General features: G+C 45.1%; 2 protein-coding genes and 1 pseudogene across 3 annotated transcripts; 1 reads left to right on the top strand and 2 right to left on the bottom strand.

The window, feature by feature from the left end:
- Positions 1 to 14586: 14586 nt before the first annotated feature.
- On the bottom strand, positions 14587 to 16257 carry LOC114514092 (annotated as a pseudogene).
- A 1317-nt stretch (positions 16258 to 17574) lies between these two features.
- On the top strand, positions 17575 to 49752 carry FAM234B (family with sequence similarity 234 member B). The gene is made up of 13 exons (XM_028532934.2): positions 17575 to 17715; positions 24413 to 24811; positions 29840 to 29938; positions 33106 to 33294; positions 35732 to 35862; positions 39359 to 39506; positions 39854 to 39995; positions 40998 to 41141; positions 41312 to 41393; positions 44057 to 44212; positions 44839 to 44956; positions 46409 to 46629; positions 47215 to 49752. Exons 1-13 carry the CDS (start codon positions 17658 to 17660, stop codon positions 47218 to 47220), a joined length of 1893 nt encoding a protein of 630 aa, XP_028388735.1. The 5' UTR covers positions 17575 to 17657; the 3' UTR covers positions 47221 to 49752.
- Positions 48754 to 66277, bottom strand: GSG1 (germ cell associated 1). Of its 2 annotated transcripts, none has more exons than XM_028533087.2 (6): positions 65978 to 66277; positions 56320 to 56638; positions 54747 to 54917; positions 53904 to 54062; positions 53177 to 53288; positions 48754 to 50906 (listed from the first exon to the last, which is right to left on the bottom strand). In XM_028533087.2, the coding sequence occupies exons 2-6, from the start codon at positions 56636 to 56638 to the stop codon at positions 50561 to 50563; spliced, it is 1107 nt and encodes a 368-aa protein (XP_028388888.1). In that variant the 5' UTR covers positions 65978 to 66277; the 3' UTR covers positions 48754 to 50560. The 2 variants fall into 2 exon arrangements, with proteins under 2 accessions (XP_028388888.1, XP_035875214.1); XM_036019321.1 differs by lacking the exon at positions 65978 to 66277 and adding an exon at positions 59153 to 59254.
- Positions 66278 to 70998: the final 4721 nt, after the last annotated feature.

Below are 70998 nucleotides of genomic sequence, written 5' to 3'. Positions count from 1 at the left end.
TTTAACTGGTGTATTTATTGATATATTTGGAGGAATCCCAACTACGTTTATAACTGTTTTCTATTTGTTGTCAGATGCTTCTTTTTCTGCCGTTTCTAGTTTTAACTGAGCATTTTATATGACTCCATTCTATCTAGTCTCTTGGACTATTAATTATACTTGTTTAATTTTTTAAAATGGTAATTCTAGAGTTTCAAATATACATTTTTGACTAATGTGAGTCTACCTGTAAGTCACACTGCACCGCTTCATGTGCAGTGAAGGGGCTTTCCTTTGGCTGTGGTACTTTGGCAACGCTGGGGAGTTTTAAAGGTAAAAGGGGAGAAGGAGACATGGCCTACTCGCTCCTTCACAGGTGGAAGAGGTTCGAGGTCCCCACCACCCTGTGCTCCTCCCTGCATCTTTCTGTGCCACCGACGGGTCTATGCTGTGGCTGTCGGTGCAGTGTGGTTTGGTGCACAGAAGTTCATAACACTTGTATCTTTACTGTGAATTACGTCCTCTGTCATTATAAGGTGCTTTTAAAAATCTTAACATGTTTTGCTCTGAACTCAACTTTGATGTGAAGATCATAGCCCCAGCTTTCTTTTTAGTTAGATTTTTCTGATGTCTTTGCCATCTATCTACTTCCAACTTTTCTGAATTTGGGGCACACATATTTGCCTCTGCCTAGATGTCCTTTCCAGCACCCTATATCTGAAATCACACTCTTCATAGGCAGAGCTCCACCCATAAATGTATAGTCAGTATCGGAGATGTTTCTGTACCAAACTGATTTGTGATGCATGAGGTTGTGTATTCAAAGGTAATATAGGGTCAGGCTTATCTTCAGGGGAAGCATACTCCTCTGGTCTCGGCTCCTACCTGGAAACCCAAGATTCATTTTCAAATGCACAAAGCAATATGCAGTAGAAAAATCTCTGTTAGGTGCCCTTATACATAACAGTTTCACTTTGTCATCTAATCTGACAACTTTTTCTTTTAAAAGATGAATTTAGTCATTTAACATTAATTACAAGACTAATTTTTTAAAGATATTTATTAATTTGTTTGTTTTTAGAGAGGGAAGGGAGGGAGATAGAGATAGATAGATAGATAGATAGAGAGAGAGAGAGAGAGAGAGAGAGAGAGAGAGAGAAGAGAGAAACATCAATGTGCGGTTGCTGGGGGTCATGGCCTGCAACCCAGACATGTACCCTGACTGGGAATCGAACCTGCGACACTTTGGTTCACAGCCCACGCTCAATCCACTGAGCTACTCCAGCCAGGGCTACAAGACTAATTTTTGATCATAAAATTTTAAGTTCTATTTTCTTTTTTCATAGTTCATAGCATCTTTGTTTTTCGTATGTCCCTTCTGTTAACACTAAAGCATTTGTTTTTTTTTTTTTGTATAAGTGGTTTCCTTTATAACCATGTTACTGATAGCACTTTATTTCACCTGTAGTTCTTGAGGTAGTGCTGATTAACTCCCGATAATGACCAATAATAAATTTAGGGTGTTGGTTTTTCCACCCCCCTCTTTCAATTAGTGTGTTAGAACTGCTGTAACAAAGTAACACAAACTGGGTGACTGAAGCAACAGAAATTTATTGCCGTATGGTTCTAGAGGCTAGAAGTTCAAGATCAAGGTGTTGGCAGAGTTAGTTCCTTCTGAGGATTGGGAGGAAAAGATCTATTCCAGGCCTGTTTTCTAGTTCCTGGTGGTCTCAGATGTTACATGGCAGGTAGATGCGATTCTCCTTGTGTCTTCAAATCACCTCCTTCTGTATGTGTCTGTCCCAGGGCCCAAACTTCTTTTTATAAGGAGACGGTCATATTGAATTAAGGACCACCCTAATGACTTTATCTAAAGCTGATCATCTGCAAAGACCATATTTCTCAATAGGGTCACATGCACAGTTACTACGGGTTAGGATATCAACATGTTTTGGGCAGGAGCGGGTTGGGGGACAGTCCTGCCCTCTGTTTCCTTCACTACCCTTTCAGCAGTGTCTACACCTCCCTTCACTCCATCTTTGCTCTGATAATTTTATTTGTATGTTTACCTTTCTTCCTGAGCTTTCTTGAGCTTTTGTATCTCTGCCTTTTGCTTTTGTTCTATAGTGATCATTGCATTAGATTTTTATAATGCATGACAAAATGTTGTTCTAAATTTTTATCTGATCTATATAGAGATATTTTTCTGTTGAGTGTTTTTTGACTCCCCCGTTTTCTGCCCCTTCCCTCCACATTTTTCCTTGTTGTGTCTCTCCATAGCTCCTACATTGTTCTGTTTTGATTACTCAGTTTTGAGTGATTTGGGTTCATGGAAGGTCAATGTGGGAAAGGGGCAAGAACATGTTTCAAGTTAGGGACATTTTAAAAAACAATTCTGAAATATATATGGAAACTCATTAGGCCTTTTCCCCTCCCTCTCTAGCCAGATAAAAACAATTTGCAACGTAAATTGTGTCTTTCCCTTCTTAGGGACAGATGATGATGATGATGATGATGATGATGATGATGATGTTGGTGGCGATGATGATGATGAGAAAGAGGAGGAGAATGGGGGTGAAAGATATGCCTAGTCTAAAGGATTCTTCTTTAAACCTATCTCCTGTATTTTTTTTTTAATCAACCTGTGCATCCTACTCCCCCTGTGGCAAACCAATTTTGATTTTGCACTTTGGTGTATACCTTTAACCTTGATGAAATGCCTTTGCCAACTATTTCTGAGACTGATAGCCCTGGGTGATCTCTCCCTCTCTGAATTTTCCTGAATCCCTGCCAAATCCCCTCTGCTTTTAGCATTTCTGGCCTACTTTGAGGTCCAGGATTTCAAATGTTTCTTAATTTTATTGAACATTATGTTTGTGATTCTCCTCTTTGCTCTTTTGGAGTAACTTTATAAGAGACAATAGATAGATTCTACTTTTACACCAACTTCTGTATTTATTGAAAAGTTGAAATCTGCATTTCGAAAGCTCTTGCATTGTTGTAGTTTTAAAAATGACCACAAATCCTTTGACATTTTTTCTGCTAAGAGGTGGAGTCTAATTTTCCTTTCCCTGGGCTCTGGACTGGCTTTAGTCACTCAGAATGTGACAAAAATGACACTATGTGACTTCTGAGGTAAGTTAGAGTGGCCACCGGCCCATCTCATTTGCTTGCGCTCAGAGCCCTAAGGTGCTCTGTAAGAAGGCCAACTACTTGCCATTGCCATGCTGTGAGAAAGCTGAAGCCATGTGGAGAGGCTACATTTAAAAAATAGGGTGATAGTTGATAGTTTCAGCTGAGCCCAGCCTTTGAGCCCTCTGAGCCTAGGTAGGTACCAGGCATGTCATGTGGGTGAGGAAGACTTCAGCCTATCCCAGCCTCCACCCATTTAGGACAACCCTTCCTGTTTAAGCCTTTTCGGCTGAGTCACCCAGGTGTTGTGAAACAGAGACAGGTTATGCTCGCTGTCCTCCGTCTGAATTCTTAACACCTAGAAGCCTTAAGCATAATAAAATGGCTACTGTTTTACATGGCACTAGACAACCAGAATGGCTTACTCATTCTGCACAATGGAATTTGAGTACTACTGTCTATGAAAATTTCCACCACACTCATGAAAATTGATGGGGTAGCTTTGCACTGTTTGTGCTGTTTGTGCTTTGTGCTAAGTTAGAACTACATTTCTCAGAATTTCATTCCCTGTGGGGTTCTGGGTTGGAATGGGTGACGAGAGAAATGTATGCAAGATTTGAAAGGTGGAAGGGCAGAAGCAGCCATTTTTAATGACCTAGAGGTCAGTGTAGGCATCAGTTGCTGTTACAACTCAGACGTGTTATTGCTCATATGCAGGTTCTCCTTGTTGGCCTGGAGCAGAAGCCTGTACTTCTTTCTGCTCCTGAAGGACAGGTTTTTTGTTTGTTTGTTTGTTTCTTGGAGTCCTGGGCCAGGTGAAAGTGCAACGCTGTGATGAAAGACACTGGAGACTGGGAGAATGAGCACATCTCGGGGCGATCAACAATGTATATGGAGTCTGCGTTGTTCTGTTTCCCCAAAGGTATCACATCTGGCAGAGCAACTGCGACTGAGTCTACCGCTTGGTTAAGTTTATGCAAGCGTGCAGTCGAAAACCAGCCGTTGTCAGAGTCAGTGTTTTTTCTTTTTCCAACTTTCAGGGTTAGAAAGGTAAATTAAACTGGGCTATGATGCCTCCTTTAATTTGCTTAAGGTGGTACTAACTTCTGTGATTCTCCCCAGGGTGTGGTATTACTTTTGATATGCTACCATGGCTGGAAGAGGAGGCTTTCATGTGGCCATTCCTGCCATACTGACTCTTACTGAACAGGTCAAGAAACAAATCTGAGGGCTTTCCCAGTTTTTTTTTTTAAATTAAAATTCTTTAAAAAATATGTTTATTGATTTTAGAGCGAGAGAAAGAGAGAGGGAGGGGGAGAGAAACATCAATGTGACTGAGAAACATTGACTGGTTACCTTCTATATATACCCTGACCAGGGATCGAACTCACAACCTAGGTATGTGCCCTGACCTGGGATCAAACCTGCAACCCTTTGTTATATGGGATGATATTCCAACCAACTGGCCGCACCAGCCAGGACAAGGGTTTTCCCAAGGATGGGAAGGTATACATCCCAAAAATGCACTCAGGGACCCGACAAATTACTGGTAGATTCACATATCCATTGTACCCACTGCAAGAGGGACTGGGGCTAGGACTCCATTTACCTCCTGTCTTTCATAAGTTTCCACTCTAACTTGGGAAGCATGATGGCATTTCAGGTCCCCTGGCATCAGTATCAACCCAGATTGTGTACCCCATAGCCTTCAAGAAGTCTGGGTATTCCCCTTTCCCTAGTATGTATACCTGGAAAATGGCTGCAGGGCCCTTTGAGGAAGTGATTATGGTATGTGTTTATGGAGGCCTTGTAGGATCCGTTATCAAGGGGATCAATCTCCTTCAGCAGGTCCTGAGTCTCAGAAATGCCCTAGATCTGGAAAGTGAGATCGCAAGAACCTGTTGTGGTGACTGATATCAGGTTTTGCTCACTAACTTTCAATTTTTCAATATAAGCCAAGACATTTTCTAATCTGTTACCCCTCCCCCCCATATTTCTCCTATTAACACTATAGTCAATTAGCCATTGCCACAAACCATAATAGGTCAAAGGACCTTGAATATCACTCAGGCTCGGTCTGTATTACAATAAATATATTCACCTTAACTCTTAAATTAGGTGCTACCATGTGGGCTCTGCTGTCCCCAAATCCCATCACCCTGGTTGACAGAGAGCCCAATCCATGGCAGCATCTCCTGAAATCAACCGTGATGCAGGGAGGGCATTACTGCTGAACTTCCCAAAGATGCTGGTGCCCCCGCCCCCCCCCCCCCCCCCCCAGTGTTATCTGTATTGCTCTTGTGATGGAAGTGCCCTCTGGGCCTCCCTGGGGAACCCAGTGAGGGAGCAGGTTCTCTCATTCCAACATGTATAACACTCATGCTAACATGTATAACATTTTTAACATTTGTACTTTCCCGAACCTACTAACACCTTCCTCAACATCCTGTCAAGGCAGTTCACACATTTCTACTTCATGGCAGACCGACATTGTGTCCAAACTTCAAGGAGTCATCCCCAAAGCAGTTGAGCACTGACTTCAGGTGGCCTTTCAAGACAGTGAGCGCCGGGTCATTGAGGGTACTCCCATGTCAATAGTTGTTCCCTTACCCTGCTTATACTCTTCCCTCCCTAATATCCTTAAGCTCCATTGCCATGCATGTCCCAGTTCCTGCTGATACATGTTGGCCAGGCATTCAGATTCACTGGCTGTGTATACAGTATGCTTCCAGAGGATGAATTCCCCTCTTGGGTTATGCTGTGACTTGTCCCTAGTAATTGGTTTGAAGGCAATTAGGGAAGATGGAGCCAGATTTTGAGGAGGACAGGCACCATTATGTGAAGTATCTGCCACAGATGAGATCTTTTAGGAGTCTCCAATTGAATGAAGGATGTTCTCTTTTGGCAAGGGGGAGGGAGCTGCTTTTGCCAACCTGGAGGATTAAGAGGTATCAGAGCTCAAGGTCATTAGGCTCACGCACCCAGATATCCTTATCTTAGGTCTCTGTTTCACACTTATCATCATACCAGGTCCTTGACCTTGATATGAGATGCCTTCGGGCTGTTCAGTATTTTTTGAGTTCTGCTAGCTTAGCAATTACATCCTGGACTCGATTTTCAGCAGAGTGTGCCCCATCTTGGCTACAAAGGGTAAGAACCTCTTTAACCATGGCCCTGGAGGCTTCCTCACTTTCCCAGGATGTCTCGGGTTGTTGTTCATCTGAGCACATAGTTTTTATTTTTGTTTTCTTCAAGATTTCTAACGCCATGAACCAAAAGCCAGCCAACTCTCGTCTTTATGATTACCTCTTTCTTACTTATCAGCACTAATAGTGTCCTTACCAGTGTCTGACCTGTGAGTGACCCAGTTCCAGAATCTCATTCTCAGGGTTCACTTTCTAGAGCTACTTCTATTACCAACTGTTTTAGTCCAAAGTCTTCAAAAACGCAGAGTCTGAGATAAGGTGTTTCATGATGGCCATTACTTTGGAAAATGATTCATGAATGAACAGGAGAAGGAAGGATGAAGCAGGAAAGGAGGAGAAGATAACCCAAGGGCACCTCGCTGAGTTGATCCCACTGTGGGAACTACAGGTTAGTCCTTCTCAGGGCTCTTTGGGAAGTCATGCAGAGTGCACGTGAGAAGTGTCTGCTTGAGAGGGAAGAAGGGGATATTTATCCCTCACTCCTGTTCTTCCATGAAGATTGCCCCATCAGGTATTAACTTTCCTGCATTTCCAATTTTTTGAAAATTTATTCAGTTCTTTTGTATCCTCCAAATATGGACTATACCATATTTTATATGTTCTACTTTATTGCAATCATTTTTATTGATAATGTGCTATATTTGACTCCTGGGAGATCCTTCTAATTGTTTCAGTTTTGACCATTGGGAACTTCTTCCTGTGACCTTTCAACATGAACCCAGTGGACTTCAGTAGCAGCCTTATTATCTAGTATGAACAGGTGCTCCAGTCTCACTCCTGCTCCCCATCGGAACTCACCCATTTCCCCAAGGAGCCCAGGTTCTTTTTCATGAGATATGGTATTTAGAGATTACAGTCTGGGCACTAGGGGTCCTCATTGGGTTGGTCATTGCTTCAAGGCTTTTTCCCTGGACAGAGCTAGAAATACGTATTCTTTTAGAAAAAAAATATTTCATGAGTTAATACTCCTATTTCCAATCCAAATAGTTTTCTTTATCTATCTCTATTTTATGTCTTTTCACTCTTAGTCATTAACATAATTACTTAATTTTCTTTAGCTTATTCTATGTATACATATGGTAGTTTCTTTTTAAAAATATTTTATTTATTTATATTTAGAGAGGCAAAGAAAGAGAAAGAGAGGGAAAGCAACATCAATGTATGGTTGCCTCTCGTGCTCCCCTAACCAGGGACCTGGCCTGCAACCCAGGCGTGTGCCCTGACTGGGAATCAAATTGGTGACCCTTTGGCTCACAAACAGCGCTCAAGCCACTGAGCCACACCAGTCAGGGCTATATATGGTAGTTTCAGACATCATTAAGAAATAACTTATTTCCTTTATCTTATTATATTCACATGTAAAAGGTACAAACTATTGTTATTAGCAATATGACAATTTAAGATATTTTTGCAATTCTATTTTTTCCTTTAGAGTATATTCCAGTAGGACAGTATGGTCAAATTGCTGTATTTTAAGTGATTGACTTAATTCTTTTCTATACAGTTAATCCATCAACTTGATATATTTTATATTTTGTTTTCAGTTTTCAAGGGTTGATATTTTCCTATCTTGATTTAATTTTGTTTTATAATTGTCAACTATTTACATGGTTTTTAAGTTAAAAACTATAAAGCAAAGTATATTCAGAGAAGTTAACTTCTAACTCTATTCTCTTGAACCTGCTCCTTCCTTCACACTTTTTCCATTACATTTTAATTTATTCTTCCATTTTTGAAAATATGTACATTTTTCATATTCCCTCCATTTTTAGGTAGAATGCTGTATACACTTTATTTTGCACTTTGCTTTTTTCACTTAACCATACATCATGGAATTCACTCCACACTGGTACCTAGAAATCTTATTCCTTTCCACAGCTGCATAGTTCTCCATTGTGTGAAAAACTGAAGAGAGCACCAGTAGATTTGGAATCAGTAACGAGGAGAGGATTGTCACTGTCAATATTGCACTGGGGAAGGATGCAAAAGGGGTAGTTTTGGGGGGTTTATCAGGAGTTTAGTTGAGGACGCCTTTTGTCTGAGATGCCTATTAGACATCCAAAGAGAGTTAGGAGTAGTCAGTTTTGTCTGAGTCTGGAATTCAAGGGCAAGGTCTAGGCTCCACGTATACTTTGGAAGTGAATAGCCAGGAAGTATGGTGAAGGAGTGGAGGAGTAAATGCTCCAGGCTGGTCAGTTTTCCCGTTTTTATTAACTCCTAACTCTAACTGAGATTTCAGTTGCCTGATTTTATCCTGGGACCCAAGTTTCACTGTTGTGCCCGGTGCACACAAAGGCAATCACTGCCTTAAAGCAGAGGAGGGAAGAAGCAAGAGGAAGGGTAAGCTTGTTTCCGCTAACCTACTTCTCCCTGCCCCAGGCTATACAACGAACCCCTCCCACCGCTTCAGGAGCACTACTTTTATCTCCCCAGAGGTTTCTTCCTGTCAGTGTCATTAGTTTCTAGAATTCACGTTCCCTTTAAGCTTTTCCTTGTTCGATTCTGGGGAAGGGAGTCAGCAATCTGTGACAAGTTTCCATCTTTGCAGGAACCAGAAATTCTGTTTGATTTTTTACATTAAACAAGGCAAAGGAATATTTATTTTTTTAAGAGAAAAAGATGAGGAAACTCTGGTTTATTATCTCTTTCAAATATCCCGTGAACACATCCCAAAAAGACTGAATCTAATTACAGTCAAGTTTAGGAAAACAAGGCTTTCACAAAGCTGGGAACTGCATACTGGGTGAGAATTGAAAATTGACTACTGCTAGAAAAAAATGTATTCCATGTAAAGAAATGTTATAATATAAAAGATGGAAATTTTACCATGGCTAAACTTGTGTAATGTCTCCTTAAGAAATACTTTCCCAGTGTACAGTGTACAAGCAGAAAAATATCAAAGTTCATCACAGATTATTTTGTAGGAAAGTTACAATCAATGTTAAATACAACCACCATTAAAATAAAGAGACGTAGATTATGAAATTAAACTAGATAACATAATTTGAGGTACATAAAATTTAGAGATTATGAAAGTATTCCAATGGAAATTCCTATCATTTTATATAATTTCTGTTGATTGACTCTATGTTCTTAGCATATTTTCTTTTCTATTTCTGGTGGCAACTTAATTTTTTTTTACAAGACATATATACTTTTTATCCATGAGTACAAGTGACTATGGAGTCCAAAGTGAAAGTTTTCCTGTAACAGCTTTCTCCCCTCATGGAGGTAACAACACATTCCTCCCAGAGATAACCAGTCCTGACAGTTTTGCATTTATCTGGCCTGTCTTAATCTGTTCGGGCTGCTACAACAGACGTACCATAAACTGGGTGGCGTATAAACAGGAGGAATTTATCTCTCACTGTTCTGGAGGCTGGGAAGCCAATATCAGGGTGCCAGTAGATTTGGTGTCTGGTGAGAACCTGCTTCCGGTTCAGAGGTGGCCCTCTACTTGTGTCCTTCCATGGCAAAGCGACGAGCGAGCTGGCTGGGGTCTCTTTTAGTAGGACACTAGTCCCACTTATAAGGGCTTTGCCCTCATAACCTAATGCCCTCCCAAAGACCTCACCTCCAAAATATCATCACACTGGGGACTAGGCTTCAACAGATAAATTGTGGAGGGAACAAACATTCAGTCCATTGCACCTTTTCATGTATATTACACAATATTCCATGCACACACACACACACACACACACACAGGATCATTATGTATATATTTTCTGGTCCTTATGATGGTCACGTTCCCATATTAACACATTTAGATCTATGTAATTATTTTGAGTAGATGAAATTCATTTTTGTATATATATATATTAATACATTACATTTTTATCTTATTGAAATGACACACAAAAAGATAAAATTGAAATGAATTATATTTTTCTTCTGTTTTTTTTTAAAATGGCAACATTATAAATACAGAGAGGGGCAAAAGTATGTTTACAGTTGTATGTGAAACACAGAGTTCATTCTTGTGTTATTATTCATTAACTACTGTGTTCTTTTCCATACAAACATCCGTAAACCTGCTTTTGTCCCACCCTGTATAATCTGTGTAAGTAGTACCTGGACATCGGTCCCGGTTGCATCTCTTCTAAGTCACCAGTATGTGTTTTTGCCCATTTACTAAAAGGGAATGAAGCCACAGCTCTATAAGGCTGGAGTGTACAAAGCAATACAGAAGCAAATGGACTCCTGCAGCCTGCGCTTTAAGAATGGTGATTGGAGGGACAAGTACTCAACAGTTTCTCAGATAAGAAAACAAAGGTGCAGGATTAAAATTAACATTATAGAATTTGTTTATATGGGCTTATATGGGACAGGCAGAAAAGCTTCCTGCGAAAATCCTTTCTCTGAGGTGCTTTCTTGTTGGGAACCACCCTGACTGGTATCAGAAGCTGAAACCCCCGCCTAGGCTAGGCTAAGGGAACGCCCTTGGAACCGTAAGCCAGCAAGGAGACAAAAGCTTATCTCCCTGGCAGGAATGCTGCTTCTGCTGCTTTATTCATAACTGAACCCCAAAAAGCTTGGTCGGTTAGCCAAAGATGGGTAAGATTCCCCACGGGGGGAACAACCTAAGACAGGCACGATCACTTTGGGAGGCCCCCAAAAGAAGGATTTGGGGGGCTGCAGCAAAAGGGAGTGATGGACCCTCGCTCCTCGGCTTTGACTTAGCCTGAGTTCTCACCGTCTGGGAGAAAATCTCCTTGTTGCCTTAGTTCCCTTGCTCCACCTAAGCCTGAAACAATGACAGGGTGGTGCAGCTCTGTGCTGAAAAGGGCGGATTCCCTGGGTGATCAGGCCTAAGAAAGAATATGTAAATTACTGTGAAACCTTCTTTGTTTAGAATGCTCTCAGTTGAATGAGAGGGGTCCAAGGAGGAAGTTAGTTTGTTCCTCAAAGTCTTACAGCTCTTTGACCCCGACTCAATAGACCAGCAGAGTTCCTTGTTTTCTATGGTTCCTTACTTCCCCCTAATGAGTACTGTACTTTACCTGAATTATTATGCAAAATAAGCCCAATAAAAGCAGGTATGGACGGTAAATTGGCGCGCTCCCCACTGGGGCGGGGGTGGCCATTTCGTCCCTACTTCCCCACAGAAGCTAGTTTGTCTCTGTGCATGTTTGTTTCTCGCGTGTTTTTCGGCGAGCCATCCGCAGTGTTCCGTGGTCACTGCTGGCCGGTGACCCACGCGCAACACTTTCTCCTGTTTAAGGTTAGCCTAGTAAAGAAGAAAGGAGCTGTGTTCTTGAAATGAGAGCAAAACCTCAAGCCTCTAAGGTTGACATAGAAAGAGAAACAAGGAGAGAGTTCTCCTTGAAAAACCTTCTCTCTATGGAATTCGAGGCTTGATCGCTGAGGGAAAAATTAACGTCAAAGGAAGCCTGTTGCACTGGGAGACAAAACTTCATGTACTTTAGGCAAAGGGAAGGGGGCAGCGAGAAAAAATAGTTTTGATAAGAAGGAGGAAATAACTTCCAGCAAAATTTTTTAAGAGGTCTGCCTTAGTATTTCAGGCATTTTAAGAATTACCACGTGGCCCGGGGATCAGGCCTTGTTCCTTTTGACCTTGGAAGAGAGGGTTAGCATTCCCGGGCACAGTTGTGGGTCATAGGCACAAAGTTATCCAACAGTAGGTGTGACGGGGGACTCAAATGGGGGAAAATTTTAGTTTAGGTGATAGCTAATAAGTTTAGTAATTAATGTACATAAAAAGCTATCGTTCCAGGAACTGAGGATATGACCCACCCCAACTCCAGGAGACCATAAGCACTTCTACCTTGGTGCCCTGGGAGGACTCAAGCAATCAAGATGCTATCCGAGCCATTGTGTTCCAGGGCGAGATGCCCACTGCCAGGGACAAGCTGAAAGAATGCTGCAGCTTTTACCTGATTAACTTTTCCCCTGAATTCCAAACCCCTTTCCTACACTTTTCATCTCCTTATAAAATGGAATTTAAGATGTTCCGTTAGGGTACAAACCCACCATCTTCCCAGATTGCCGACGATCTGAGTAAGTGCCCATAAAGATTCAATCCTTGTCTCTGCTTATTGGGTCTGGTAGGTGACAGGCAGCTCAAACACCGGCTTTTCCGGTTTCAGGTACCTGCTGCAGCCACCTGCTCTCAGGAGCTGATAATATCCAAGCAGACATGAAATGACTGGAGATTACAGAAGCAATTCCTACTCAGTGGAGATTAGATTTGCAGGCCTCTGAGATCCCCTTCAATATTGATATCCAATGCTATTAAAAGAAACAACCACATATACTCAAATCCCCTTCAGCACAGCTGACATTGGACGTGGGGGTGGGTTGTGAGGTGGGGTGGCTCTGTGCAGTGGGGAAGCTTTTGGAGGGTGGAGAGGGGGCTGGGGAAATATTACCAGCAGCCCTCATGAATCTAAACAGTTTGATTTAAAATGTATTGTGGCCTTGGCTGGTGTGGCTCAGGGGATTGAGCGCCAGATCGTGAAGCAAAGGGTCGTTGATTCCCAGTCAGGGCGTATGCCTGGGTTGCAGGCCAGGCTCCCAGTGCGGGGCACTTGAGAGGCAACCACACATTGATGTTTCTCTCCTTCTCTTTCTCCTTCCTTTCCCCTTTCTCTAAAAATGAATAAATAAAATTAAAAATAAATAAAATGTATTGTAAAGTTTATGGGTGTGCAGGTGGGGGCAGGGTAGGAGAACTCCCCTAAGTAGATGAAATACTGCATTTGACCTGGAAGAATAGACAGCATAGCACTGTTATTTTTTTCTAATAAGTACAGCATCAAAAGAAAAGAAAGGCAGCCTTCCCTAGTTGCCATTCCACTACACTGCTTTGACATTTTAGCAGCATTAAAACATGAAATGATATTGACTCGTGAGAGATACAAGAAGTAACACTTTCTGAAAGGAGGTAGAAATGGCCACAAGGCCTGGAGGTCTCGGTGGTACCAAGGAAGAGTGGTGACAGGGGTTGATGAACATGGCACTGGTTCCAGGAGGAAGCAGTGAAAGCTCCTGGGAGGCTCAGGACCAGCAGAGGTGGCCACAGCGTCCAGGGAATGGTAAATATTGGATGACCAGATTGGATCATGAGCCTGTGCAGGATGCTTAGAGATTTTGCACAATACTTGGGCTATCACAAAGGTAACAAGAACCAGCGAATATGGGTTTCCTCTGCAAGGTATTGGAGACTTGGAAGATTGGGGAAGAATACTCCCACTGCAGATCAATGTCGAAAGAACAGAAGGGGCTCTTCTGGCTTCAGTTGTGAGTTTCAGAAATAGAATTTCTTCCCTTCAGAGCAGCAGCACAGCGGTCCGGCCGGTTAGGCTGTCCACAGCCACCCGTCCCCAGCCACCCTTGGGGAAGTAAGCCAAACGGGGAAGTCAGGAAGCCCTGGGCAGGTGGCATTTTCCACAGTGACCTCAGTGGGCATGTGGGCAGCAAAGACACTCATATTCTGCCAGGTAACTTAGAGAGGAACTCACAAGTTTCCTTCATGTAAAAGGCAAAGATCCCGATTCATTTGATGGCTGCTTTGAATTTTTCCTTTATTTGGAAGAAAAACACATTAGATTTGGGAAACACTGTTCTAATCTGTGATTCCTGTGTTAAAATGTAAAACAGTGTGGGGGGATGGGAGAGATTTCCAGATAGCAAATAAGGCAAAGCAAGCAACGCCTCAGCACCTGCTTCCCCCTGAATATCATTTTGGCAAAGCTTGGGTGATTATAGGGAAAGTGGGAATGCCACAAAGATTAGGCATGGAGAGCTGAGGGGCCGGAGATGCCACCTCTATGAGATGTGTATACACTCACACATGCTTACGTGAACACACAGAATTGTGTTTATGCACACAGGTGCTTTGGATGACTATACCATTGAAAGCAAAATTTTAATCAAACTTTAAACTGTACAACTTTATTTTACATTCACCACAGAAGAAGGCACTCTCCTGGAATAGACCCTTTCACTAAGAAAGTGGGCAGATTTCCTCTTTCCTTCTCTCCTGTGTAACCTGGTTGTTCCAGTCCACCGTACTCTTTCCTGGAAACACAAGTTCCTGTTTTTCTGCAGCTGAAATGGACACTTTTTATATCTTACTCACCTTAAAGCTTCTTTTTAAATCAGTTTTCATGTCTCAAGAAAGTGTCCCAATGAACTAATCCGGTATCAGATAAGTCACTACTGACTTATTGTGACTTGTTGTGCTGAACCTCCTAGATGACCTATATAGATATATGTTTTGTTTTGTTTTTGCAATATAAAACCTTTATTTTTAATGTGATCTGGACTATAAGAGTAATTGTTTTACAAATGGAACTGATTACTAGAAGAAACAGTCAGAAAAACAACCTGGTATTTGATGTGAATCCTTAAGAATTTAAGCTTCAAATCCAATGGAGAAGTTCGTTACCATCTTTCAGATTTGCATTGGACTGTTCTGAGATCATTTTCTCAGCCCTGACATTGCCCAACAGGGCTTGGTGTTGGCTGATAACAAGAGACAAGAGCGCATTCTCAAGCTTTGTGATTTTGCTGGGCTCCAGTTTATAAAGATCCCCCCTTACACTGACATAAATAACCGCTGCTTGTTCTTCAATAGCCATGGCAGAGTACTGTCCTTGCTGCAGTGACTCAGACAGATGCACACCATGACTCAGGGGTTGCTGAGTGGCAGCATTGAGATCAGGGCAAAACCGAGCCAAAGCAGCCACCTCCTGATTCCAGCCTCTGGCTTCATGGCCCTGGTTTGGGCAGCAGATCAAACTTGGGACACAGACAAGCCAACATTAATGGCAGGGTGGATACCTCTGTAGAGCAGTTCTGTTTCCAAGAATATCTGTCCATCAGTGATGGAAATGACATTCATTGGAATGTAAGAAGGCACATCACCAGCTTGCATTTCTGTGACCGGTAAAACAGTCAAAGAGCCACTATCAAAAGAATCATTTATTTTGGCTGCTCTCTCTAGCAGATAGGAGTGTATGTAGAACACACGTGAGGAAAGGCCTCAGGACCCGGAGGTTGGAGCAGAAGCAAAGGCATCTTACGATAGGCAACAGCCTGTCTGGATAAGTCACAATAAGTGACCAAAGCATGTTTGCCATTGTCCCTAAAATATTTTCCCATAGGACAGCCAGAATAAGGAGCAGGTACTGCAGTGGGGCAGCATCAGAAGCAAGTAGCTGATACCACAAGGTATACTTGGTAGCATTTGCATCTGTAGATCTCTTCACCAATAGGGCAACAGTGGATCTCTTCTGACCAATGGCAATGTAGATACATTCTACATTCTTTCCATCAGATCCACCATTGAAAACATTTCTGGTTAATGACTGTGTCAATAACAATTGATGTTTTGTCAGTGTCAGTCACCAATAATCAGCTCACACTGACCACGACAGACTACTGACTGGCTCTAAGCTGTCCACAGCCTTAATGCCAGTCTGCTTTGATTCCTCCAGAGATTGGAGGAAGGATTCCAAGGGCTTTCAGGCCAACTCACCTATAGGTCTTGGAACCAACCCTTTCCATCAACAACATTACCAAAAGCATCTACTACATGACCCAACAGATCCTCACCAATGGGAACATCCATAGTGGCTCCTGTTTGCTTCATAATACCTCCTTCCTTAATTAGTTTATCATTTCTCAACACAACACCACCAACATTGTCAGCTTCCAAGTTCAGAGACAGACCCTTTAAGCCTGAAGAAACTCTACCATTTCTTCCACTTGAACATTCTTCAGCCCACGTACTTGGGCAATGCCATCACCAAGACTTAAGACATGCCCAGTCTCTTCAAGGTCAACAAAGCTATTAGCTCCAAGAATCCACTCTTCGAGATTAGAGGACATCTCAGCAGTGCCTGTCTTCTGAAGACGACTGCTAGGGCCATGGAGATTTCTTGCAGCAACAATGACCCCAGGGCATTTTTGGAGACCAGCCTGTCTGCCAAGGAAGGGAGCAGGCCATGGACATGGTGACACACATGGGCAGCATTTTTGCAACTTCATGGTAGTTTCTCTGTAACCACAGCGTCTGTAATGACTAGATATGGTTTTTAATTGTACCTCAAGAGTAGTGGCAAACAGTAGAAAATTTGAGTGTTATAAAAGGCTGGAAAAACCCTAATTAAATTATTATTATATATATTTTGTTATTAAATTGTCAAAATTAATAAATTATTAACAAAAGAACTGACCCTTATGAAACACTTTCTAGATGCCAGGCACTGTTCTAAGTGCTTTGCACATTATCTATTCAATTGTCAGGACAACTCTGTGGAATAGGTTCTATTTCATCCCGGTTTTGCAGATGAGGAAATTGAGGCAGAGAGAGTTTGAGCAACTAGCCCTAGATTCGACATCTAGGATATGGTGCAGACGGGTTGAGCTCTTAGAGTCCTTCTCAGTCAGTCAGTGGCATTTTTTTTCCTGGGGAAATGGGTAATGGGGATGGCTGTTAGAGAATCTCAGATTACACTCACCGGATAGTCCTGCCTACAGTTTCTCATGGGAATGAGGCAGCCTCCAACTCGAGAGGTATCTTAGAGCTTTTGTTTGACACTAAGAAGTTACGTCACCTTTTTAGACCTCAGTTTTCTCTTCAGTAAAACAAGGAGGGTGTTCTAGATAACACCTTTGGCATCCCTGCATTAAAACGCCAGTCTCTTGGTGCTTGTGAGGAAGAAGCAGGTCAGTTTCTGCTTCCTAGACCCTCCAAGGTAGGAGCTGCAGGTAGGGCGTCACCTGCATAAACTGGTAATAAGAGATGAAGGTTAGGGCTCCAGGAAGCCTGGGCCTTTACCTAAGAAACAAAGAAACAGTTGTCTATTGCCCGCTGTGTGTTTTAAACAGGTTATATAATTTAATTCTCACAGTATATTTGTGCAGTAGATAGTATTGTCTCCTTTTTTAAAAAATGAAGCTGAAACTTAGTCCTACCAAGTGACTTGCCCACGATGGCCCAGTTAGGAAGGGATAAAGGCAGGACTGAAATCACTTGTGTTGAGTCCAAAGCCCGGGGCGCATTTCTCAACCCGCGCCTCCTTTAAACATCAGTTATGTCATTCCATTCTTACTGCAAGCCTACGTGATAGTTACCATCGCTCCATTTCACTGAGGAGGAAAGTGAGCCTCAGCTCACTTGCCAAGTCAGGGGCCTGGTTCGGAATGGGCGGGAGAAGAGGCATTAGGAGCGTGCACGATCGTGCAGGGGCGGCAGGCGGGCTCCTCCTCTTCATGCTGCTTGGCCGCGCAGGTCCCCACCTTTTCAGGTCCCAGGCCCACGCATCTCCCTCCTAGAACTACATTTCCCGACAGGACGCGGGCGCGCGCATGCGCACCGGGGCCTCCACCATGGCGACAGTGCTGTCCAGGGCGCTTAAGCTCCCCGGTAAGGAGTAGCCCCCTCGCGACCACCCCGCCCCGACCGGGGCTAGGAAGACGGGGAGGCCAGGATCTGGGGGCGAAGCGGGTCCGGGCCTAGCCCCAACCCGGGCGGAGCTGCGTGCACGCGGAGGCGAGCGATGCAGTTCCCGTGGGCTGGGGTTAGTGGCGCCTGGCGGGTCGGAGATCGCGGGCTCGGGGTGAGCCTCGGAGACCCGCTGGAAGGGATCGCTCGAGGCGCGCGGGGCTGGTGGCCAGGAGCGGGCTGACGCTGTCGCGGTGGCGAAAGTCAGAACACGCGTCGCCGTCCTCTCAAGGATAGGGATGGTAAGGGGAGCATCCTTTCCCCAGTGTGCGGATGGTGTACCGCTGAGTCTCCAGCTCCCTCTCTCTTGGGTTGCACCTGGACCGCGGCCGGCTGGCGGGCGCGGCAGGACGACGTGTGACCCTCTGGAGCAGCCTGCCCTCTAATTGATGGGTATTTTCTCTCCGAGTTTACAGAAAAGGAAAATGGGAGTTACTTGGCTGATTGACTTGTCCAAAGTCACGAAGCAGTATTGGAAAAACCTAGACTTGAACGCTGCAGGAGTTTTAACACTAGATCCTGGCCTTTTGATTCCACTTAGCCTCTGGCTGTCCAAGCTGAGCATTTAGGAGGGAAATGATACGGCACTTGCGAGTTGCAGATAAAGTATAGAATATTTTTAAAAGAAGCACTGGTAGTGATGACAGCTTTCAGAGCCAACTCAGTACTTTGGGCAGCGGTCCCAAGTTTTTTGTTTGCTTGTTGTTTTGTTTTTAACCTTCAGAATGGAACTGTGCTGCTAGAAACTTGCTACTCTAGTAAATGCATATTCTATTCTGCCCAAATAAAATTTAAATGTTAAGGCTTTAAAAATTTCATGATTCTACCTAAATAACTTTTAGACATTAAACTATAATCATTTGCTGCTAGCTTAAGGGGTTAGTGGGCAGAGCAGCTGCTTTCACAGGCATTGTTAGAAAGGGCTTGGCTAGTCAGGTGTCCATCCAGTGGATATCCAGCGTAGGGTGCGGGGGCTTGCAGTCTGCTACACTGAGCCACGGAAGACAGCGTTGGCTATGGATTTGATATGAATTTGCATTTCTGTCTCCAGACTTCATGATCTAAGATTCCCCCCCCCCCCCCACACATGTGTTTATTAGAACATTGGAAAAAACGCAGATAATATTTACCTTGGAATGTGTATGTAACATTGAGCTGAAAGGGGGGAAATGTCCCTCTACCTGCATGACTGATTAACTTGGAAGAAAGTAGCCTCATGTATCCTTAGTGTAGGATGATATCCTCCCAAAGGAGGTAATGAGGTGTCAGACATACGTAGTTTTACTTCTTCTTTCTTTTACTTCCACCCCCCCCAACCCGCCCCCGCCCCTGCAACACAGGTAACAGTTACTCTCTGAAGATGGGAATGCCAGAAAATCTTGCTCTCAAAACTCAAGAAAATCTTGCTTTCAAACTCCTGAGCTCTTCTGCAGTCTCACATCCTGAGGCTGCGGCATTTTTACCCCCTGGAGTATTCAGTTGCAGTAACTCGGTCATCTGATAGTGTAGAGAAACCACAGTCTGGTCCTTGGGCCTGTGTTTGGGCAGCAGCTTGACCCGAGCAGTCAAGTGAGTTTGATACTTTTGAATGCTCAGAGTAGCCATACATTCTTTTATCTGATAAGGGTTGATTCTTTGTTTCGAGGTTTGTTTTTGTTGTTGTTAGGTTTGTTTTTTTTTTTGGCTTATGCTTCAGTTGTTCCTTGCCTTTTCTCCCTTCTACCCCAAATACAATTTTTAGCTTTTATATTAAGTAAAATTTGCTTTCTTTTAGTTGTGTTTGGATACACTGTCATTGGGATTGTGAGACTGCTGTTCTGTTTGGGTTACTGTGTCATGCTACTTTAGTTAACTTCCTCACTATTCTTTTAAAGGGGCAGAAGTGACATATATAACATTATATTAGTTTTAGGTGCCCAACACAATGATTCAGTATTTGTGTGTATTGCGAAATGACCACCACAGTGGTGTCCTTCCTATTTTTATGTGTAAGGAAGCAGAACAGAATGGCAACTAAGAGCATAAGACAGGCTTGAATTCAAATCCAGTCTTTACCAGATTAGTTAATTAATCTCTTTAAGCTTTAGTTTCTTCATGTATAGTAATAATATTATGGAACATTCACTGTGTTCCACACACTACTACATATTGACCTCGTGGGGTTATTTAGCAAAGTCAAAGAGATCGATATACTTGAGAGGTTTGTTAACCTTGGCATGTGTTAGTTATTCCGTAAGTGTTGGCTATTGTTATTATCATCATTAACACCATGATCATTTATGAATGTGATACTGGAAGGGAGGCTGATGTAACAGTGAGATAATGACAGATGTCCTCAACCTCGTGAAGAAAGAGCAGTGGCTGGGACTGCACTGCACAGTCTCATACCCTTCCACCAAGCCCATGATGGAAAGACGTTTGGCTCACATGCATAGAATGAGGTTAATTAATAACAGAAGGACAGTGTGACATTCATAAAGCAGCCTGTGAGACTGTTTATCTTTTAAGTATATATCTTTTTAGTACATTTTAAAGTTTGAAGGTCAAACACTGAAAGGAACATCGGCATAATGTTATTGCAATGATTTGTTTTATTATGTGTAACTTGGAATGATCATGTGCCTTGCCTGGGTAAACTAATCCATGATGTGGATTATTTGTCTTTAGTTGCAGTAGAGTGTATAGTATAGTCTGTGTAAACTATGGTACATGTCATAGAACAGTATATATTGTAGTATGTTCTTAGAAACGTTTGGGGATGGTACAGTTGCATCTCTTTCCTATTTACGTTTTCCTCCGTACTGTTTTGGGAATGGTGTGTAACTAGCGTTTTCAGTCTTTCCACGGGGAAAGTAATAGCTATGGAAAGCTCATTTGTATTGATGTATTGTGAAATCAGTGTCTCCTCCTTTATTCTTTGAAAAGGTTTCCTTCGTTAAGAGTGCGGGTGGTGGCTGAAATCATCAGAGAAGAGAGTGCCAGAGTGCCCTGAGCTCAGCAGCATGGTTTTGCTGTTGGCCCCCCGGCCCAGAGAGTTGATGTTCATGCACCCTTGTCTTTCTGTGACACATAGAAAAAAACGTTCACTTAGGAGTTCTCTAATCAAAACTTGTGGTCTGTAATAATTAAGCAGAGGTTTGTCTTTGAACTATCTGGAAAAATATGTACTATTAATAGTGTAAAAGTAAATATTTATCTTAAGGGTTTGGGCAAGAATTGGCCCTCATTTTCTTGATCTTTAAAAGAAAGACGCAAGAGTGAGATAGCCTCTGAGTTCTTGCACGCTTGCCTTTATACTTCACAAATGTCGTGTCTGGACCAGAGTTCTTGTACGTCACAAGGTCGTTTACGTATTGTGGCATGGTCTTTGAGGAATGTATGTTAGTGTGGAGAAGTCAGTCTGATTTTTGTTCCCATCATGAGTGACTTCGTTCTTTTTCCCTTGGCCTGGCTACTCATATGTTTCTTTCTTTGTCCTTGAAGTTCAATGACTTTACTAGACCATGTGTCAGTTTTGATTGACCTCTATCAGTTTTTCTTGGGAATCATTGTATTCTTTATTCTGCAGTTTTAGGTCTGGCTTTATTGAAGGAACTTTTTTTGATATATCTTTTATTTTATTATTTTTTTCTTTACTCCTCACCCAAGGATATATCCATTCCAGAGAGAGAGGAAGAGAGAAAGACAGACAGAGAGAGAGAGAGAGAGACATCAATGTGAAAGAAACATCTATTGGTTGCCCCACCTCAACCCCCCATATACACCTTAACTGGGAACTGAACCCACAGCCTAGGCATGTACCCTGACTGGGAATTGAACTTGTGACCTTTTGGTTTATGGGACGATGCTCCAAACAACTGAGCCACACTGGCCAGTGATGTATATCCTTTAAATACTGTTTTTGGTTCCATTTCTCCCCCTTTACTCCTCTTCAGTTATGCATTTATTGGATCATCTTTGTTTTCTATAGTCATCCCTTTTTTTCTAGACCTAGTAAAAGCCTTCCTTTCCTCATTTCCATGGGAGGAACATCGGTAGTTGGTACAGACTTCAGAGCCAGATTGTCTGGGTTGGAATCCTTGCGCTGCTACTTACTTGCTGTTTAGCTATGGGCCAGTTAGTTAAATGTGGAAACCTCAGTGTCCTCGTCTTTGAAATGGAAATTATGGGGTGCCTAGCTCAAAGAGCTGTTATGAAGACTTCCTGAGATAAGAGAGTAAACAGGTCGAAAGGGTGCATAGCAGGGGCTCAGAATTGCCAGCTGTCATTCCTTCCATTTCATTTTTCTTACCTTTCACCAGTCTCTTCGTTATTGTCTCTGACTGTCTTCAGTGTCTGTTATTTCTGCTGATCCCAACAAAGATATTGTTTCTAAAATTGTTTTATTGTCTTCCATTTTTCTGTGCCCTGCTTGTTTACTCGTTATCTTCTCTATTGAACTGTCATTTCTCTTAGAAATATGTTTTTTCTTATTTCAGAGAAGGCTATTTTCTTTAATTTCTCGGATTCCATGGGGAAATATCTGTTCATTATTTCTTACATTTCACGGTGTCATTTGTTCAGCATTCGTTTTTTAGTTGGTTTTGTTTGATGTTTTGTTGTAACTTCTTTCTTGATTATTTGGACAACTTTGTAGTATCTTGCAGAATAGGTGCTAGTGATGGTCTCTTTCTGGTTGTTCTTCATATTTACATGGGCAGTTGTTTTACAATGGGCAGAGGCGGGGGCTGGAGGAGGGAAGTAGGGCAGTTGGAATCCAGAGTTTAATGTAGGCCTGCTGACTCAGATTCCCTTTTTCCCAACTGCTGCTCCTTGGTGGATGTCACTGTCCCAGCTAGCAGGGGGCTGCCCGTTTGTCACAGGGCCTCAGCGTGCTTGCTGACTTAGCATTTACTTCTCTTTGTTTTTTGTGCCAGTTATTAAATTATTGCCCCTGAAAGTGGATCTGGGCCCATTTATTACTTCTTTTTTTAATCGTCATTCAAGAATGTGTTTTTATTGATTTGAGAGAGAGAGGGGAAGGGGAGGGGGAGGAAGAGAGGGAGAGGGAGAGGTCGGGGAGAGAGAGAAACATCTGTGTGAGAGAGAAACATGGATCTCTCGCCTCCCATATACAGCCCGACACCTGACACCCCGCCAGGGGATGCCGCCTGCGGCCTTTCTGTCGTAAGGGTGGCTCTCCAACCAGCTGAGCCACCCAGCCAGGGCTGGCATGTTCATTTCTAAATCACACATGCATTGACTTTCTGTGAACCAAACACTAAACTTCACAGTAAAGATTTCACTTCCCATAGGCCCTGGCCAGGTAGCTCGGTTAGAGCATCGTCCCAATACACCAAGGCTGTGAGTTCGATCTCCAGTCAAGGCACATATGAGAATCAACCAATGAATGTGTAAATAAGTGAAACACCAAACTGACATTTCTCTCTCTCCCACTCTCCCTGTCTTCCTCGATCATTAAAATCAATAATAAAAAAAAGATTTTACTTCCCATATTGGGTTTTATTGCTTCATTTCATGTCTTGAGCAGACTGAGACATGATATATGAAGTGATATCACCAAGAGCACAGTGATCAGAGGCAGAGATTAACATCAAGAATTCTTTTTCCCTTTTAAATTAGACTTTTATATTTCTTCTTAACAGAACATTTAAAGTAGCGTTTACATTAGTCACAGATTACCAAGTACTTTCCAAAAACAGAAACTTTTTCTTGGTTTCTACTTGGTTATGACATGAAATAAAGGGTAAAATCATCCAGTCACTGGCAGGCAGGGCCAAGGGGTGGCTTGTGGGGAGGTGTGTGCACGCCTTCCTTTAATTTTCACCTCTTCGCCACCCCGGGTAAACATAAGGTCTAAGTGAAAACAGGCCCTTGTTGTGTAAACCATCTTTAAGACAAGCCCTCTTCCTCCACGTTCCTGCTCAACCTCAACCCTCCCAGAATACCTGCTCAGAACAGCATTTCTAGAGATAAACACTGTTTACCGGAACAGGTACTTGAAAGGGCGTCAGAATCCCAGGAAGGTCCTCAGGAGTGAATTCCCAGTGAAACCTCTTCAGGTGGCATTTAGTGTTCATCTTCCCAGTTGTTTTGTGGAAACAGCTGGAAGCCACAAATACTGGACTGTGAGAGCAGAACAATGTAGAGAGAATAACATTGTTTTAGAAGTTTAGGGAAGTCCCAGGAAAGATTGGAGCACCACATACCTAAGGAAATGTGGAAGGTTTTATGGAAGGCATATGGAAGGTTGATGATGTAAGAGCCATCATCTTTTTCATTAGAGAGATTCAAACAAATTAAAAGAGGTTTTAAATAAACAAAAAGTCATAAAAAGGCACTTGAAATTTGCTTTCTCTTTTCCTTTCCAATTTCTTCAACTCATGCAAATAGTACTTCCAGAACACTGTGATTTTCCTTCCTTCTAGCATCCCCCGCCCCATTCTTTCCTCCATGCTGGCGTCTGTTTTACGGAGCCACAAAGGTCCCACCTCGTAAATCTGCTTTGTTTCATTTTGTTTAGTTCTGTGCATTTTCCTAAGTGTTTAGAGTTGGCATGTGCTTGGTGAGGATTTCTCCTTCCCTGTTCTCCTTGAAGCCTCTCTTTCTGCTTTTTCAGGGAAGAAGAGCCCAGACCTAGGCGAGTATGACCCCCTCACGCAGGCCGACAGTGACGAGAGTGAAGATGATCTCGTGCTGGACTTGCAGCAGAAGAACGGAGGGGTCAAAAACGGGAAGAGTGCCCTGGGAGAAGCCCCAGAGCCCGACTCTGACGCTGACGTTGCAGGGGCTGCAAAGCCTCACCTCTCAGAGGTCACCACGGAGGGGTACCCCTCGGAACCCCTCGGGGGCCTGGAGCAGAAGGCAGCCTCCTCCCTCGTGTCCTACGTGCGCACATCTGTGTTTCTGCTGACTCTGGTGATCTCAATGATCCTGGTGCTCGTGTGTGCTTTCCTGATCCCCTGCCCGCCCAGAGACCTGCACAGCACGTGGAGCCGCCGCCTGCGCCCCCAGGGAGGTGAGTGGTAGGATTTCCAGCCCTAATTCTGTGAAGCTTCTGATTGCATTGAAAGTCTCCTCCAAGTCCTTAAAAACTAGTATGTGTCATGTAGCGCTTCTCGCCCTGTGTATAGAGGTGCCTTTAGGAGCTTAAGGTTTGAAATCAAACAGAAAGATGGATTGATACAGCTCAAAAAACTTGGGAAGATCACTGCTTTGTTGTGTTTCTGTTGGCCTTGTTTTTTTTTATTTTTATTTTTCAGTTATCGCTTATTTTCAATATTATTTTGTCTTGGTTTTAGCTGTACAGCATAGTGTTAGAGAGTCATACACTCTACAGAGTGTTCCCCCCCATTATTTCTAGTACCCACCTGGCACCGTGCATAGTTATCACAATATTATTGACTTATGTATGTCCCCTACTGTACTTTACATCGCTGTGACTGTTTTGTGACTACCAATTTGTACTTAATACAATAGAGTATTATTCAGCCATAAAAAAAAAGAATGAAATCTAACCATTTGTGACAGCATGGGTGGACCTAGAGGGTATTATGCTCAGTGAAAAAGTTAGTCAAAGATAAATACCATAGGATTTCACTTTTATGTGGACTCTAAGGAGCAAAATAAATAAATGAACAAAATTGAAACAGACTTGGACACAGGGAACAGACTGGCGGTTGCCAGAGGGGAGGGGGCTGGGTGCAAGAGGAATTGGCGTTGGTTTTCATTAGACGCAGATGACAGAGCATTGGTTTGCTGGGCTCCTGAGGCAGCCAACGCCGGGTCAGGGCAGAGCAAAGCAGTAGGAAGGGCTGTTTAAGGGAAAGGTAAGGCCCAAGGCCTGGCCAGACCAGAAGCCAGTGCTCCTGTAGGACCTTCAGGCATTTGTTGATCACAGAAACCTGACCTAATTTGAATTTTAAAATAATTTATTTTCAAGTAAAAGAGAGTTGCTTTCTTGCAGCAACTTTTCTTCCTTGTCCCTAATGGTTAGTTAAGATGGTGCTTCCCAAGTCATTCTAGCTATTTCGTCTCATTTTTGGAGCAGGACCCTTTAAAATACCTTGCTCTGGGGCAAGAATGGGGATTGCATCTAGAGTGTCCGTGCCGAGCAGTCAGCCCTGTCTTTTGTGAGCTGCATGAAGCCGAAAGGAGTCAGAACACACCCTTAAATGTGTCACTTTGACATATTGACTATTTGGACGTAAAAGCACTTGAACAACAGCAGGTACAAGAAGGCCACTCTGACCTTCAGTTCCTCCTAAAATCAAGAGGTGAAGCTCCCACATGAGAGATGTTCTTCCTATACCAGCAGGGGAGAAACGTTCTTATCACCAGAGACAGGACGTGGGGGCCAAGAGAAATGTGTACAGACCTATTTATTTATTTATTTATTTATTATTAAATTATATTTTATTGATTATGCTATTACAGTTTTCCCAATGTTCCCCCCTCTATCCCCTCTTCACCCTGCACCCCCCAACCCTCCAGCATCCCTTCCCACTTAGTTCACATCCATGGGTTGTACATATAAGTTCTTTGAGTTCTCTGTTTCCCATACCATTTTTGACCCCTCCCCATATATTTCATGCCTACCAATTATGCTTCTTCTTCCCTGTTCCTTCTCCCTGCTATTCCTCTCCTCCCCCTCCCCACTGAAAACCCTCCATGTGATGTCCATTTTTCTGATTCTGTTCCTGTTCTAGTTGTTTGCTTAGTTTTTTGTCTTCATTATTTTTCTTTCCTTTTAGGTTCATTTGTTGATAGTTGTGAGTTTGTTGTCATTTTACTGTTCATATTTTTGATCTTCCTTTTCTTAGGTAAGTCCCTTTAACATTTCATATAATAATGGCTTGGTGCTGATGAACTTTAACTTGACCTTATCTGGGAAGCACTTTATCTGCCCTTCCATTCTAAATGAAAGCTTTTCTGGATAGACTATTCTTGGAGGTAGGTCCTTGACTTTCATGACTTTGAATACTTTTTTCCAGCCCTTTCTTGCTTGTAAGGTTTCTTTTGAGAAATCAGCTGAAAGTCTTATGGGTATACCTTTGTAAGTAACTGTCTCCTTTCCTCTTGCTACTTTTAAGATTGTCTCTTTGTCTTTAATTTTGGGTAACTTAATGATGATGTGCCTTGGTGTGTTCCTCCTTGGGTCCAATTTCTTTGGAACTCTCTGGGCTTCCTGGACTTCCTGAAAGTCTATTTCCTTTGCTAGATTGGGGAAGTTTCCCTCCATTAAATTGTTCAGATAAGTTTTCAATTTCTTGCTGCTGTTCTTCTCCTTCTGGCACCCCTATAATTTAGATACTGGAACATTTCAGGTTGTCCCAGAGGTTCCTTAGCCTCTCTTCGTTTTTTTGGATTCTTGTGTCTTCATTCTGTTCCAGTTGGATATTTATTTCTTCTTTTGTTACAAATCGTTGATTTGAGTCCTGATTTCCTTCCTGTCACTGTTGGTTCCCTGCATATTTTACTTTATTTCAGTTTGGGTGTCTTTCATTTGTTCTTTCATTTTTCGACCAAGCTCAGTCAGTTCTGTGAGCGTTTTGATTACCAGGACTTTAAATTCTCCATCAGATAGGTTGGCTATATCTTCCTCACTTAGCTTGCTTTCTGAGGTTTTGCTCTGTTCTTTCATGGGGGCCCTACTTCTTTGCTCGGGGCCCCTGATAAGTTGTAGGGAGGGGCTTAGGTGTTCACCTAGGCAGGGCAAACCTTGCTGCACAGGGGTGCTGCCTGTGTGGGAGGGGCCAGAGAGGGAACTGTGCAGCTCACTTGTTCCTCTCTAGCACACTTTTCAATGAACTTGTGTGAGACCGGGAGTTTCGCCACCGAGGCAACTGCCGTAGTCCACAGCCTGCTCTGAGTCTCAGTTTCCCCTTAAGTCAGCCCTGCCTGCACAGCCTGCCACCACGCTGCAGCCAGCCCTGACTGTGTGGTCCATGACCTCACCGCAGTTTCTCTCCATCCGCTGCCTTACCAGTCTGGATGTTCTGGTTGATTTTTCCTTTAATTCTGTGGTTGTTGGAGTTCCATGCAGTTTGATTTTCTGGAACTTTGGTTGTTTATTGATTTTAGATGAGTCGTTTTTCTCCTTTTGGTTGTGCGAGGAAGCAAAGGGCTTCTATCTATGCCTCCATCTTCACTGGAACTCTAGATCCTCTTTTTCCAAACAGACCTTTTAAAAATACCTCTTATCTTCCTCTAGTCTCCACATATATTTGTTACTTTTTTATAGTTGCTTCTCTTATTGAACTTGGGATATAAGCACTTAGGCCTAGCCACCACTGGGTCTTCATTTTCCTTCTAGTACGTGTACAGTTTTATTAAATAAGATTTAAATGCTTTTCTCATTAATCTCTGTCAGTCCCAGCTAGAAACCCTGCTAGAAACCCTGCAGAGGAACAATTTTCCTTCCCCTACAATATCCCCACACCCCTGTGCTATCTTGATCTAGAAATATTTCATCTCTGACATTTCTGTGGTCCTAATTGAATTAGCTTCTGATGAGTTCTGTGTTCTCATCTTTACTTTCTTTTAAGGCAAAACTGGGTGGCTGTGACTTAAGGTATGTCTCTACGATACAGAATATCTCTTCCTTTCTTTTTTGATTTTTCTAATTGAGCTCTTGTAATACACTGTATATAAGTACAGTGTAAAAGCTAGTAACAAACTTTCGGCATATCCAACACCCAGCTTAGGAAACAGGACATTGGAATGACCTCTGAAAGCTCCATGTGTCCCTCTGGAGTGTGCCCCCTACTTTCCTGAGATGATTTTTTAATTTTTACTTCTCTTTACAGTTTTACCACATATGTGTGTCCATAAACTATATAGTCTCTAATTTTACCTAGTTTTGAATTTTATGTAAATATAATGTAGTCTTTTGTGAGTGGCTTTTTTGTGTAGTGTACTAACAAGTATTTTTGTGGTTTACCCAAACTGAGGTGCTGTAGCGAGTGTTTGTTCATTTTCAGCACTGTGTGATTTCCCACGGTAGGTCTGTCTTATGATTTATTGATCCATTTTACTGTTGACAAATGTTTATTTAGGTGGCTTCTGTTTAAAAGATAATGTTGCTAAGAAGATTCTTGTACATATTTCCTGATGCAGCGTGTAAGAATTTCTCTAGGGCGTACACCTAGGAGTGACATTGCTGGGTCATATGGTGTGTGCATGTTCAACCTCAGGTTTCCCACAGTGGTTGTGCCAGCGTACACTTCCACCAACCGTGTGTGAGTTCTCTCCAGATTTGGCAGGCGCCCTCTGTCTCCACAGTTTGGGGGTGGGGGCTGGTTGTCACTGCCAGCTGGAGATGGAAGTCCAGGCGTCCCCTAAGCCTGTGCTGACACCACCCTGGTGGGGGCAAGAAAGGGGGACAGGGCTCCCTCCTTAGGGAGGGAGGGCGGGCTAGGTGTGCTAGAACTGTTAGGGCTGGGTGGGTTAGAACTAGAGGCTCCCCACCTCGCCTTCTCTGACGTGACCCTGATGGAGGAGGGAGGGGTGCCGTGTTACCCCTGGCAAGGGTGAAAGTCTAGGCTCCACACTTGGCCTTTGCTGTGGGGGTGGGGCCTTAGTTTTATCTGCATTGTTTGGCTGGACTAGAGCAGTTATTATCTAAAACATTTCTGTCTTGCCAGGCTAAGGGAGCCAGCTTTTCCAGGGGCTTTTTGTCTGTACCTGTTGGCATTCCTGGGTTGCCAGCTTCTGTAGCACCTAGTCTGGGATAGCTGAGGCCAAAAAAAATAAAAAAACAAAAAACCCAGGGGGTCATCACTTTGTCATTCCTTCGGTCTCACAGTCCCTAGCTGGTCTGCCCTCTCACCACCTTCCAGAGTCTTCTTATATTTGTTTTATGTATAAAGTCCAGGGAGTTCAGCTGTATTTAGTGAGAGGAATAGGCAGAACCGTGTCTACTCTCTCTTACCTAGGAACCAAAAGTCTGCCTGATTTTTATGGACCTGCTGGCACTATGCGTTCATTCCTTTTTTAACTGGTTTGTGGTAACTTGCTAAGGATTTTTTTACATTGTGTTTATCAGGTGGGGACCTGTCTCCATTGGAGTTGGCCGACGTGAATGGCGATGGCCTGCGTGATGTACTTCTCTCCTTTGTAACTTCGAGGAATGCGAGTGCAGTCGGTAAGAACACAACTCCTAGAGGCCGATACAGGAGGTGCCCGTTGATTGGAGGGGCTGGGAGCTCAGCGAAGGCATCCTGAGGGGTGCTGTAGGAAAGGGTCTGCATCGGTCACCATGGGCCTGTCATACAAGATAAACCCTATCGGCAAGTTCCTGTGTTTAAGGAAAGCTCATTCAAGAAACCATAAGCCCTATAGCTGGAAGGAACTCTCAGTGGTCAGCAGTCCCATGAAGAAGCCGAGATCCAGAGAGGAAGTGCCTTGCCCACACACCTGCGGTGCTCACCGTCAGCTCTTAGGTTTCTGGAGTTTCCTCCCAGCCAGTGTTCCGTAGCCTCTTGGGTCACAATGAACATTGACGGTCCTACCTCCTCATCCTGGCAGAAAGCTTTTGTTCATGTACTAATATATCTTTCACACGTATACCCTGGCTGGGTGTTTTCCTACTACTCCTTCTGTTTACTCCTTTGTCTCTGCTCTGCACTCAGCTCTCTGCTTGGCAAGGCTCACCTGTGTGGGTTATGTCAAGGGTCTCCCTTGCGTGTGGACTTCCAATTGGGTTTGTCCAGTGGGAAGCACAGGGAAGAAATTGGAGAGGAAGGGAGCCAGGAGAGTGTGTATATTCCTCTGCTCCCTCTCTGCTGCGGTTATCTCAGCCTGGCTACCTCCTTGATCCCAGCTCGCAGCTCCTGTCAAGGTGGTCCTCTTACAGGACTTCCTGGATTCCAGTAGTCACTTCCTCCACTGTCCCCCAGCAACAGTTGTGAGGTTTCCCTGTGCCCTAACCACATCTTGTCTCTTTATTAACCCTTTCACAACCTGCCCTAATTGAGTGTGCCGTTTCCCGAGACCCCAGCTATTATACGCGTCACCTGGAAAAAAAAGGGCTGCATTTTAGGCACAGGTCCACAAGGGCTGTGGTTCGTCTCGCAGGCTCCATTATAGTACGTTTGAACTGTAATCTGTAAACTGATACAGTACCTCAAGTTTGAGGCTGAGGATGCCCCAATAAGTACTTTGTAGGTCCATCTAGGTCCATTTTAGAGAACTTTAGGCTGCATGCCTCTCTGATGTTATAAGGAATACCTTTCTGGGGTGTGTGCACTGTCTGGAAGCAATTTGGGCATAGTCTATTACAGAGAGGACCTCCAGACCAGAAACGGACTTTTATATGGTTGACCCTGAGTAATAATTTTTTCTGCATATGGCCAATTAGGTAGCCTTTGAAGTAAACATTTTCCCCATCCACTTTTATATTTAGAGATTTTTTTGGGTCATTTGGTATTTTGCATATTTGCTACATATCAGGAACTCATGATGACAAGGTCATGGGTCACAAACCAGCCTGATTTGGCCATAGATTGTAAAAAGAACAACATAGCTAACATGTGGTACTTTCTATGTGTTATGCACCACTGTAAGTCCATAACATATGTTATGGATGAATTTATCCCTCAGCTCAATCCCATGCAGTAGACTAATACTATTATCCCGTTTGCAGATGGGGAAACTGAGACAAGTGAGGCTAAAGAACTTGCTCAATATCTCCAGCTGGTAAATGATAGAGCTGGGCTCCAAATCCTGGGAATCTGGCTGTGGAGAGTTCAAGTTCTTGACCCTTGTATCAAACTGCTGTGAACAAAACTCCAGGCAGTGTATTCAAAGATCTGTGCTACTGAGCATGAGAAGGGTTGTGTTTTTTTTATTTGTTTGCTCTGTCGCTCAGTTCATTCAGTGACTGTGTTTTGAATGCCTGCTGTGTCCTTGCATAGAGCTGTGCTGGCTATATTAAGTGAAACGAAATGAGTGTGGTCTTTTCCTCAGGCAGTCACAGACTGGTGGGGAAGGGATAACCCATCATCATCCAGAAAAAAATGAGTCAGAGAAGTCCTTAGGGCCCTGAGGGAGGAAGCACAATACGTTAATCACAGCATCCCTGGGAAGTCTGGGCGTTGACATTTGTTACCACGATTTGTCACGACGATTTGTCTCCTGTATCCCTGCTTCTGGCAGCCAAGGCTGAAAGAGTGAGCTGCTGCTCCTCCCTTGTCTGTGGGTCGTCTGTTTAATCAGCAGCACTGAGGCACCAGTACCGTGTGCTGGAGGGGGAAAGTGTGTGAGATGGGGCAGCACCCCACACTCAAAGTGAATGTAACGCTGGCACCAGAGAAGGTTATTATTCTGCTGTGTTAATTGACATAAAATACAGGGTCCAGCAGAAGTGACGCCTGCTTGAGTGTCATTGGTAGGGTAATAATATGGGTGTCATAATTTCAGTTTTAACTTGAACATTTCACCTAAAGTGTCATATGGTGTACTTGAGTGTGATATTGTTATGTTACAGAATTACATGCTTATGATGTTGTAATAAAAGATTTTGTAATAAAAAAGGGGGCATTATTTGTGTCGGACCCTGGATTATTCATTGAAGAGGTGAGCTATTCTTTACCAGCTATCCTTGGGCCTAGGTATTAAGTTTTTCCAAGAATTCTGTCCTGACTGGAGCCAAATCAATTGATTCCAATGAACTCTAAACCAGGAAGACCTACTGATTGTTGCTAAATGTAATCTGCAGGTTTTTTTCTAAAATATTTTTTTCTGCTCTCAGGGAGCAGTTACTAGTGACGATTATAATTCAGATATTTTGCTCCCTGCTCTGCAAATATTCTAGTTTAGCCTCACTTTTCTGAGCATACCTTTCCCCCCTCCTGTTTTTTTGTTATTGTTCTCAATAACTACTTTTTCATATTCTTGATTTTTTTGCTCCTTTTTTAACTTAGAAAACAACTGGCTGCTCCTTATTAGGTGCTTTTTAAGGCACTGAGTACAGAAATTAATGCCTTAATGTCTTTGTCCTTAAGTATATCAGTTTTGTGGCACTCAGGTGACAGACACGGAAACAAGTGTGTTGGGAGAGGTGCGAGAGTAGAGTTCCATAAGGCAGCCTGGAGGAGGTCCATGGCTCTTATCCTGGACAAGAGATGTGTTAGCAGACATGACAGGTACTCTGTTTTCGGACCTTGTTGCCAGAAATATGGGAGGGAGCTGAGTACACAGGTGTGGACGCTGCCTTCCCACCATTTATTTTGGCTTTCTGGCCTCTTGCTCATCTCCATCTCTTATTTTCTCTGCCTCCTTTGTTTTCTTCTCTCTTTTGTGTGCTTTTAGGTGTCTCAAGGCCAACTGCTATTCTCGTGTGCCTTTCGGGGATGAACGGCAGCACACTCTGGTCCAGTCCCCTCCCTGAGGAGGCTCGAGATATTACATGTTTGGACCTGATGCCAGGAAGCAGGGCCGGGACCATCTGCCTTGTGACAGGGACACACAAGATGTTCAGTGCATTCAACGCGACATCAGGTAAAGATCACTTGCCACAAAAGGTTTCTGCTCCAGTGAGCCCTAATCTCAAATTAGAACAATCTGGTGAGCAACGTGCCTTTCCACTCTCTCATGGTGGAAAATCTCACCCACTGCTTTGGAAGGCGTTATTGAGGGAGACAACAGAAAGAGGGGTAACAGATTGAGTGCTAGATCCATGGTTTAACCCGAACAGAAACTGCCTTAAGGTCTTTGATTTCCAAGTAGTCTCCTTCCTCGGTCATTTGCATGAAAGACAGCTGAGCAGTGCCTCTTTGTATTTGATACATGTTGGGCCCATGTGTAAACTCGGGCTTTAACTACTTAAAAATATGTCAGTGAAGAAAGAGAGGTTTGTTGATTTGGCCTTTTATCTTCTCATTGCACTCAGACGTGCACGACCCGAGGAACGAAAAGGAGTCGCGTGTAATGGGGGCTCTTTTCAGAGTCATAAATGTATTGCAGGTGTGCTCGTTAACACCTTAGACTCAAGTGGAGCTGAATAAATTTCATCCTCCCCAGTTTTAGAGGTTGGAGTTTGGTCGTGGGGTACTTCAGAGTAAAAATAATTCACTGTAAGTTAACTTTAGAATTGAGGTCATCTTAAAAATCTGTACTTTTTCTACTCATGTGAACACAGGTAAGGAGAGAGAATTAGTCTTCTGGTTGGCTGCCCCAGGGGGTTCCTTAATAGTTGTAATAACCTCTAACTGGTCAATTCCTCTGTCCCAGACAAGGGGGTTCCTCTCGTAACTGAACAAAAACGGGGGTTTGGCTGCCCACTGCCACCAAAAGGCGAACTTGAGAGAAACTGGTGAGAAAGGAAAGATTTTTAATTCAGATGTTGAACAAGCTGGGGGAACAGAGGACTCGCCCTCTCAAAGCTCATCTCTTCCACAAAACCCGACAAAATGCAGCCCTCCTGAGCAAGACCGACACACAAGGCAGTGTGCAGAGTTCCTGCTCCATTTTAAATTGCCCTCCTTCGGAGCCCAAGGCCGCTCTTAGTGGTCATCCAAGTAGCTTAGCTTGTTCCCGGCTGCTGTCTGGCTTCAGGCTCCTTCCTGGAGGGAGGCTGTATGTGGAGCTGCTGCTGCCATTGCAGCTTCTAGGGCCACAAGTTCTCATGGCTCCTGGGCCAGAGAGCACGGTGAACACACTGGTGAATGCTCTACCAGGTCAGCGGGAGAGACAGAGACTCCCTGCTGGAGGCCATGGGCCATGTGACTGCTGAGGTCACGTGGCCCACGGAGAGGACAGGCCAGTGCACTATCTGAGTGCAGATCCTGAACAGTGAGCAATGAGCAAGAGAGTTTCTTTCTTCCCCTGGATTTATATTAATTTTGGATGTGGGATGGACCAGGTGCTTTTGAAGAATGATCAACTAACTTCTAAATTTTTGTGTGCTTTGGGTAGGTTCACTTCCCAACCAATCCCTTCTTTCCCCAGGCCAGACTGACGGGCCTATTTGGTCTAGGACCCCTGCCCCTGCTGCGCATTCTTTTGCACAGCCTTCCTCCAGTCCCACCCTCAATCTGGTACTGGAACAGGGAGGAGTGCATTTTCCCTCCATCCAATTATCTTGCTGGCCTTGTGAGTGCTTAGTGTAAGAACCTCTTCCTGTTGGCATCATGGCTGATGGGGGAGACTCCCATGGTGCTCTGTCAGCTCTGCACCTCCCATGCCCCAGTCCCTGTATGAAGCAAGTTGCCCACCCTCGGGGCCCACTGGCAGAGAACAGCTGAACTAAAAGCCTAAGAGACCCTGGGGACACCACACAGCCTCTCAGGCAGCACTGACGCGGCCTCAGTGGGAGGGGCGGGGCATCTGTAGCTAGGAGCTGGACCTCTGCACCAGGGGCGGAGTGTTGGAGTGTCTGCAAAGCAGGAGCTCTGGTCAGCACTCATCATGGTCCACACCCAAAACGACCTGGTAGTCTTGCAGAAGTGCTGTGAGACCCAATGTCCTTGCTATGACCCTAGGCGGTTTGCAAAGGTATTGTCTGGCTGCACGCCATGCCCTCGGTGCCCCGAGGAGCATGGCTCAGTGGCTCCCAGGTTCCATACCCATGGCCTAGCTCCATCTCCCCTGGCAACCCCTCCTGTTTCCCACCCTGAGCCTTCTCCTAGGTGTCCAGACAGGCTGTCTATTGGTATCAGTCTCTCCTGGAGAGACTTTAGTGCCTCCATTTTACCTAAAAAATCAAGCTGTGACATTATTACATGGGTTTGTTAGCTAGATACTTATGGGTTTCAGCTCACACTCCCTGCTCCCTTCTTCCCTGTTTAGTAAGGTAAGAACTAAAGGAAAAAGGAAGTAGGAGTTGCAGTCTGTTGTTTGGCCACTGAGTTTCTTTTTTCTGGCCTGGGGACTTTGCAGCTGCCTTCTCCAGAGGCAGAAAGCCATAATTGTGATCAGCACATCTGTCCTCCCCTAGGGAAGACTCTCTGGACTTTAAACCCGAACTACTTAGCCAACAGTACCCTGGCTGCCCCGGGGGTGGTGCTGCCGGACGTGGATGAAGACGGCGTTCGGGATCTTGTGGTTCTGGCTGTTGGAGAATCACAGGTAGGCTGTATATTCAGTGGTCTTTGTTTCTTATAGAGAATCCTTCAACTTCAGCTAGTTTTAATATTGTTATTATAAATGCAGCTTGAAACCTTTTATTATAAGGGCTTAGATTTAAATAAATTTGCCTTGTGAAATTAAATGGATAAATGATCATTCTGAACCCATTTCCCCGGCAGTCTCACTGTGGCTCCATTGACTACGGCATGGTGGGGCTGTGCCCCCAGGGACAGCCGTGTGTGAAGTTGCCCTGTCACTTTGTAGCTTCGTGGCCTTGGGTGAGCCAGGGACCTGGCTGGGCCCGGGCTTCTTTGCACGTACAATGGGAATGTCAGAGCTGGGCATATTCAATGTGCCCAGAGTAGTGCCTCTGTGTATGCCTCGTTTTGACATATTTAACTTCATTGCAACTATAAATCAAAAGACAGACTGGTAGAAAGTTTATAAAACAAACATATAGAAACAAATACAGAAAAAATTATAAGTTGACAAGAAATAACAAAAATGACTGAAGAAAAGAGAGCTGTGGTTCCGGCTGCGACAACACAGACTTTGATTCTGGTGCAGGTCCTTACCTTCTGCTCCCGCGTCAGGCTTCCCTGGGGCTAATTATCCTCTGCCCAGGTGAGTAACGTTAGGTGTTTTTTCTCCCTGCATTACAGGATTAATGAACATGGTTACCTCAATTTTAAGTTTTTATTCCTGAAGTATTTCTTGGAGCTTATGTGAAAGTCTCTCTAAGACTTCCTAGTGTGAGTCTTCCAGGGGATGTGTGTGGACAAAACAATTGAACAATTTGGAAAGAATAAATGTTGAAAACTGTGGATACAGATCATTTGGTCTCATTCGATCATTTTAATTTTAATAGACCTTGCGTTTGCTGTTGTGATTTTTATAATGCATATGTGGAGTGGAGTTGTAAAGTCTGCAAGTATTTACTATTTAGAAAACAGAATTAAATCTATCGGTATTTTATGGCTTTCTGCCAAGAGCCCGGTGAACTCTTAAAGTGCCCCCAGTCACGAGTTTGAGGAGCGCGGCTCTAGGACCCCAGGCGAAGCTGGCGTTTGTAAGATGAGAGGAAAAGCAGGTGAGGGGAGTGTCAGAAGGCCAGCCAGTTTTAATGACACTTTCCGTAAGTGGCCAGTTGGTTTTGAAGCAGACTGAACCAAAATTCTGGAATTATTCACATAGTCTGTTTCATTCCGTCACCGTGAGTAAACATGGGGTCTAGGGCAGATTTCCATGGGCACATCCATCAGGCAGTGATTCTCCGAAGGTCCCAAAGTGGGAAGTGTGGGGGGTTTCTTTTTGAAAGAAATTACAGTTAGCAAGACATTGCACAAGTTTATAACCTAGAGCCCAGTGGTGGCTGATGGGGTGACGACGCTTCAGGCCTTTCGCAGTGAGACCCCCCACAGTGAGGCAGCCTATCACAGAGGAATGGGTGTCTCCCCAATCCTGCTTTGTGCCTCTGGTCTTCTGTCTCTGCCAGAAAACAAAAGGAGCCCAAGTTGCCTCAGAGAATTTACTCATTTGCCCAATAGTGTACAGATACGGAGTAGTCTCCATGCTGCCCCCAAAGTGATAGACGGTGCTGAAAAACCTTGGAGAAGCGATGGGATTAGAGCACTAGCTTTATCTTTATACTGACTGCTTTTGACCTCTACACCAGCAACAGCGAAGCTGAGGAACCTGCTTGCTGTCAGCTACAGACACGGAAGGCTCGTTCTTCGCAGGGAATGAAGCGTATTAGGTCTATTACTTAGAGCGATTGCATCCTGAGATCTGGCTTATGGCAGGGTAGGCTTGGGGTGGCCAACCTGGTGTGGGGCTAGAGGAACTGATCTGGCCTAGAACATCAGTGGGAAGGGGCCTTAAAAGCCACGTGGTAAACCCCTTCATGGCATGCTTTAACCTGTGACGCAGTACTCCAGGCTCATTGGCACCTGTTCTCTCCTTGAGTACTTAGGCAGGTGGGAATGCCACTGGTTTGTGAAGCAGTCCATTTGATTTTTGGTCAGGTCTAGAAAATTCTGTCGTTGATGAGAAATCTTCCTTCTCATAGCTCCCATTCATTGTTCAGGGTCAACCCCATAGAGCTACTCTGAATGGATCTAATCTTCTTTCTACATGGAAGACCTTTGCCCGTAACCTTGTCCCACTAAGCCTGCTACTCTAAGGGCTAAATATCCCCAATTTTTCATACTGTTCCTCATGTTACATGGAGTCCAGGCCTCTCTTCTTTGATTTCCTTCCCTTCGTGCTCCAGTTTGTCCATATCTCTTTCAAAACCCTCTTCTATTTCTAGTATCAGTTTTAGTGACATAAGGAAATTGTTACTTCTTTTGATATAGACTCTGTATTTCTATTAGTGCAGCCAAAGATTGTGATAGCCTTCCTAAGATTCAGTTTTTGCTCATAATCAGTTAAAACATCCATGTCTTTTAATTAATCAATTAACTAATGTACCAGTTTCTTCCAGATTTTGACACATCGTATAGCTTAAGACTTTTTTGAATTTTGAGTTTGTCGTAGAGCATATTAGCTATCTCTCTCAGTTTTTTGATAAGCTTCGATTCTGTTCATTCAAGTCTTTGATAGGAATGATGATAGGATTGGGACAAAAGCAGACTGCTACGACATCCCAATAAAAACCTCCCTCCGGATTGTCATGGACTCCTTCTCTGGAAAATCACTTGTCTTTATCTTGTCCATAAGAACTCAGGATGGTAAACTTTGTCAGAATCCTTACTGAAGTCACAATATCAGTACATTCCTCATATTTCCCAGCCAGCCACTCTTTCCAAGAGAAAACCCTCTCGGGCAGGGGTTGGCAAACTATGGTCTGTGTGCTAGATTTGTCCTGTTGCTTGTTTTTGTAAATAAAGTTTTATTGGAACACAAGCCTATTCATTTATGTGTGACCAATGGCCACTTTTACACTACAGCGGTAGAGTAGTTACTACAGAAACTGTTGGCTGGCAAAGCCTATTAGCTAACATATTTACCATCTGGCCTTTCACGGAAAATGTTTGCCTCTTTGCTTCAGAGTAGGTTGAGAGTGGCCAGGCCAGACATGTACTGTTTTGATGGGAGATCAGTGTCTGCAATGATATTTGTTGGGACCACTAAATTACTGGGTATTTCTGGGCATGAGAATAGAGGCCCAGGGATCAGCTGCCATGTGTTTAGCTCTGGACTACAATTCTGGGCTCAGGTGACTGTTCATCAGCCACAGCTGTGCTTCAGAGCAACTGCCTGAGCTGCAGTAAAGGTGCCCTTTGCAGGTACCTTAATGAGGGGCTGGGACAGTTGCCTCTTTTTCTTATTTAGAGGGAAATAAAATAAAGCAGGTTTGGCTTGGTGCTTTCCAATGCCGGAAAGTCTTTCTGAACCCTTAGCTAACAAGGAAGCAATGACCAAGTGGAGAAACAATTTGATTAGGAAATGATAGGGTTTCTATTGACTGGATGCCCTTCTTTCAATTCTTCAGCAAGATTTGTGCTTTCTGCTGGTGGCTGGCCGGACAGGGAGTCCAGTAGGCCGACCTGTGAAGTACAGCATCGTGGGAGAGGGGAATCTGATCGGTCCTCAGGTTTACATCACCGCAAATGGAGCTGTCTACATCCTGTTTGGATTTGGTAAGAAGCAAGGCTGGTTTCTGCCACTGCTCCCCACTGCTGTATGTATGTGATCAGGTGTCTTTTGGGAGACAGGGTGAAGGCTCGGGAATTGCTGACACCAGCCCTTTCCTTCCTTCCTTCCTATAGTGGGGTCTGCCCCCTGCCCCCACCCACTGCAGGTTATGAATTTTGCTTTCCCTTGCTGCCTTCTGTGAAGAGAAGACTCTTTGTTTAGCATCTGCAGAATTACTTCCTGGTTCACTCCGTGTTGGACCAGTCTGGGTGGGCTGTGTTAGACAGGCCCTCGTCCTGGGAGAGTTCTATCAAATTCAACTTCTCAGTGTTGGCTCTTCCTGTGGTGCTAGGAAATATCCAAGCTGTCGCCCTGCGGGACATTTTTGTTCAGGCCCAAAATCGGGACAGCTCACCACCTTCTCTGCAGATAGAAGAGCCGGAGTGGGAGAAGCGAAGATCTGTCAACCTGTCTGAGCTGATTGACATTTACAGGTAGGGCCTTGTCATTGGGGTCCCCCAAGCTGTCATGTGCCATGGAGTCTCTGAGTTTAGTTGGGCTGGTGAATGTGTGGGCAGAGTTTTGGGGAGAAACAGCGATAGCCTTAATATGCCATTTTCTGGTCTGGTTAACGTGAGTGAGAAATTTTCTTTTCTTGATAACATGGTGTGTTGATGTCCACGTGTTAGTGACCGTGATGTATGTTGTGGTCCCTTTGCACGCAGATTGCAAGGAGGAATATTTGTTTAGGTTCTGAGTCGGTGGGGCAGGGCAAGGCTGGAGGGCCTCCAGGTAGGGAGACAGAATTACTTAAAATAACTGTCTGTAACACTGTGCTGAAGTGTCTGCCCCACTCTTCCTGCATTGTTCTCTAAGTTGAAGAATCATGTTGGCAGAAGCGAGGCTAGTCATCCATGAAATCTTATTTTTTGTTCTTGTTTATTTCTTAACTAATAGTATGTAATTTATCTGTCACATGCAGTGGATTTTACCCACTTACCCCTAAGCCTGAGTAATAATTGTCTTCATTATTTTAATACTGAAAGTTTCAAATCATTTTCTAGCATTTTCTGAGGCAGTATCATGCTCCAGTGAATCTGGCAGACGTGGTATAAAATAGTTCCAGTCATATAGAGAAGCGATTTGATAAAGCGTGTACCAGGAGCTGCTGTCCAAGCTTACTGACACTTTCGGGACTCCTGTCCGGGTCTCTGTCCCCCTCCCCTATTCTTTTTGGCTCTGTTTTCTTCCCTGGAGTATCCAGCGTGAGAGGCACGCGGCACTTCTGTGAGTTCCTTACGAGCTTGCATGAATTTTCTAGGGATCCTTGGTTTCTAAAGGTCAGGAAAGTGATACTCAGCTGGAAGGACAGACTTCCCCCAGGTGGGAGGTGAATACTGGAGTCTATACGGACATATACCAAGAGAGAAAGTCCAAGCCCGTGGGTCAGGAAACTCAGTTAAGCGGGAGACTAACTGTTGGTCTTGGTGATTCAGTGATGGTGTCGAGCAGTTCCAGATGGTGAAGGCACCGGATTCCAACAGCAGCAGCCTCCTGATCACCACCCGACAGGCCCTGGTCCTGCTGCGGGGGCAGACTCTCACACCATACTGGACTTTGAGACTTCAAGGCCTACGCAGGTTTGCAGTGGGCTCCTCATGTTTGCTGTTTGGGCCCACTTTCCCATGTGTAAAAACTGCCCGGAACAATTGTTTGCTATCTGGAACTGAGGCAGAAGGGAGGGAAAGAGCTCATTGTTTTCCTCTTTTCCTTATTCACTGTCCATCACTTACTTTCTTCTCCTTTGTAGTCAGCCTACTCCTGGGTATTTCACTGACGATCGGGTGTTAGACTTCCTTCTGCAGACGGAGGATGGAGTTGGGATGAAAAAGGTAAAACCTCCGGACTCAAATCAATCAAAACTTACATAAACTATAATTTGTGTGCAGCCCTGTGTGAGGCATTGAGAGAAGTAAAAACAACCTGAAAATATGGTCCCTTCCTCCAATATGACTCAAAGTCCAGCAGAGTGGATGAAATGAAAACTTAAATTCATGCTAAAATCTGCAGCATTGGGAGCTTTTCTAGCTAACCTTCTTCTCGCACAGGGCCACCTTCTCCCGGGCCCTAACTTACAGTTGGGCCACTGGAGCCTTGCCGATGCCTCTGGGTGGGGAAAGGCAGGCATGAATAACTCTCCTTTTTCAGTATATACCGTCCACATCTGAGATTTTCAGAGAAGGCAGGATATCCAGGGTAGCTCTGTTGTTAGAGAGGGCTTTCTGAAAGAGGGAATGCCAAGCAGGGTCTTCAAAGTTGAACTTGAACTGTATTTCTGTGAGGGGGGGTGGGTGGGGCAGCATGCCGGGGCTGGAACCCAAGACCAGAGGCCTGAGACAGAGCGGTGTGGGGTGTGGTGGGGCCCCAGGACACTGACTAGGGCCTTCTGATATTACATGAGGTTGCATATTGTGAGGATATAATGGCTGGGCAATTTTCATTTCTTCAACATTACAAGCAGAATTAGTGCTTTTAAAATTTCTTTTTGATAATTGACCGAGCTTTTTGGTTTGTTTTTACTATAAAATATGTAACTATATATTGTGTACTGTTCCCTGAAAGAGAATTCAACACACAGTTAATCATCAGCTCTGATGTGTGCCAAATTCTGTGCCGGATACCCAGGTGCCGTCCATGGAGACGTGGCCAGAAGATGAGGCCACAGGCCATAGCTCGTAGTCACTGGGGTGCCCATTGGCACACAACTCTGCCACATCATGGTCAGTGCTATAAGGAGGCGCACAGTGCCACTGGAATGTGGAGAGCAGATTGAGTGAAGGGAGTCACAAGACGCTTTGTGTTGTTCAGGGGTCGGATCTGCAGAGTCATGGGCGCGGAGACGAGGTCTCCAGAGCGGACAGACAAGGATGGGGTGAGGGGCGTTCCCGCCAGAGACCAGAATGAGCTTAGCTGACGGAGGGCCGTGAAGGCGAGGCTGCAGAATTTGGATGAGGTGTGGGTGTAGCAGGTTATTTGGTCACCCGCAGAGGACAGATCCTGTGATATAAGAGTCACTTCAGGGAGAGTCTTCCAGCAGTGCTGTCCAGGAGAGAAGCAATGTCTGATTGTCTTTCAAAGGAATTTCAGGTAGAGATTGGAATTTTCATTGGCATTCCTGTCAGGGTTGGGGGAGCAGGGTAGGTATAGTAGGTTGGTTGAGGGCTGAGAGGCTGAGGGTTAGGACTTGGGTTCTAATTCTGGTTCCACTACTTGGTGAGGTCGGGCACATCGGATAACTTCACCTACCTGCAGCTTCTGCATCTATAGGATGGGGCACAACACTGCCTACTACCTTCGGAAGGTTATTGTGACAGTTAAATGAAATAATAAGCGTGACTGGATAAGATTGTTTAGTGCAATGTCTCTAGACTTGTTTTCTTCCCAGGACTGTCAGAAGCAATCCTGGACTGCTAGCCTGCTCCCTCTGTGACTGCTCAGAGGGGTTTGTCTCAGAGGGGTGGTTCTGAGGCCTGTGTGAGGCAGAGTCTGAGCGCGGGCGGAGAAGGGCAGGACTGGAGAGGCTGGAAGAGTAGGGCAGGGATTGTAGACAGAGGTGCAGTCCTTTCACACACTGAAGAGCAGAGGCACGGGGGAGAAAGAAACGGGGGCTGGAGGGAGACGGGGGAGTTCCAGGAGGGTTTTGTCAAATGACAGGCTGTGAGGAGTTTGGGGTGAAAGGAGATATAAATGCTGCTGGGGATAATGCACTCCGTTTCTTTAATTATCCTTTGAGAGATCCAATAAAGGAGCAGATTTTCTCTTAATTTGTTTTTTGCCTGTTTAGACTGTGGTCTTTTTTTTTTTTTTTTTAAAGATTTTATTTATTTCTAGAGAGGGAAGGGAGGGAGAAAGAGAGAGAGAAACATCAATGTGTGGTTGCTGGGGGCCATGGCCTGCAACCCAGGTATGTGGCCTGACTGGGAATCGAACCTGCAACACTTTGGTTCGCAGCCCGCTCTCAATCCACTGAGCTACACCAGCCAGGGAAGACTGTGGTCTTTTAAATTTGAGACTACCCTTGGGCTGAGCTGCATATGCCATGACACCCTCAGTCAAACACAGACAGCTCTTAGCCCAGAGTGTGGGACCGGGCGTTGCTGCGTCGGGGGAGGGAGGCCGCAGGGATGGGGCGCTGCTCCTGGCATCCGGTTTCAGCACCACCACTGCGGATTGGCTCGCTGTCCGAGGGCCACTCGGAGCAATCTAGGTTACCTTCATTTTCTCGTCTGTGAAATGAGAGATGCTTTATACTATCCCCTTCCCACCTGAGAATCCTGTGGTCCTCTGAACTCTATGGAGTGGGAATAAGGGCTGGAGAAAGTTGGGTCCTGGTTCCTAGTTGTTACTTAAATGCTTTCTGAACACCTGATTTGTTCACATCTAATAAGGTCAACCTGTTAATAATACATGTTACTTGGATCTCTGTGTGTGTGGTGTTTACTTGGCCCTGCGGCCCTGCAGAGGACAGGCTGTACCCGCTGTCTTCTCTTTACAGATAATGGTGGTGGACGGGCACTCCGGCTCCGTTGCTTGGAATCACAGTGTTCCCTGTCAGATGAAACACACACCAACCACCTCAGCAGTTACTTCAGACCAGAAGTCTGTCTTCCTCTTTTGGGCTGAGGGGCTGTCGGCCGCATCTCCCAATTCCGTGAGTGAGCCTGGGAGGGGCCCTTTGCCACTTTGTCGGATGGCAGCTCCCCTGCGGGGCTGACTGGCTCTGGAGGTTTTATTAGATCAGCCACACTTCCAAGTGGTTATGGGTGGAACAAAAGAGGCTTCAAGTGGGCAGAGCAGGAAGCTCTTTCCCCTGAGCTCTGCTTAGCGCCTGTGCCTTTCTGCCAAGTGGTGTGAAAGCCGACAGCAGCCCTTTGGCTACTGGCTACAGTGGTGCAAGGCTCGATGAAGGGCAGAGCGTCCTCTCGAGACCCTAGGGGCACATTTGCAGGTGCTTAATGGGTGCTGCCACTGTTGAAGAGGAAACGTTATGACTGGTCTGGAATGGGCCGGGAAGGTTTCATGCAGGGCGAGGCTGGGCTTTGAGAAGTGTTTTCTAACTTGTGGTTTGATGAAGTTAGTGATTAGTCAGTGTTTTGAACTCTTTGAAATATGTCTCTTGTATCTGCGAGTTTCTCTCTCCTTGTAGTTGGGGTCAGGTCTTAGCATCTGAGAGGAATGAGTAATCTCCATGGTCTCCTCTGCCCTCTTCGTCCAAGGGCCATCACGTGCGGGAATGCAGAGTGACCTTTGCTTTTCCTTTTTGCTTCTCCTCGTCAGGATGTCATCCTAGGAACAGAGCCATCCAGCCTTCACCACCTTTACCTCCTGCATCCAGCGTTCCCCTCGATTGTTCTGGATCTGGCCAATGCCACGGGCACAGTCACAGCTTCAGAGGGTGAGTCCTGGCGACGGTGGGAGTCCGTGCTGGCTGTGTGTGAGAACACCACTGTCCCAGCAAGGGACAGAGGTATGCTTTCAGGTGACAGCAGGGGGTGTGCTGAGCCACTTTTGTTTTCCCTGGTGTCCCTGGTGCCCCAGCCCATTGGCAGAGCGTTCCCTTGGGAAGAACACCAGGCTCAGTGGGTGAGGACCCCTACCCTTGGTACCCTTGGCACCCTTGGCATCTGCGGCATGCTGAGGGGAAAGTGCGCTCCGGTTCCTAAAGGCTTCTGAGGGGCGATGACTCATGCACCATGCACTCAGCAGGTGTTTGTTGAGCATCAGTGGTGTGCCAGGCACCGCACCAGGGCTGTGAATACAAATAAGAATAGTCTCTTGACCCTTTAGGAGCTCGAGGCTTAGAATGTTTTCTGAGGGCATTGGTTTGGGACACTTCCCTTTGGCCAGTAAAAGGAAACACGCCCATTACATAGACATGGCAGAAACATCAGAGGAAACAAGAAAAGTGGCCCATACTCTGACCACTCAGCACCGCTGTTAACATTGCGGAAGTATTCTTCTACTTTATGTATGTATCTAAAAATTACCACATAGCAAAGTTGGGATCCTGTATTAGGGACCCTGTAATTCAGGAGACTTGAAGCCCTGGGAACTCAGCCACTGCTGCCTGCTCGGCGGGAAGTGTCCGGTGGGCCCGGCCTCACAGGTGCCTTGCCTCAGGCTGGCCGTGGGGATCTGCCGTTCCTGCTGGGGGAGGGTGGGGAACACCAGACCAGCACGGTTCTTTTCGTCTTTCCACATTCTCTTGCCATTCAAAGACTTGCTCTCTCCTTATAAACTTATTTGCCTTAAAGTTGAAGCTAATGCTTTCTCAGTTTGGGGGGAACTTGCAGTACACCTACCCAATGGCTTTGTGTGCGGTGGGGGGCTGGGGATGTCAGCTTGCACAACCCCGTGATGGGATCCAAATGAACTATTTTTCAACATCAGGATAAAATATTGTCATTTGGTGAACATTTAATAGTGGTAATTAAGAATCAAGACCATTTTTATTACAACACCTATTTTAAAGATGAGGCAAAATAAACACTAGGGTAAAGCCTATGTGACCACATACCGACAGTCTAGAAATTCTAGTTGTGCCCACTTGTCACCATAGCTGGCATAGCCTCTGGTTTCCTGACCTGGGGCTTTCTTAGAAACAGCTTCAGAAAAGAAATGGTACAAAGACCCGGAAGAATGCACTGCTTTGCTGGCACCCAGTCCTTCACCACAGTGCACCCACAGTTCAGCTCAGTGCTTGCATCTGTTGGGTGCTCGGTAAACTTCTTATATGAATTATGAAGGAGTAAATGAACTAATGAATCTAGTTGCTGAACCAAACCACTGTACTGTTAGTGGAAGTCTTCTGTCCTTATTAGCTGTTCTTGTTTTTGTCCTTCCTCAGTTGGAATTAACGACCTCTGGAAAGATGCCTTTTATGTTACCAGGACAACGGGGCCAAGCTCCAAAGGCCACCCAGCACCCCTGGTGGTCAGCAAGCTTAGTCTACGGTGGGCACTGATGGAGGGCCAGATGGTCCAGCTAAAGGAGACCACCCCCAAAATTGGCCGTGGGGAGCTGCGAAGATTCCTCTCTCGAATCAAGTTTGTTGATTCTCCCTCGCAGGTGAATAGCTTCTGACACAAATATTTGGTTACTATTGAGGGTTTATGACAAATTCTACCAACTCCAACATTGTTCTTTAGAAGAGAGAGAGAGAGAGAGAGAGAGAGCCTTTTTGAGTAGCCACGTATCAAGAACCAGTTGTTTAGGACTGGTGCTATTTTCTAAGGGTGCTTCATCACCACTGAGAAACGGTACTCAGTTCCTTTCAGCTGGAAATGTGGTGCTGTCTCCCTTAGGGGACATTGGAAAGGTGGTGTCATGGTTTTCATCGCACCAGGGACTGAAGGGGTGGATACTACTGCCATTTTCTGAGCAGGGGCTAGTGATGCTAACATGTGGGGCTCGGGGCGGTTGCATAGAATTATCTTGCTCAAAATGCTAAAACCCCTCTTTTCCCCAAGGACTGTGGTCTAGTTCAATATTCAAGAGCTTGTCATGGAAAAATATGAAGTCTCTGGACCTTCCTGGGGAGTCTCTTATGAGCTATTGCAGCTACAAAAAGGACAGGAAAATAGAGGCTTCCTCTACTTCCCAGCCATGAAAAAGATTAAAGTCACTGACTGATACTCTCACCTTTCTGCCTAGGTCTAGTCTGATGGAGTCTTCAGTTGGAGATGGAGTGAACAGAAGGGATACTGTCCCTCCGCTGTGAATACAAAGTCAGTTCTTTGGAGAGAAGGAAGATGGCTGCATCCTCACCTCACCCCCCCGTGGCTGCTGCAGAGCACTGCGGAAGGCACGCTGGAGCTCTCGGGTCACGGCGCGAGCCATTTGGTTGGGGTACTTGACCCACTTTTTCAGTATGTGCATTAACCGCCCCCCCATCAGGTACTCTGTAGATAACTTGGAAATGTGAATCTTACGTTTTATTTTTTTGTATGTCTAATTTATAAACTCTTTTGGGAAAGTCTAGTGAAGAACTTCACTGGAACATTTTGTTTTGTATTATGCCATGCGTGTATTTTTTCAGCGTTGTGATGAAATGTTTTCTAGATGTGTCCTAAGCTCCAGGGACCCAGTTTCTTGTCCTAAAATACATCTGGTTTGTGTGGTCACCTTAAGGCTTCCAGATGGCCCACAGCTGATTTCTAGGGCCACTCATCATTTCTCTCCTTATCCCTCGCCGTCTGTTCCTCGGCTCCTTCCCAGCCTTCTCAGCAGAGAGCAACACTGACAGCGGGAGACCACGCCAGCCGGCTAAGCATTTTCACCCCTTCCTTGCCTTGTGTCCTGCCGCCTCACACTTCCATGCTCACATATTTAGTGACCATACAGTAACCATATTCCTGTCGGAAGGGGGGCAGAGACAAGGTCCACATGTCACCATGTGGTTTGGATTGTTCTGCTGGTCATGATCTTTTTTTATTGTGGTGAGTGTGCGCGCTGTGCTCAGCTCAGAGGAAAACCAAGGTCAGGAACAACGGAGGCAGATCTTCTCTCTGCTCCATCGCTACTCTGCTTTCTTAGCATCTCTGCCAGGTGTCCTTCTTACTGCTTCTCTTTTGCTCTTTTAATCAGGGATATTTTTGCTTTGTTTGCATGAGAGCAAAGCTGTTTTTGGACTTTTGTTCTTGCTCTTGAGTCCGGTATGCAGCCAGCATGCCCTGCGCATCTCCCTTCTTGTAGAGCCTTTGAAGCACTGTATTTTGAGGAGAACCTCCTATGTAAATACTATAACTTTTATAATTGGTTAGGTTCTTGTAGAATTTTCTCCAGTGATTCTCCCTTCTCCTCTATAAATATATAACTTCTATCAGTTTCTCTCCCAAACTCCTAAGTCATTGTTGATTCAGCAGAAGACCCCACGTTAGCTGGAGAAGAGCTGCTCTCCTTCTTGAATGATGTGGATAGGTCATCGCTGAGTGCAACTCAGGTTCTCTCTGTACTAGAGCCTGTATCTGCTTAGCTTATGTTCATAAAGGAATTCCAGAAAATGTAGAGATTCCAGAAAATTAGGGACCCTAAATTCAAGGGGTATAAGTGTTGTCCCTCTGGTAGGCATTATAACATAACCAAAGGTTGGTAGCAAAACTCCCCCCAGGCACTAGCCCGGCCTGCAGGTTGGCCTTGCCAGCTTCCTGGACTTCTTGCTGCTGTACACCTGTGAAAGCAGATTTGGTTTTAACACTTTGGAGGGCACGTGTAGGTCAACCTATTGTAAACTTGGGGCCATTTATAGCATACCCTGGAGTGTGGGGATGATTCCAGACGGACTTCCAGGGTTTGCATCTACCTGGGTAGAAGAGCCTAGGATCTAGTGCAGTCTAGCAGAGGATTCTGCTAGAAGACTAATTTATTCAGTCAACAAGACTAAGTTGACTGAATAGCTGAAACGTGGATGGTGGTCCTGTGGCCTGGGCCAAGCCTTCTAGGCCTAAACTTGGTTCTCCACCATGTTGAGGCTTTCTGGGAAGGCAGCCACTTGAGGCAGGAGTAAAATGCGAAGGTGTTTCCTGAGGACCTGATCTGGGGGGATTGTTTCAGGCAGAAGACTGTATTTATGCCGGGTGAGTCCCAGAAACACGTGGAGGAAGCTAAGAAAACAAAGTCCTTAAATTTTTCATGGTGTATTTGCAAACTAACTTCACCTGGATTATTTTGACTGTGATACATTTGACTGTCTTTGCTAAACAGAGTACAAGCTCTAGGTGTCTTCTTCCTCTTGCAGTGAGTGCAGAGGGTGGAAATGGTGGCAAAGCTTGGGGAAGCTCCATCTGACCAGCGCAGGTGCTGGTCTCTTGTCCATTGTCTCTCTCAACTTCCTTTTCCTCACTGGCAACCGCCCGCCCAGGTTTCTTTCTTCATTCCCAACATGGCTTTGCCAGCACAGCCCATGTGACAACTGCCTAGAAGTAGCAATGACTTCTGCAAATGCAGGAGTCTTTCTCCTCCCAATCTCTTCTCTTTTCTTCCCTCATAGATCCTCCCCTCTACCCTAGACCACATCCTCCTCGTCCCCCAGATGGTCTCTACTCTCCCTTCTAGCGTGGTATGGTGGTACCAACCCCTTGAATGTGAATTGCTATCCTTATTGCCCATGTTAAAGAGCCAGCTGGTATATTGTCAGGAAGCACTATTTAAAATGTGAATTGTTACAGAACAAATAAATACTGTGTATGGGAACACGTGTGTGCCATTCTCATTCTTCTTAGCTGTGAAGGATGGTTTCCCTTGTGGATGGATGAGAAGGTGGGGATCCAGAGAGGGACGTATGCTGTGGCCTCGTTCCCTGGAGACGTCTTCTGTGTGGCTCTCCACTGGGGAGCCATAGTCCTGTCCAAATAGCCTCAGCAGGCCATTCCTGGAAGTGGACCTGTCTCTGCATGTGGTGGGAGACTTTTCATCTCTGTACATCTCCTAATGGCTTCTAGGATAATATTTAATTAAACTTTTATCAGGTGTCCACTGTGTGTATGCAGAAAGTGTCATAGACAGGGTGAGGGACATCCGTTGAACATGTCAAAGCTCCTAGGAGCACCTTTGTCTCCCCTTCTGTGACTCCCAGGAAACTCCAGTGCACCCTGGGAAACCAAGCCACGGTCACCGACTGCTGATCTGCCCACCTCCATTTCTCCAGGTCCCAGACAGGTGACCAGAGTGGTAAGCCCCTAGATGGTGAGAGCTGCATTTTACTGCTTATTTTATCTCTGTTGCTCAGCAGCAGAGGCCGGCACATAACAATCGGTAAAGGACTGAAGTGACTGTGTGAGATAAGGCGGGCGGTGAAAGGTGACAGAACTATAAGAGGAAAGGGAGCAGTGGGACCCAGCTGCCAGTCCCCTGCCCCACCCCACCCCTTGAACTTATACTTGAACATACCCTTGTTCTTAACCTCTAAAAACCATTCTCAGGCAACAGACTTTGGCTTGCTCACGTGTTGATAACAAACATGTAAGGTTGGGCTCAGCCTGCTCTCCAAGCCCACTTACTCCTAACACTGTTCTTCTTGTACAGATGACCCAGCCAGCTCTTCTTTTAACCCCTGGCTGGTGCCTTGTTGGAATCTCTTGTTCTGTAGCTCCACATAGAAGTCAACCCCTTCAGAGACAGAGCGGATGGGCTGATTGTGGTGCTGGTGGTAGCCAGGCAACGGGCCCCCGGGGTGGGCTGCGTCTGACGGCTGTTGGAGGAAGCACTGGCGGTGAAGCGGCAGGCAAGTCAGGTTTCCTTGGAAGCTCTCAGTATGCTTGCACTTGAACTCCAGCGCCAGCTTGGTGTATGTGTTGGAGGTGGTGACAGCTGATGCCATGCAGCAGGTGAAGGAAACCCAGGCCGTGCTAGGGACAAACATACAGAAAAATTAGGTGGACAAAACAACTGTGGGGAATGTACACAATGGAATACCACTTGGCTATAAAAAAAGAAAAAACTTTACCCTTTGCAACAGTATGGATGGACCTGGAGAACATTATGCTAAGTGACATAATCTAGTCAGAGAAAGACAAATACCATATGATTTCACTCCTGTGGAATCTAGTGAACTGAACTAACAAGCAAAATAGAGACAGACTCATAGATAGCAGATTGACAGCTATTGGGGGTGTGGACATGGACAACAGTGTGGTGATTGCTGGGAGGAGGGGGTATAGGGACTAAATGGTAATGGAAAAAATACAATAAAGATTTAATAAAAATAAAGTGTATACATTTATTGCTATATAAAAGAAAGAAAGAAAAACACCATGATTCCTTCCTACTAGTAAACTAGGCTGGTGCCTCCTAAGGATCCAGGGCCCTTCCCCTGCGCTGCGGGGAGAGAACTGTGGGCAAGAGGCCTGAGTCCATCATCCTTAGCAGGGTGCACTCTGGACATCTCGTGGTGAAAGGGAATGAAGCGTGTAGTGTTTAAGTCAGACTAGAAGTTTGACAGATTCATTTTCACTGAATTGTGTACTTGTTAGTGCTGTGTTCTTTATGCTTGGTGTGCCTCTTTTTTGGTGTAAACACACACCTTTTTTGACTACTGTTTCTCACGCTGTGGTTACCTTTGTATCATCTCCCAAGGTTCCATAGACCTGTAGCTCGGCTGTATACGGTGGACATGGCCCAGCGTGATACCTTCTTCTTCCGTCTCCCCCCACCACACCCTGCCACAGAGCTTTCTTCACTCAGACGCTGGGGTGATCATTTCTCCTCCATCTTCCCTTGCTTTGGGTTTAGCAGTTTTGAGGGCCCACAAAGGTGCACCTCTGAGGGCCGTTCAGGGAGTGCCCACTGCAAATCTGGAGGTACTAGATAGAGGTTGCACTAGTGGAATTTGCCTATTATGAAAACAGTGTGGTTCTCGGCTTAAGGGAGTTTGTAATGGATGGAAGTGAAGCTGGAGATTAAGAGGAGATTAAAGGATTAAGAAGAAAAGACATTAGGGAACTTCATCAAACACAGTCCTAAACACCTACACCTAACAAGTCAAACCCCTAAATCTCCCCATGATTCTGGGTGGGACAGGGAACTGGATGCTGTGAGGGATTCCTTGAGGCCAGAGGATGGTTAAAGCCAGACCACGTGCTGGTGCGTGCTCCTGTCTGCTGCCTCTGACAGACTGAGCAGACTCAGTCTGGGGAGGCTTCTGATGGGAGTTCTATAGTCTGAGCTCTATAGTTGTAATGCCAAGGATGGCTTGAAGACAGGCAAAAGGTGAGGAACGATGGGTCTGGGAAATGAGCCAAACTAATGTGGTGGCTAGAGTTGTAGACCAGAGACTCCTGGGTCAGATGGCATGGATTATACCATGAGAAAAGGGACAGGATCTTGTAACAGACATGCAGAGCTTCCCATGTTGCCTACTGTAGCACAGAAACGCCAGCCTGGGGCTGTGTCTTTTCCGCACTGTTACAACGCTTAGCACTTACACAGATAGTTAATGTAAGTTCAAGTTGCACCTATGCATTGAATAGTGTTCTTCAAGGGGGAAAGTGAGAAACTCTTAAGCAAAGGGACATTTACCTTGACTCTAGTTGTTTTGTCATAGTTGCTGCTTTTTAAAGAGAAATCTAAAATCACTGACTCCTTAGTTTTTTAAGGGGTAGAGAATGACTGTAGGGGAAGCTTTATTTATAGCACAGTTTGGTGGAATAAGAATGGAGGTAGGCAGAAGTTACTCTTCATTATAAGAGAAGAGTAAGCCATTCACAGGGAATAGAATTCAACCCACATTTCAAGACTAATTCTCCATTTCTCTGTCCTCCAATACCTGGAGTCATAAACTATTCAAAATATAAGGCATCATTTTCACAAGCCATAAAAAATCAGTTTCATTTCCCATGGGCAACATGCTTCATCAGGTCAAGAAGCAATTGCTGCAGTTGTACCAGCAGAAACCAGCGGGACAGTGGCCTCACACAACAAGCTAGAGGGGCCCTCTCCATATCCCTGCAGAAGGTGGGGGAAGAGTGGGTGTGGCCTGATGGTCCAGCCCTCTGACTGACAGGCTTCTGGGAGAAGGGATGAAGAGGAGGCCAAGGAAACCAAGTAACTTGAGGAAGCAAATCTAATGAAAGTTGGCTGGAGGAGGGGTCAAAGTTTCAGGAGATGGTTAGGCACTTACTAGAAGGCCCAGCCATAATTCCAAGCATGTGGCCTCCAGTCTTCTGGACCCAAATTGGTGGTTGCCTGGAAGACTTGTGAATACATCATGTGGGCCACCATCCCCAGAAGGCCTACAGAGGGAACAGGAAGGCAACACCCTCAGAGAAAGGCTGACGTTGCCATTTACAGGGAGCGTGGTTTCAGAGCGACCTCCTCCTTTTGTGTCCGGTGCAGCCTGTGCCCATCATCACCCTGTGCCGCCACATTTCCAGGAAGACTGGTCTGTAATGGGGACTTCCTAAATGCGGATCTTTGCACCAGCACGCCCCAGACTTTAGGTTTAGAGCTATGCAGAAGGTGTGAGTCAATGCTGCACTCAGGGCCTGTACTTCTTCCCACTCACACCCCTACTGAGAGCTTTATTCTTGATGCTATATATGTTCCTCTTTAGCCAGCAGTCTTGAAAAGCTGTATGTATGTCATAATTGAAAAGTAATCCAAACTAATTTACACATGGAGAAAATTTGCAAATAAAAAAATTCCATTGCATAAAGTACATAATGATCCAATACAACATTCCACATGTTATCTCAATTAAAAATGAAAGGTGCCTGCAATCATTTGTGCTGCCTTCCGGCTCCTCCTTCCTCCCCTGGGTGGTGGGGGGCGGGCCAGGCTGCAGCCCGCCAGCTAGTGCTTCAGAGGCAGCAGGGGACGCCCACCTCCCCAGCTTTGGGGGCGCTTACCTGACTGGACGGAGGAAATAGCTGCGAAGGCGAAGGTGCTCAGCTTGAGCCCGCAGCCAGGGTTCCCAGGGAACAGCAAGTTCGTTAGTAGCAGGAGGACACTGATGAGTTCAAGTCCGATGTAGGCGAACTGGGCTCCCAGCGATAACCACAGGATCTCTGTCAGAAAGCAGAGGGAGAAGCTCCGTCACCCTGCCAGTCAGGTAACTGAACGGTGGGTGAACAGTGAGAGGAGACGTTAGATACTGCCTGTTAGAAGAGGAAAGCCTCGCAGCAGCAGAGAAGGGGAGGATGAGACCTGAAACCAGGTGGGAATGTTCCTTCATTTGGGTTCTTTGCTGTCACCCCACCGCTCTCACTCTGCCCGGCATCCAATATATAATCAAGTAAACTTGACTACTGTGGACTGTGGAGAGATCTGAGAAGTCATCCGAATCTTGTAATAATATAGCTTTGCTATTTATCATTTTTCTTTCTTTTTTTTTCTTACTTAATTTTGGACAGTTTTGTTCCCTCCCTCCTTCCTGTCCCCCTTCCTCCCTCCCCTTCTTCCTTCTGTTAAAAAAAAATATTGGAGGAAAAAAAAGGAAAAACCTAAGCTTTCAACTTGGTTACTTGGCAACAAGAGTAGGCTAGAGCTGTGGTGGTTTTCTATTTGTGAGCGTATTTGTCACGGCTGTTCCTGTTTTTGCATTCCTGCATATGAATGAAAGTCAGCTCTAGAAGGAGTCTGTGTCACCCACGGGGCTGGAAGAGGAGAAAAGCTGGAGATCCAAGTACAATTTAGATGCAGAGAAGCCCCCAAACTCAATGACAACTAGATTTGTTATGAAACCCACATACTTGCCACAAGCCCCAAGGGAGGGTGGGGGAGGAAGGGCTTCTCCATTAACCGCTTCCCTCCAAATCGGACAGTGGGGTGATGTGGGCCTTGCAACGCGGCATATTCCAGTAGTCCTTTCTCACCTCTCTTGGCTGGTGGTGTGAGTTCAGTGGAACCTCGGCACCTCTCCCCTGAAACAGACAAGGGTCAGCTTCTTGGAGGCGCCTCCTTGGAAAATTGGGAGGAAGCCTCTCCCCAGCCCCATGCCCAGGGCCAGCACCCTTTGGTTTGCTCTGACACGGTGCCTGCCCAGCGTGCGGCAGGCAGGCAGTCCATGTCTCTCTGAAAGCAGTGAAGGATGCGTGGATGAGTGAAGGGTATAGACAAGAGCCATCCAAGATTAATTTCTCTCTCTCCAGTTCCTGATAGTGAAGACAACGATGTTTCCTAGTGCTGACCAATACCATTTCCTGCTGCCATACGACTGGTCTGAATGGCTGTAAACTGTTAAGGGACTGGGGTTGGAGCTGTGTTCAGTGGCACAGTAATAACTTCAATATCAGTGTAAATACACACATATTTATCTTCTTTTCCCCTTAGCCCATACCAGGAGAAGTAGCAGATCACAAATTGTCCATCATGACGTTGGGCTTTAGAAAAACTCCACTACCACGTGCCCTATGAATGCTTTGCGCAGGAAGTGGGAAGGGTGACTTCAGTCCAACTGCCCCTCCTCCCCTGGGGACGCATGCTGACCCAGGAGCCCTGGGAGGGTCTGTCTTCAGTGTCTGGAATGTGTCCTTACAGGACCTGGTTTCCTCACTGAGCTTCAGTTCCCCTCCTTTAACAATTGTCACAGTAGCACTTAGAGGGAGAAAACACTTTGTGAGACGAAGAGGAGGAGGAGGGGTGACCTACTCGGATCCATCTCACTAATGGGAAAATCAAGGCCTGTAGAAATAAGGTTATCCATATAAGGTCACAACTGGGCAGCGCAGGGCTTTCTCTGTAATAGTCATCTCTCCTTGTTTTGTTTCTAAACAGCAATTCTGGTTTGCTGGAATGGAAAGTCTTACAATGGTGAAAGTCTAAATGGAACTCTTTAAAGGTAACACTATTTTAAACCAGAAAGTCTACTAGAAGGGCAGGAAGTGAAAAGCCAGGTAGATTATTGATCTTATTAAAAGGGGGTCCTCCTGGCTGGCATAGCTCAGTGGATTGAGCGCAGGCTGCGAACCAAAGTGTCCCAGGTTTGATTCCCAGCCAGGGTACATTCCTGGGTTGCAGGCCATAACCCCCAGCAACAGCACATTGATGTTTCTCTCTCTCTCTCTCTCTCTCTCTCTCTCTCTCCCTCCCTTCCCTCCCTAAAAATAAATACAATAAAATCTTAAAAAAAAAAGAAAGGGTTTAAAAAAAAAGGGGGGGTCCTAAGGAAGAGGGACACAGTAGAGAGGTGGCAGATGCTGAGCTTGGAGTGAGGCCAGTGGGGTGTCGAGGAGAGCTACAGATGTCCCCCTGGTCCTTTGTCTGCATAAGATCCCATGGGGGAAAGTTCAGGCAGTGGGGGAGGGGGTGGGGGGGAGGGGCTACCTGGTTCTTCCACAGTTTCCTCACAGGATAGCCACATGGCACTGTGGAAGGTGGGGTAGGAGAAGTGGTCATCCCCAGTCTCCCAGCTGTATTGCACCACCTCCTGGGATGGTGTGTTGTTGCCGGCCCCATCCAAGGGCATTGGCACATCAAGGCACTTGGTTGCCAGACCTTTTCCGCACAGGGGCTTGGGCACCTTCTGTGTGCCCACAAACCAGTAGTTGCCGAGCAGGGATGCTGTGGAGAGGCTGAGTGATAGCAGGTTGAGGACGGCAGATAGGAATGTCCATTGGCCAGAGAAGCCCTTCGGGAGCTCCATCTGTAACAGACAAACAAGGGGAGAGCCTGATTCCAGAGCCTCCTTGGAGATCCAGACACTCCTCCCTGTGGCTCCCTAACCTCAGGCACACCCAGCCGCCGGGGGTTTCCTGCAAGGAGCCGTGTGGAAGGAAGCTTGGCTGCAGGAGTGGCTGGAGCTTGTTATATTAAAATGCTTACTGAGGATGGTCTGAGTCAGCATAGGATAATAACCTTGGTCAGAAAGTGATTAAGCCACTGAAGCTAGTATATATATCAGGTTGAGAAAAAGTACTGGGAGCACTATAAATGCTCTTGCTCGTAACTATTTTTGGTTTTGTCTACATTAGGAGGTACTGACTTGCGGAGGTATGTGTTATGATGGTGCTGTGAGCCTTCGGTGTCCTCACCCCTGCATCATAGCATCCTCTGAGAGGAGTGAAGGGGGTATGTGCTGTCAGCCCATGTTGGACTGGACCACAGGCCTGGGGTGCAGATAGAGGCTTCGGGGCCTTGAGCATAAGAGGAAACAGTGGACTGACTGGGATGTGGGGCTCATGCAAGCCCTGGAGAGCCGAGGGAGCTGGGTTCTGAGGGAGGTGGTTATCTCTGTCAGAAAGGGCACCAGCTTTCACCCACTGCTGTTCAGATGCACGAATCAAATAGGAGATGGCTGTGTGGTGCCCGCGGAAGCTGAACACTGAGTGTTGTGGCCACGGACCCACACAAAAGGTGACCTTGGTGCGTGGAGGGGAACCTAGAGGGCATTGCCACGGCTCAGTGCAGTAGCCACACCTGACTCACAGCCGGGACACCGTGTGTGGAAGCAGAAGGATCTGTGGTCCCTGTGGCTCTGGCTGGGGGACCACACCTAATTACTGTTAGTCTGAGAGAAGACATTGGCTGGTTGAAAAATGACCGACATCAGACGTTTCAACTTTGGAGAGTGTGGAGCTGGAGCCGGATTTGTTTAGGAAAATAAACCTGACAGGTCTTGCACTTTGTGTTATGGAGTGGTTTATACTATTGTGTTAATACATGCTGAACGGAAAAGAAGCCCACGCTTAGCTGCTGACAGATGCTTCTTAAAGTAAACCATTTTGAGCTTTCCAGGGGATGTCTCATAGCAGAATTAATCAGACCCAAATCTGCTTAGCTTAAGAGACATAAATAAAGCCATCGCTAAATGGGATAGGCCCATTAATCTGCCTCTCTCATCATCTCCAGCTTAGCATTTTCTACATTTAACAGAGAATTTTATCTTAGAAATGTAACAGTTTGTTGTTTAGACTTTACAAGGACTAAAACAGTGCATGCTACAGACAAAGTGCAGATTATTTTATGGTGATAAGAAATACACAAGATTCATGTGTATATAAAAACCAACATATGAAATATGTTCTGGAAAGCAGTCTGCTAATTTTGTCTTTGTTTTTTAAGCATTCAAAAGAAATTAAATCCACCAAGAATGGTCAGAGTGTGCAAGACTCTGGGTGATGTTGGTAAGGACTGAAAAACCACAGCACCTGGAAGAAGAAAGATCTTATATTGCCGGATATGGAAGTTATATGTTGGCCTGTCCAAAAAGAGAGAGAGAGAGAGAGAGAGGGAGAGAGAATGTTTTCATCTTGTTTTTAGTTATGAAAATCCTATTGGTTTTAGTTATTATTCTTTTACTATGAGTTATCCCTTCTAATTATCTTCACGTCCACTGCCTGAACAGGAAATAAATTTCCAGGTAAAACATCTTCATTAATCAGTTTGTCTAAAGAGTTAGGCAATTTTGCATTTCCAGCAACTTTGTTTTCAATCTTATATGGCTTGGAAACTTGTTTATTATCATCACATCACATCAGATTTTAACTTTACCCTCAGTTTATTTCAAGTTATACGCTCTTGTAGGTTCTGCAGTTTTTTCAGAAATAAGAATAATGAACCCCACTCCTTGTACCAAGGTGACAACTAATTTAAGGAACAAGTGATTTAAGAAACAAAGGGTGCAAGGAGCTTGGAATGAAGTCCAAAGAGGTCACTTCCAGGGGTTTCCATCAAGGATAGACACAAGGAGCCTCACTCGAGAATTAGCTTGATAATTGAATGGGAATCCATTCAAGATCCTTTTCAAGAACTATCTTCAACACTGTAGTACCATGCCCCTCATCACATACTTTATTTCTCCCTCCAACCATGCTTTTTTCCCCTCTAGAATCCACATACCTCTTGAACTGGAGCAAATCTAATTTTGCAGTGGTTTCCTTAAGGTGATCTTGAAGAAGTAGCAGCCATAAGAAAAGTTATATCTTTGCATGTGCTGACAAGCCCCATGCCAAGATGATTCTACTCTAGAAAAGGGACAAAGAGTGGCTTTCCCGGACCTTGGGTTCAGATCATTAGGAAGTGCATAGGTACCAAAATGTCACTAATTCTTCTGTCAACATAGGTTGACAGAAAAACTCATAATTAACGCAGGTTTAACACAGACAACAAATTGATGAGACAGGCACGCCTGTTAAAAGAGTCAGGGGAAGCTGGTTGCCTTGGCCATGGTCAAAGTCTTGCAGTTTGTCTGGGAGGACTGCAGGACACTGTCTAGGCTCCAGATCTCTTTGGTTTAATGTTGGAAGATTGAACACTAGCCTTCCCACCCTCACTCTCCAACCCTACCACCCCTCCCTTCTCTCTCTCTCTCTCTCTTTCTCTCTCTCTCTTTGGAGTGCCTCATGATTAATCACTGCCTTGCAGAGAACTTAGGCATTTAATAATTGATAATACAGTCATGGCCCAGCTGTTCTGGGAGATTACACAGGAGAGCTTGCCAGTGTGGATTTGGGATTAATCACAGAAGAGCAAGAACCTGCATTCACAGAGGGAAGTTTGTTTAAAAAGTAAATGATGATTTGGTTTCCATCTCTCTGCCATTCCCTAGGTAATTGGTGTGAATGCATTGGGCTTGACTGTATGGCAGACATAAATATTACAGGGTCGGCATTGATACAAAGGTTCCCATTCCCTTGTGGAGGGTTTTCTCTCCATTTAATAAGGTCTATTATCTGCAATGTCAGGGCTTCCTAGAACCCATGGATATGAAATAGCTTTTTCATGTTTTCGGTGGTCTCCCCCTCCAGGTAGCATCCTGAATAAGGACTGTTAACATCGCCCCTTAACATGGAACTCTGAGACAGCCAGGGTGTTGGGTGGGGTGGGGGTGAGGATGCAGGTGGAGTCGGGTAGGAGAGGAGTACAGTCCAGGGTCAGCCACGCCATGGCTGTCTGCTGCTTCTCTCCCGATCAGGCAAAAGAATGACAATTTTTATTTTTATATTTTTAAAAAGAGTTTCTAAAACTTAAAAAAATAATCTGACAAATGAATAAGGGGATTGATTGCGTCTATTGTTGCTGCCAGTCACCTAGAAGTACAAATTGTTCATTCTGTTCTCAAAAATCGTGCTAATTAGCTGGGACGACAAGTGTGGGGAGATGAGCTGCACCTGCGAGCGTTTTCCTCCACACCCTGTGGACGCTGGGCCTGCGCGCCTCCGCAGGGCTCTTCCCGAGAAGGTCTTTATTCTCTCCGCCTGGTGGTCTGCCTGTCCTCAGGGCTAGTGTGAAAGTCACCCACTCCTCAAAAGTGTTTTTCTCCCTAAGAGCAGTTCCCTCCTCTCTGTCCTTGTCACACTGTACCCCTCTCAGAACACCTCCTAGATTCCATTATAATCACTCGTCTTGATCATTAGATTCTCCGAGACCACTCCTTGATTCAAAGGCAGTAGTTCAGCATTCTAAGCATCGGAACAGTTTTGGAAACTTTGGGAAAATACAGACTCCTGGGCCCCATCCTGAGATTTCATGTTAATTCTGGGGTGAGGCCCAGAAATCTGTAATTTTAGGACACTCCTACTTAGACGTCCGGGGACAGCCTTCTTGTTCTGGTTCCACATGGAAGGGACTTGGAAGTTGCCACTCGGACCTAACAACCAATAAAAAGCTGAATAGACTGAAAAATACATTGGCAGGGAATTAATATATTGTAAAAATAAAACCTGTTTGACTCATTGTGGACTTACATTGAATGAAACCGCTCTCTCCCCTGCCCTGCACTGCCCCTGCCTCTTCCAGATTCACCACGATCCAAGTCGTGGTGTTTCCCATCCTATATTTGTGCACTTAGTTTAGGAAATCAAAGTCAGGCTCTCCTCAGTGGGGTTTGAATTAATCTGTATTTTAGCCAAATGAGCCTCTCTGGATCTCACTTTCATCACCTAATATTTTCTCTGTTCTTCTTAGACTGATGTTCACAGCATCTCTGACACACACATGCTTGTGCCCAGGCATGGTTCCCGGATCACCCAGTGGCCCCTTATTCATGTCGACAGAACCGCCTCTGCTTTGGATGAGGGAGCGGGAATCCCGTGGTTACTGTTCACAGTGGAATTGGCCGCTGGCTTCCTGGCTGCAGTACTCATTCCAACACTGGGTGGCACCCTCGCCTCGGACTTCTCCCTCCTTAGTCACGTGTTCTCCCACCAGTCAGCAAAAGTCGGTGGAGGTGGCGGCTCCTCCCTGCTGGATTGTTCTCTTTTTCTTCCACTGGCCTCCTCCCCACGCCCTAATCTATAGAACACTCGTGTCAGCCTCATGGAATTCAGGGCTCAGAATGGACTCGGGGTTGTTTCCTGGTAGCACATTTTTGTGGCCAATTTCAGTTTCCAGTGAGTCAATTGACCCTTAAGTGCTTCCCACGGGAAATGCAACACCACTAAATCAGAAAGTACAGCTAGCCAATGTTTCCTGATGAATTCTGTGCACATTTTTACGTACTTAATCGCATCCCTCATTCCCTGTCCACCTCAGAACAGTGAACATTTCTTTTCCCCTTTCTCGGCTGACACCCTTCAAATGCTTGCAGACACCTCTCATATCCTGCTTGAGTCACTGTTTGGCAGAGTCTTATGTCTTTGGTTTTTTATTGCCTCTGCTCATAGACCGCACCCCCTCTGCTTTCATATACCGAAATTTGCCTTTTCCAGGGAAAAGGGGATGGAAATGGCAGAGTCTTCCATGAGGAGATCTAGAGGTAGGTTTAGGATAAAACAAATGATACTTCAGCTTTGTCCTCCACTTACATGGGCCCCTTCAAAGACCCTATTACATAATTTGTACTCGTTGTTTTGCATTATTTTTCTTAAAGAAGACATCCAAAATTATATTATTTTAGGCCTCCTTAAAGCCTGAATCTACCCCTTAGAAGGCTGTGCATTCTGTGTGCATACTTGGCTCGCTGGCTGGCTGGCTACTAATGGTGACCAATCTTGAGAACCATACCCTCCACCCCCCACCGCCACCCCAAGGCTCCTGGGCCGCAACATCTAATTTCCTCTTTTGACAAAACATGCGTTTCTCTGCCTGGCCACAAAAATCAGAGCCCAGCATCCCACTCACTTCCTTTCATTGTAATTTAGGCGTGCTAATATTTTTTTCTTCTCTTTCCTCTCTTAGAACAGAAGAAGTAATTGCTAGTCAATGCAACATAAATATAATTAGGCTCAGCTCAGAAGCTCATGACTCAGCACAGACACGAAGATCCCACAACTCAAAACAGTATTTAACTTCTGTAGGTTGGACTGTTACCATCTCAGGATGATCCCACAGGGATAGACATGCAGCTCAACACTGATGACATCACAAAGCCGAGGGCTGGGACCCACCTATCTTTGCTCAGGTTCTCAGTCACTGTTCCCTGCACTCTCCATGACCAAATTTCATAGGTATCCATAAAGAGAAACAATGGTCTTGGGACACCCACACATACTTTGTAAATAGGAATTCAAATTTATTGTTTTTTTAAAAGTATACTGTAGATAAGAGGTGATTAAAACAATGGGTAAGAATGCTGAGCCAGAAAAGATTGTATAGCACACAGCTTCCCTAATGTCAAAGCCTGGGGCTGAGGGATCCAGTGGGTTTTTTCCCCAACATATCAATACTGGCATCTTCTCCTAAGAAAGGTTCACTTGCCTGCCTGGGCAGTCATTCTCTGCCCTTCTCCCAGGAGTCAGATTTCTGACCCATGTCCCATGAACTAATTCCGTCCTGTTACTTAGTAGACAAAAAGCTGGAGGGGAGTGTAAATGTGTATGCTCTCACTGGATTTCATCTACACGCCCCTGTTCTCTGCTCCTGCGTGCGCCACTCACTCACTGTGTGCCGCTCTCATGTAACTCATCACATGGTTTACTTGTCTGTTATGCTCACTTGACTTCAAGTAGCTAGATATAGTAGCAGCCATGTGTCATTCATTGACCCTTAAAACCTAGCTATGTCTCACCTACATGAATGAGTGAAGTTTGTTAATGGAAATGAGGCTCATGCATACAGTTCGGGAGCCTATTAGGTATAGATAAGATGTGAATAAAGAAAAGTGTCCCAACAGCTGCATATTGCTAAAGGAGACACAAATCCCCGACTCACATGCACAACACCAGTGAGAAGCTAAAAGGAGGGTCCACAGGTGCCCCAGACACAGCCTCTGCCTTTCTACACAGAGGCACCCCTGGTGTCATCGCACAGATGTTCTGCCAACACATTTCCTCCCACCTGTGGAAACATTCCTGCTTTTTGGTGACCAAAGCCCAGAAAACAGCAATGATCTCATGAGCGAGCATTATCTGTAGTTCACAGAGACCAGGGTACAAACACATTGCTCAGAAGCCGGTAACGGATTGGAAATGTTTTGTTCTTTTCCAAGCTCAGTGATTCCCTGTGGATTAGAGCCCTTATGGGTGATGTATCTTGAACCATCTGAGATTTTGCAGCTCTAATGGTTATTATTTTTTACTTCAATGCCTCATATTTGACTCATTCACTGATGAAGATAACAGGAGGTCTTCATACTGGACATTTTGACCCTGGAAGGGAAGGTTAATGCCCATTTACATCACTGTTGGCCACAGCTCTGGGACTTCACAGCTTCAGGTTAATCTCAACTGCTCACGGAATAAAAACGACCCCTGTCTTCCTAACGTGGGTCCCAAGTTCTGGGAACACCTCTAATGTTCAGTGGGAAGGCCCAAAGAAAAGCATTTTAAGGCCTCTCCTCTCTGTCGCCTTTCCCTTTCCGCTTTTAATGTAATTGTTTGAGGACTTCAGCTCTAGCAGTCATTTCCAGTAGAGGAAGCCGCCTTTCTTCAATGTCCCAAGCAGCCCGAGTGAATCAGAGGGTCAGCCACTTGTGTACATCCTGTGGGGCAACCGCTCACGCGCGGGTGACAGAGCCTTTGGTGCCTGCTGGGACTGCGGGCTCTTGGGGACCCGGCCGGGACGAGACTGGGGTGCTTAACGCAAGTGGCCTCTTGAGGGGTGCCGAAGGTGCAGCTGCCCACAGGCATGGCTGAGCCGTCCCATTTTTTATTTCTTGTGAGCCGCCCCCATCCCTTCTTTCCCTGCTCTCCCCTCCTCCCGCTCGGGGTGCCAGAGCCCAGCCGAGTCCCCGCCGGCTCCCTTCGGCGCCCCTCCTGGATGAGTAACAACCAGCACTTGGTTTACTACGGCGCCCGGATCGCCTAGCAACGGGCGCGCGTTACCCCGGCGACGCGCCGGGAGAGTGTTTTGAACTGTTTGGCTGCGCCTCGCCCAAGCCGCCCACTGCCAGGACATCCCCAGCGTGGCGGGGCGGGCAGCTGGGGTCCTTTTTTCCTCTCAGTCCTCCTGCGTCTAATGAAAACCGCGTCCCGGGGCCCCTCCCAGAGAAAACCTGCGAGATCCCGTTGGGGAGAGGACGATCTGTGGGGCCGAAGAACGCAATCGGGCGTGGCCGAGGGCGCCGCCAAGTGGGCGCCAAGTGGGAGGCCAGGCGGAGGGAGTGCTGAGACTGGGTCGTAGATCAGTTCCTGGTTGGGAGGTGCCGTGCTGTCGGGGAACCCAATGTCAGGCATTTCCCTGCTCCCACGGTTCCCCCAAAGGCACAAGTCCCTGGCTCCTGTTCTAAAACAAGGCTGTCTTTGCCTCGCTTCGTGGATCTAACAGGTTAAATTTGGGGACCAGGAATCCGTAAGCGGATCCGAGTTCTAGTCACTTTTCGCATTAAGGGACTGTGTCCTTGGAAGTAAATTAGGAGAACGACCTTGCTAGGCTGTTCCCAAGCATCTCATTTAATCCGCACAACCAACCTGAAGGAGAGGGGTGGCTACTCTCCTTCTAGACAGGAGGAATCAGATTCGGTGCATTTGACTCGCTCAGACCGCAATGTGGAGTCAATATGCAAATCTGCCTGACTCACCGCAGGCTGCCGCTCCGGGAAGGCACAATAGCACCGTATCAAACGTCGCTTTGCAGGCCAGATTATGGAAACTTACACAGAATGAGGCAATGGATTAGTGTACTTTACACTTCACAGCAAGACTGATTACAGACTCTCCCATATCCCCTCTGTGCTTCTCCTCATAAACTAATAGTAAATAAAGTAAAATTTACTCTTGCTGGCTTTTTCTGTAATTCCTATCCACTGTTGAGGGTTCTTCTATTGATGAGCTATTCACTTTGGGGTGCTTCTGAGCCCAGGAGCCGTCTGAGCCCAGACTCTGATGGCTCTTTAGAATCACTAGCTCTGCTCTGCAGTCCCCAAAGTGTCCCGTTCTTAGGTCCTGTCTTATCCTTTCTTCTGAGATCTCTAACTTCCAACCAATGAAGAGCATACCCCCTGAGTGCTGTGTGTGTGTGTGTGTGTGTGTGTGTGTGTGTGTGTGTGTTTCTGGCTAACCGTAAGCTTCGTTTTTCTCTGTTGAGAAAGGCAAGACATATAGTAATAAAAACTCTTGCTTTCTTAGGAGTCCTTTGAGCTGAAGGTTGGCAGTTCCCAACTTTTCCAAATGGGAGGCAAGTCCCTTCCAGATGTAGATTTTACCCTAAAGAAGCCAAGACATCTTTGCTGGCTGTGGGGGTCTTCCAGGGTCTGGAAGGACCTCTGCAGATTCTCTCAGATTCCCTGAGACCAAAAGAGCCTAAGGTAATGCTCTCCTTTTTTGTTCCAGCAGATTCCAGGCCAGAGCTGGCTTCCAGCAGGACCATGGGGCTGCCTCACCATTCTCTGGCAGGGCATCTAATGTCTATGTACTCTTTCAGTTCAATAGGATGATACACATCTCTTTTGTTGTCACCACCATTGGGCCTTTTAACAGGGGCCAGATTTTGGCAACATGAATCATACAGATGGAGGGAAAAAAAGAAAAGCTAGGGGCCCTAAGAAGCCCTGGGAGCAGAAAGGAAAAGCAAGATGAAGAGGCAAAGGAAGAAGAAATGGGAGCTTTAATAGAAGAAGGTGGAAAAGATAAGCTACTCATGAGACTTCAAAAATAAAGGCACCTACCTTCTGGGTGAGACAAACATCTTAAGTCAGTTGAGAGGGATTGCTCATTCACTTTCGAAGTTCTGAGTCAAAGATGTTTCAGCTTCTCCTCTGCTCTGTTTTAACTGGCGTGTAGAATGAGTATCTACTGTGAAGATGAATCAGGCCCCTCTTGCCTGCAGAGGGGTGAGGTGGTATGAGGTGGGCTGGAGAGGATGGAAAGGATGTCCTACAGCTAGGACACCAGTCGGGGCGGGGCTGGCTGACACACAAGAGTTTCTCTGTGACATCATAGTGATAGGCAGGGATCACCCTGCTGCTCCCCCTACCCCACCGAGACAGGGGCCACTCTAGGGTACCTACCAGAAGCCTGAATGTCTTCTGAGTCATCTACCTCAGTGTTTCTGTGACTGTGCATAAGAATCACCTGCAGAGGGGGAGGTGTCATCTTTGTAAACTAGCAGATTCTGCGGGCCTACGATGGCTCCCACATGATACCAACCAGACCACACTGACCTGGAAGGCTCTGGACCAGTGCCGACAAATAATGAAGTTGGGTTCAGCAGAAAAATATTTTCCACTGCTTCCACTTTTAAAATTGAAATAAAATCAAATAAAATGAGAAATTCAGTTTCTCAGAGACCCTGGCCACATAATAAGGGCTCAAGAGACACATGTGGCTAGTAGCTACTGTACTGGATATAGCACGGCTCTAGACCATTCCCTGGAAAGGTAATGATGTGCAGAAATGACCATTCTCAAGGACTAGTATCTGGAAACCTAGTAGATGTTCTGTACTTTTAATGACATAATGAGGATCTGGGAGCTATTAACACTGAGACGTAACTGAGGTTTGAGCGGAGGGGTGATGGCTTCCTCACTCCTGCAGCTGAGACTCTGTCTTGTGAGACATGTCATGCTCATTCTACATCTGAGCTTTCACCTGGGTGCCTCTCACTGGGACCCCTTTCTCTCTGTTGTCACCCCATCTAAATCCCACACAACTTTGGGGCACATGATTCCAATCTCAAACCAGACAAAAGTCTTCTCTTGTAATTTTTGCCCTCATCTCTCTCCCTTTCCTCTGAGCTTGCAGAGCGTGTGTGGTCTGGCTGTGCAATGCAGAGCTTTCTTACCTGGGGTCCTAAATGGCTTGCATTGCTCTAGGTGTGTTAGTCTGTTTTTCTCATGAAATTCTAAGCTGCCTGAGGACAGAACCTACATTTTTACTTCTATAGTGCTCATTATAGTGTGGAGGGCATCATAGCTGCTCAATAAATATTATTTTATTTAATGAGCTAAGATGTATTTATAATTTGAGCAAAAGGAGTAACATGTCTTGTTCTTGGCATGTCTCCACTTGATCAAGGTGTCAGTTCTCCGTAAGTTAATTTATAAATTTAATGTAACCCTAATACAATAACCCATGAACATTTTAAAAGAGTAAGACAAGTTGAAGTTCATGTGCAAAAATAAGTGCACGAGACTCGCTAGAAAAACACTAGAAAGAAAGCACTGATGGGGGGCTAGCCCTAACATGTATGAAGGTGTACTATAAAATTCAGGGCAGGCAATTCATACAGAAAGAGACACATAAATGACCCTAACTACGTGAAAGATGTTCACCTTCATTTATAGTAAAATTAATGCAAATTAAAACTACAATGAGATGTCCTGTCTTGTTTGTCAGATTGGCAACATTAGAAAGCTTGACAATGTACCCTGTTGATGAGGCTGGGAGGACACAGGCACTTTCATTCACTGCTGATGGGCAGCCAAAATGGTAACGTCTCCATGGGGGAGAATGTGGCAATATTTAACAAAACCACATGTGCATTTATCTCTTGCCCACAGAAATCCTACTTCTGGGAATTTTCCCTGAAGATGCACCCCCAAAATATGAAAATCCATATGCATGAAGTTTGCTTTACAGCATTATTTGTAGTTGTAAAATATTGGAAACCTCCTATATCCCCAAGCATAGGAAATTGATTGAATACAATACGGCATGGGCCCACAGTGGAGTACTGTGTAGCTGTATAAAGCAAACCCCAACACAAAATGAGAACAATTTCTCTAAACTGGTATAGTATGATTTCTAGGAAATAGTAACTAAAAAAATGGAAAGTGCAGAAGAGAATATATAGTATGCCATCTTTTTTGTAAGAAAGCAGGGGAAATAAAACATACATATATCTGCTTATTATTACCAAAAGAAACACAGGAAAGATAAACTAGAAAACGATGAAGTTGCTTACTTACTGGAGCGAGGGAATGCAAGTGATTCAGAGGGAGTGACTCTTCCCTGGAAACAATATATGTTTTTTGAATCATTACAACTTTTGGAAGCATGTTAATGTTCTATATTTTCAAAAATAAAATTAAAGCAAGATGGGAAGAGAAAGAAAAGTCTAAAACTGAAAACAAATGAACCCAATTATATTTCAAATAAATACTACAACCACACTGAAGAGGAAAAAGCAAAAGAAAGAACAAATCCAAGTAACTTATCAGCAGTGTTTGACATTTACCCTCCGCCCTGGGTGAGGTTGAGTGGGGAGAATTGAAACCAGTTCCTGAATTCTTTTTAGTGTATGTAACTTACTCATCTTGTGGTAGATGTGTTAGGCGATTCTGAAATTATTTTAGATGTGGCATTGGGCAGGTGAAGAAATGTATTTGTGCTGTTGATTGTCACATGGGAAGGGGATATCAACATCCGGGTGGGCAAGGGCAAGAAGGAACCCCATGCAGTGGGAGGCGAGAACTGGAATTAGAGGCATTGCTGTGATTTTGATGTATGTCTATACACACATACATATGCACTCATAAATATATATATATACATCCACATATATTGTGTGTATGCATCTACATGCAAATAATAAGTATATTTGTATTATATTTGCACGTATGTGTCAATTTAGCTATACTTTTTCTAGTTTTGTCTACTGAAAGGCAGGTCCTCTCTGAGCCTTATTGCTTTTAATTTGTAGCATAGAAAAGTTGAATAAGTGGGGTTTCTGAGAGTAAAGGAGCAAAGGTCTCAGCAAGCCTTTCCTCCGTCTAATCCGTGAAGGTTGGTGGTCCCTGACCTTGCCTGCTTTCCCCGACCCCTTCATGCTCGCAGGCACAACATGACCCCGAGTGACTATGAATAATTCTACCGCTCAGCTTTTTCCTTTTTATATAATTGCTTGGCTGAGAAAGGATCAAATTCAGGGTTTTTTTTTTTTTAAATTATCCAATTGCATGTATGATTAATCATACTCTTCTTAATTAAATTCAATATACTTAAACTGTTCATTAGTAGTAGTAAAATTGATATAATAATATATTATTAGCAACTATGTAATGTAATATAACATTGGCTAGCTGACAATTATTGACTACTTTCAATGTACCACACTGTAGGTTTTTTTTGTTCATTTTCTCATTTACTCTCCATAATGCAGTCAAGTAAGCTTTTTAATGTTATTTTACCCACGAGGAACCTGAGGATCAGACTATACGGATCATGCTGCGGCTTTCTGATAACTTACAGCAGAACTGCAGTTCTCAGAGTTCTGTGCAAGCAGGAGTGTCAGGGCCCGGACACACACTTTGCCCAACTTACCAGGGTGAGTAACAAAGACAGCAGAAGTTCAGAGAAGGTGAATCTCCAAGGAGGCAACTTGAGAGTGGACAGGGCTCACGGAGAGGGATTCCAGTGGTTTGGTGTCTGCTGAGTCATTAGCGATCCCAACATAACTGCTGGTTTTAAGTGGGCAAGTGTTTAAGGGAGCATTCTCAAGGTTCTAGCCATCTCTGGCATGATGTGGCTTTGAGAGAGTCCAGGACAGGAGTTTCTTAAGTGTAGGTCATTTCCAGCTTGGCTGTGAAATTTCCAAGCCACCTGCATTCGCTATTGGGTAAAGGGTTATTTTAATACTTGGATGCAACGCTACGTGTGTAACAAAGAAAAATGTTAAACTGCATGGATCGCACTCCTGCTTACACTCCATTCTCAAGGCTAATTACAGCATTCTGGCGTTCCCTCTTGCTGTGAGTTGTTTCTGGTGCCCCAGGAAGATGATGGGACGGGGGTGAGTAGAATGGAGTTGCAGGGTTAGTGCCCAGCCTCCTAGGTAAGTCACTGAAACTTTGGATAAATCTGTTTCCTCATCTTTAAAACGGGGCTAATAAAACCTTTCTTATGTCATGAGGATGACATAAAGCTAAAATGAGGAAATATAAACTTTTAAGGAGCTTTGCATTTAGGCAGATCTCGGTTCAGATCTTTTTCCGTTTACAAGCTGTGTGACTTTGAACAAGTTTATTCAAAATCTCTCTAGTCCTGGATACTGTTTTGTAACTGCCGATTTGTACATCTTAATCCCTTTACCTATTTCACCCAGGTCCCCATCCCCTCTCCTATCTGGTAACTATCAGTTTGTTCTCTGTACCTGTGAGTTTGTTTCTTTTTGTTTGTTCATTTGTTTTATTCTTTAGATTCCACATATACATGAAATCATAAAGTAGAGCATGGGAAATACAGTCAATAATGTTGTAGTAACTCTGCGTGGTGCCAGGAGGGTGCTTGATTTATCCAAGGGATCACTTTGTTCGTTATGTAAATGTCCAACCACCATGTTGCACACCTGAACTAATATGATACTGAATGTCGACTGTAACTGAAAAAACTCTCTCATCCTCATTTTCCATATCTGAAGAGTGAAGATAATAACAGATACTTCATAGCGTCTTAGAAGAAATTAAATGAGATTACAGATATAAAGCACTTAATAGTGTGGGCATTATTATTAATAGTCATAATCAACATAAAAAGGAATTAAAATGTTAAAAGGAATTGTGCGGTGTATTAGTTGCAGCTGTAATAAATGCAAAGCTTGCAAAATCTAATCTTGCCTTTGAAAATATGCAAATGTTTTAATTTACTAAGGACAGTGAGCAAGGCAAATATTCTTGTCCAAGCAATTATTTTAGACATAAAATTAGGGCAAAACCCTAATGATTTTTCCCCACTTGAGACATTATCCATC

Source organism: Phyllostomus discolor, chromosome 2 (assembly GCF_004126475.2).
Source record: "Phyllostomus discolor isolate MPI-MPIP mPhyDis1 chromosome 2, mPhyDis1.pri.v3, whole genome shotgun sequence".
NCBI classification, from domain to species: Eukaryota; Metazoa; Chordata; class Mammalia; order Chiroptera; family Phyllostomidae; genus Phyllostomus; species Phyllostomus discolor.
The sequence above is the reverse complement of the archived record's forward strand: the minus strand, read 5'-3'. Positions and strand labels throughout refer to the sequence as shown.

Coding starts and splice junctions, on each gene's coding strand:
- FAM234B (XM_028532934.2), top strand. CDS start 17,658: ATGCGCACCGGGGCCTCCACCATGGCGACAGTGCTGTCCAGGGCGCTT. Junction 24,812..29,839: donor CCGCCTGCGCCCCCAGGGAG/GTGAGTGGTAGG, acceptor TGTGTTTATCAG/GTGGGGACCTGTCTCCATTG. Junction 35,863..39,358: donor TGGCTGTTGGAGAATCACAG/GTAGGCTGTATA, acceptor TCAATTCTTCAG/CAAGATTTGTGCTTTCTGCT.
- GSG1 (XM_036019321.1), bottom strand. Junction 54,063..54,746: donor TCCCTTGGGGCTTGTGGCAA/GTATGTGGGTTT, acceptor GCTTTCTGACAG/AGATCCTGTGGTTATCGCTG. Junction 53,289..53,903: donor TATTTCCTCCGTCCAGTCAG/GTAAGCGCCCCC, acceptor TTCCCTCTGTAG/GCCTTCTGGGGATGGTGGCC.